Here is a 51,447-nt window from a genome sequence, read left to right as displayed (position 1 = left end):
GATTAGGATACACAAATTTAGACTGGTACTGGAGTTACTACATGGCAATGAATTTCTGAAAAGGTCTACAGACGGAAGTCTATGGGAGAAACACACATAAGTAGGAATATTGAAGCTTGTACGCGGTGCTCGAAGGCGAATATTTTATGTTGTGCTGCTAATATTATATTGGATGTTTGGAGATCAATTCTGTATCTGTCAAGTGGTTCAATGCCGAATAAAAAAATCAAATGCGCCGAAGCACCATCGACTGTGCCAGCATCGCACGCTCCAGTTGCTAAATAAATGACACGTTCAACAAATGAACGACATGCTCTAAGCTTTAGTCCCTGACAAAAGCCCTCACTCAAGTTCGAAGCAAACATTTGCACCAGAAGTACTCCGTACAAGCGCTTGAAACGATGTGAATGCCCCGAGTAAATGTCTTCTAACTTATCGTTTGCTAAGCTCTGATGACTTCGCCATCATGAATGACTGCACATTGACTCCCGGAAACCGTGTCGAAGTTTACGCCCAACAAAGTCGCCAACCCTCGACTCTCAACCACAAAATATTCATTTGAAAATATTGGCATTCTATGACTTTTGATATTTGCGCCCAGAATATTAACGGTTATTCTCGGAAAACACGATTGAAGTTTCATTGTCAACGAAAGCTGCTAAGGAAAGAAATTGCAGATTTCCCCGTTTCTACCCAAGAGTATCATGCATTAGCCGGCGTCTGGTGATGAGTGCCGGTGTTTCCATTCGACCCCAGAAAGACCGCCTCGATCCGCGATTCATCCCACTACAATAGAGATCAGTGTTACAGAGAAACGGTTCGACCACGGCCATGGTGCGGGTGTGGAAGGCGCAATGCGAGTTTGCAAAACTGCGAGCCCAGAACAATGGCAACGGCGGTGCAAGCCTTCCTCCTCCCAACTCCACTCGAGACAAGACAATGATCCCACTCAAGCGCGCCTTCTAAAGTGTTAGGCAATGTGTTATTGAATTCTTGTTTCTCACTAGATTGTTTCCTCTGAAGAAAACGACAAGTGATAAAAAACATGAATTGAACAAACAACTTGCTTCCGGATGCTTGCTTCGTCGTCTACAGGAGGTTTCTCAACATTGTAGCGGTTAGAGAGGAACTCCGACGATTCGTAAAACAAATAAACTCTTCAAACTTTTTCACTTGAATGTTAGATCAGCTGAATCCAGCAGAGACGAAAACTTGTTCGTTTTTTAGTGATGTAAATGTCCGTTTGATGTTATAATGTTCACAGAAATTTGGTGCAGAAATGAAACCGATTTTTTATTCTCCCCCAGTTTACTAATTTTTATCACAATCGTGATTCTGTGCGGCCGGGGGGGGGGGGGGGGGGGGGAAGTGCTATGCTTCTTGCGAGTGATGATTTCAAAAATGTTCCTGAATATAATCTCCTACGAATGACTGTAAGTTAGCGTGTTAAAAAAGAACTCTTATATTTTTGCTGTTTTATATCGGCCGCCCAGCGGAAATGTGGCACGATTTTTCACGTTTCGAGATAAACTCATGTGTCTCGCAAACGAAAAGAAATATGTTCTTTTTGTCGCTGGTGACTTAAATATTAATTCGTTCGAAGCAGTGTGTCGAACCGAAAAAAATACGTGTTCGGTTACGGTTCAGGTTCAGGTAAAGTTATTTTGTTCCGGTTCAGTTCCGGTTCGACTAATTCGATCCGCGAACCGGTTTGCGAACCGGTTCGGAAATTATAAATGACAAATTGCAACACCAAAATAAATTACAAATAAAACATCAGAAATCAGCACATACGAAGCGGGATACATTGTAGTGTAAGGCTCTGGGATTTCTGCCAGGAATGGTTTCTTTATGTGCGCTCAAAGGTTACCTCACCGACTTTTACGCATTCGGACTTCATCTAATTGGGTCCGACGAAGTAGCTGTAAAACCCGCGACCTCCTACAAACCCACTTACAAGTAGAACTCGCTAACTATCCCGCCACCTCGGCGTGTTAGCAATTGAAGGAACAGTGGGGAGAAAATACAGCTTTCTTTATTCGAACTAGCCTTCGGTAACTCAGATTAGTCCCTTAAATACGTTTTCATTAAACAAGCTACGGAATATGAAAAACACTTCACCGAACGCAACGCCAGAAGGACGTAATAGGATAAATATTAAAATAGAAGAGTTCGCTGTCTCGCAAATATGTTAGCTTTTAAGTGCCTATACGAAACCGGATGCATTATTATCAAACTCCACAGCCTTTTCTTTTCTCATTCCGATGGAAGCAAGCTTGAAGAACTCGCGCGTTTTAGAAACGTGTTATGAATTGAGCACACAGCAGCATTTAGGATTTACGAGATTGTAGAAAAATAAAGTCAGGTGTCGCGATTTTTTTTTTTTTTTTGCACAGCTTTCCAATTCTTTTTTTTCCGTGCAAGCCGCGACCAGCGCAATACTGGTTCCTATGTCAAGATTCATGGATGCAGCGTTTGTCAAGATTCATGGATGCAGCGTTTATATTCCTAAGACTGAGTGGAGAAGAAAAATATGTAAGCGAGGTGTGTGTCAGTTGACGGAACTTAAAAGACAAATGGCATTGATAGCACATTCATTGTCAACACCGCGTGGCCGAACCGTTTTGACATGAGCCGGTGACCGTTATTTTTTTCCGCTTCAGTTCCGGGTCGGGTTCATCGCGATAACAATATAACGGTTCGGGTTCGGGTTCAGTTCCGGAAAAAATACCGGTTCGGTTCGGTTCCGGTTCGACACCCTGGTTCGAAGATACCCTCATCACTGCCGTCTTGTTATTATTGTTAATAGCGAACAACTTCATTATTATAATTACTCATCCCACGCGCACATCACTGTCTACATAAATATTAAATGATTTTTTTATTCCAAACTTTGAGAAGGAAAAGGTCAAGGCTGGCGTAATAAGTTCAGATATTAACGACCATCTTCCCATATTTATGCTGTAGCTGACACAACACGAGAGGAACATAAGCGTGACACAAATTCTCTGACTATCCAGACGTTCAGTGACTATACCTAATAAAATTAAGCGTATAATCTCACATTTTAGACAAAACCCCAAGACTCAGGGAAAAAAAAAAGAACAACACAACACAATGTCTTAAACAGAGCTGAAATGTATTGGTGAGAATATCGTGGTTTTATAGGGTACAGCTGCCCCGAAAACCAAAAGGATTAAAAAGGAAGAGAAGGAACTTCTTTTTTCCGAACGCACAAGAGAGGGACTGCATTGACATCTATAACGCCGGTACTGTTCCAACTCAAACAAAAGGGGGCGGGGGGGGGGGGGGGGGAAGATATCTTAACCCACCTCGGTGAGGATACACATCGCAGAAGAAGGGGCTGCGGGATGCTGACCTATTAGGGGAAACATCGAACATGGAAAAAGGCGAACAACCCCCGACATTCGTCACACCCGAAACAAAGGGGTAGGGATGGAACTTAAACTCGAACGAATAACATCCTACACAGATATAAAGCTGACCTCCACACAATCAAATTTGTAGAAATATTTTTAACTCCTAATCTACATTAAAAGACGGCCTATTTACTGCACTTCCGTGACTAATAACAGTGAGGGACTCTTTTACCAAGCCTTTATGATCCTCTCTCGGTCAACACAACCGATATGGAATTAAATAAAGTTACACAATTATTACATTCTAACACGTGTCTTGACATTCAAACAACGCTTCGTTTGTCCGGTGTATCATGACCCACAGGCAGAAAGAATCTTGCAAACAACGCCTGAGACATAATTCACACCTTTTTCTTTATGTTCATCGGTACACCCAGTTCTGGCCGAGTTGAACGGGGTCAACTGACCTAGATTTAAATCATTTTTGAACACAGTGCAAATGCCGTAGTGGTTGCCGGCCCATTTTAGATTGTGAGAAATACGGTGGGAGAAAGGGACAACAACACGCCTGGCAGAATAAGGAACCTTTAAACATTTCCCTTCCATATTAACCTTTTACAAAAATGTCTGAACATATAATCCTGCGGAAAACCTGCCACGCTGAAACGGTTAAAAAGGCGTTGGAGCGCAGAACCAATGGAGTGTGAACAAGATTTTCTAAGTGCACTACCTACTAAACTCCTGACTATGCCAACCTTGATATGTTTCGAGTGGCAACTTTTGAAAGGCAGGAGCGGTTTCACTTCCGTTTTGTCATACTGCCAACACAAAGTGGAAAGAGTTTTTAGCTGTATATCTAAAAACTGGAGGCAGTCATTTACAAGGATTTCTACTCAGAATTTCAGCTCTAGCGCATTCTCATACACGAAGTTTTCCACCAACGTTGACAGTGAAGAATCGGTAGTACAAACCAGGTTTTCGTCTACATAACGCCGTAAGACGATGACACCTGGAGGACGGCTTTGAATGAGATCAATTAGTCGCATATTTAAAAAGCTAAGTTAAATCTCCGAGAGGACCGGGGCCACGGCCGTACCGATACATATTCCTTTTTTTTTTTTGCATAAAATCTTGATCATCGTACTTTACCACAGTTGCCTGGAGGTACAATTCTAAAATTCTAAGGCAGTCCGGTACCGAAATTCCAGACTGAATGAAACCTTTTCCGAAAAATTACTAACTCGGATGAGAAGAGTTTTGGGATATAGCGAATAATAAATGTCCTTTATATCCATCGAAAACACCTAACAAGGTCTCCCATGAAAGGGCTGCATTTCCGTAACCAAATCATCTGAAGAACATAGTGACAATGGACTTTTATCTTCCCTGGCCGACAAAGCTTTCTGAAGGAAAGAAAAGACCTATTTTCGCGAGGTGCCATTTTAGTTGACGAAAACCCGGAGGGGAACGTCTACCTTGTGGTCTTTTAGGAAAAACTTAGTCCCAAACTTGTTACTTCCAGTGACAGGTTTGGGATTCAGTTTTTTTCCTAAAAGACCAGAAGGTTAGGTTAGACAAGTTAGACACCCCAAATAGGACATGCCCAAGCTTCGCCACCGTGGAGAGCACACCGCTGCTAACTTGGCTCCTGCAGAGCCGAGGTGGGACCCACGAGGTTTCTAAATGGGCAGCCCAAGTCGCGCATAGCCACACTTTGCCACTGTGCAGCCCACACCATTGATCACATCACCCACGCGCAGCCGAGGTGGCGACCCAAGGAGGTTTTAGTTAGACACCTCAAGTACGTCATGCCCAAGCCTCGACACCGTGGAGACCACACCATTGCTAAGTTGGCTCCTTCAGAGCCGAGGTGGGACCCACGAGGTTTCTAAATGGGCAGCCCAAGTCGGGCATAGCCACGCTTTGCCACTGTGCAGCCCACACCATTGATCACATCACCCACGCGCAGCCGAGGTGGCGACCCAAGGAGGTTTTAGTTAGACACCTCAAGTACGTCATGCCCAAGCCTCGCCACCGCGGAGACCACACCATTGCTATGTTGGCTCCTGCAGAGCCGAGGTGGGACCCACGAGGTTTCTAAATGGGCAGCCCAAGTCGGGCATAGCACCGCTTTGCCACTGTGCAGCCCACACCATTGATCGCAACAACCCTCGCGCAGCCGAGGTGGCGACCCGAGGAGGTTTTAGTTAGACACCTCAAGTACGTCATGCCCAAGCCTCGCCACCGTGGAGAGCACACCATTGCTAACTTGGCTCCTGCAGAGCCGAGGTGGGACCCTTGAGGTTTCTAAATGGGCAGCCCAAGTCGGGCATAGCCACGCTTTGCCACTGTGCAGCCCACACCATTGATCACATCACCCACGTGCAGCCGAGGTGGCGACCCAAGGAGGTTTTAGTTAGACACCTCAAGTACGTCATGCCCAAGCCTCGCGACCGTGGAGACCACACCATTGCTAAGTTGGCTCCTGCAGAGCCGTGGTGGGACCCACGAGGTTTCTAAATGGGCAGCCCAAGTCGCGCATAGCCACGCTTTGCCACTGTGCAGCCCACACCATTGATCACATCACCCACGCGCAGCCGAGGTGGCGACCCAAGGAGGTTTTAGTTAGACACCTCAAGTACGACATGCCCAAGCCTCGCCACCGCGGAGAGCACACCATTGCTAACTTGGCTCCTGCAGAGCCGAGGTGGGACCCACGAGGTTTCTAAATGGGCAGCCCAAGTCGGGCATAGCCACGCTTTGCCACTGTGCAGCCCACACCATTGATCACATCACCCACGCGCAGCCGAGGTGGCGACCCAAGGAGGTTTTAGTTAGACACCTCAAGTACGTCATGCCCAAGCCTCGCCACCGTGGAGAGCACACCATTGCTAACTTGGCTCCTGCAGAGCCGAGGTGGGCCCCACGAGGTTTCTAAATGGGCAGCCCAAGTCGGCCATAGCCACGCTTTGCCACTGTGCAGCCCACACAATTGATCACATCACCCACGCGCAGCCGAGGTGGCGAGCCAAGGAGGTTTTAGTTAGACACCTCAAGTACGTCATGCCCAAGCCTCGCCACCCTGGACACCACACCATTGCTAAGTTGGCTCCTGCAGAGCCGAGGTGGGACCCACGAGGTTTCTAAATGGGCAGCCCAAGTCGGGCATAGCCACGCTTTGCCACTGTGCAGCCCACACCATTGATCACATCACCCACGCGCAGCCGAGGTGGCGATTGAAAGAGATTTTAGTTAGACACCTCAAGTACGTCATGCCCAAGCCTCGCTACCGTGGAGACCACACCATTGCTAACTTGGCTCCTGCGGAGCGGAGGTGGGACCCACGAGGTTTCTAAATGGGCAGCCCAAGTCGGGCATAGCCACGCTTTGCCACTGTGCAGCCCACACCATTGATCGCAACAACCCACGCGCAGCCGAGGTGGCGACCCAAGGAGGTTTTAGTTAGACACCTCAATTACGTCATGCCCAAGCCTCGCCACCGTGGAGAGCACACCATTGCTAACTTGGCTCCTGCAGAGCCGAGGTGGGCCCCACGAGGTTTCTAAATGGACAGCCCAAGTCGGGCATAGCCACGCTTTGCCACTGTGCAGCCCACACCATTGATCACATCCCCCACGCGCAGCCGAGGTGGCGACCCAAGGGGGTTTTAGTTAGACACCTCAAGTACGTCATGCCCAAGCCTCGCCACCGTGGAGAGCACACCATTGCTAACTTGGCTCCTGCAGAGCCGAGGTGGGACCCACGAGGTTTCTAAATGGGCAGCCCAAGTCTGGCATAGCCACGCTTTGCCACTGTGCAGCCCACACCATTGATCACATCACCCATGCGCAGCCGAGGTGGCGACCCAAGGAGGTTTTAGTTAGACACCTCAAGTACGTCATGCCCAAGCCTCGCCACCGTGGAGACCACACCATTGCTAAGTTGGCTCCTGCAGAGCCGAGGTGGGACCCACGAGGTTTCTAAATGGGCAGCCCAAGTCGGGCATAGCCACGCTTTGCCACTGTGCAGCCCACACCATTGATCGCCTCACCCACGCGCAGCCGAGGTGGCGACCCAAGGAGGTTTTAGTTAGACACCTCACGTACGTCATGCCCAAGCCTCGCCACCGTGGAGACCACACCATTGCTAAGTTGGCTCCTGCAGAGCCGAGGTGGGACCCATGAGGTTTCTAACTGGGCAGCCCAAGTCGGGCATAGCCACGCTTTGCCACTGTGCAGCCCACACCATTGATCACATCAACCCACGCGCAGCCGAGGTGGCGACCCAAGGAGGTTTTAGTTAGACACCTCAAGTACGTCATGTCCAAGCCTCGCCACCGCGGAGAGCACACCATTGCTAACTTGGCTCCTGCAGAGCCGAGGTGGGACCCACGAGGTTTCTAAATGGGCAGACCAAGTCGGGCATAGCCACGCTTTGCCACTGTGCAGCCCACACCATTGATCACATCACCCACGCGCAGCCGAGGTGGCGACCCAAAGATGTTTTAGTTAGACACCTCAAGTACGTCATGCCCAAGCCTCGCCACAGTGAAGACCACACCATTGCTAACTTGGCTCCTGCAGAGCCGAGGTGGGACCCACGAGGTTTCTAAATGAGCAGCCCAAGTCGGGCATAGCCACGCTTTGCCACTGTGCAGCCCACACCATTCATAATATCACCCACGTTCAGCCGCCATTTCCATAGAGAGACGTTTAGGAGTATAGCCCATCATATTTGTGAAGTTTTAGAAGTGAAGAATTCTCGTGCGCAGCTTCGATTGGCGCTGAAGTTGCTCGAGCAACCACGTGCTTTAAAGAAAAACAGCTTTTCGGATGCCCCATTTTGCAACCCGGACGACCCCTATCAGCCACAAAGTTCTGTACCCCTTCTAAGCTGTGGAAACCTGGTGAGCGCGACTCTCAACCTGTAATGTGCATTGGGAGTTTGCCGGACATTTTTGAAAGTTTTCATCTATTTGTCTGTTAAGTGTCCTTACCCGTTTTGTATTATCTTCCGCTGTGAGAACCAGTAAATACGAGGTCTCTTAGCCCGCTCGGATTTGGCGGCAAACCAATAAAGAAAGCGTGCGTCAAGCAGCTCGCTACGCGGGTCGTTCTGTGTTCTTGGACAATTATTTCCGTAGAGGCAAGTTCGAAACGTAGTTCTGGCTATGTTCCCGGTCTTCTCGAAATATAGCTGTTGGGTCCAGCGTGAAGGACGGAATGAACATTTCCGTTTTTTTTTTATTACGCCGGATTCCGTCCGATCGTCCTGAAGCGAATGTTGTCGACAGTGTATATTGTATATTGTCACAAAGGAAGAGGCGATGAAACAAAAATATGGTGGCGCAATCCATTGCCCGTTAGATAGGGTACAGCTCTTACAGCCACTATCATCCATCTATGGCAGACAGCGTTGTGGCAGTTCTGGTGGCAGGCTGCCATAAAAATAGCCGTGTGTGATATTTCGTGCTTGACTAAAATTGCTCAACGAAACATATTGTTGAAACCCGGCGTGAACGGTGGCCTGATCTTTGAGGACCTGGCGAAAGCTTCTCGAATTCACTGCACCGGGGAAAAACAGCACAGATGGCAACGAAAGCGGCTTTGAGCGATGGTGGGGCGCACACACGCTTTTGCGTATCTCCGGCCCCTCTTATGTCTTATGACAATAGTGGTCCTTCGGCATAGGGGCCCCACTTCATCAGTAGGCCGTGAACAATTCACTTCGTTTAAATTAATTTTGTTTAGAACGTCACAGGTGAATATATGGTATAAAAATATATAAATCACTCGCGGGCACATCGGCACACAAGTTTGTGGAGAGACCCCGGGGAATATATACACTCGCGAGAAATTCCCGAATAATCGCGAGCACATCCACGGCGTCTCTTGGTCCGTATCCAAGGGTTCAGGAGCATAAGACTTCACCACCAACGAAATCACACCACCACTTGTCAACAATGTCGAACCGCGGAGGGTCCCATTCCCGGTAAGGCGACTGCTTTCGATGCTAGCTCCGCCGCTTTCCCCCGGTGCTGCGCTTTCGTAAAACTTTCGCCGGGTCCTCAAGGATAAGGCTACCGTTGACGCCGGGCTTCAATAATCTGCTTCGTCGAAAAACTTCAATCAATCACGAAATATCAAGTGTACTAGACCCCCGGCTATTTCTGTGGCACCCTGCTGCCACAACGCTGTCCGCCAAATTACTATAATGTCTAGACAGAATATAACTCGACCAAAAAGATGAACGACCGTGGTCGCGCTCCCGTACCTAGGCAGAGCTGGTTAAACGCCATCTAGCAAAGAGACATAGAGATCGCTGGGTCGCGGCAGAGCCGTGTATAGAGAGAGTTTGGTCAATAGGAGGCGTGGGCAGAGCCAGGGCATGCTCCAGACTCGGAAGAGGGCTTGGCATGCTCTGTTGACCAACCCAAAGCCGAAAAGAATTCTCCAGCGGTGGTAGCCAGTAACAGTTCTGATCCAAAGGTATATGTTCGTAAATTGTATTATAAACCGCGTAAGAGTGAAGTTCAGTAATGTTCGTGGTTGAAAATAGGGTGCACGTGATGTGCCGCTCCATTCTGTTCTGCTCGGACAGAGTGTGACCGCTCCGACGGCAGATTCCCGGCCCTCGCCGCTTGGCGTAAGGATTATGTCGATCGTTCCGCTAGTCGCACTGTTCCACCATCATTTTGGATTCGTGTGATTGAAACATCACGTGTTCCACATTTTCAGTCACCGAGAATTACTCCGATGCACTTATCAGGTTTGTTTCTTTCGACCACCGCCAGGGTATTATTTCCGGCTTCTTTTTGGTCACATTCGAATTTCTGAAGACGCCCTGGAACACGCCCATCCCGCTTTCGGCCAATGGCGCCTCCTCATTTGTCTCCTATACTTCACGACGCATGGCCGAACTCTCTCCATATACGGATCTGGGTCGCGGTGACTCAGGCACAGATGATTGGCTCCCTGCCATCTGCTCGGGATGGGCGAGTCCTGACGTCAGCGCTATTTCGGACGTAAGCTAGACCGTCGAGACCTTCTTATAAAAAAAACAGCGGCCGACTCGCGAGAGGCTTATTAGTATCTGCATAACTGTACGTAACTGTAGCCAAAGGTATCTCTCATTCATCGACAGCTTAGATATAATAATTAACCTGGTTTAAACGCTCGAAAACGAAAGTGGCGTGTCTTGTAGGTAGGAAATATGAGCTCACGCCAACTCGGTTTCATGCTTCTCGTCAGCACATTTTTCGGTAAGTAAACATTTCTTCTCACGATCAATGACCAAAACACTCTAATTCCTCAAAAATATAAACGGAATCTAGGATTGCGAAAAAAATAAAAAAAAGATTACCCGGGGGCCTTAGTTCGTAAAATTTGAGCAAAATGTACCTAGAATAATTTTCAGAGTGGTTAAACCTCCCCCAAGTCTGAAAGATTCAGAATGTTCCGCCAGTAATTGAAGGGTCCCTTTCGATGCGTGCGTAATTTATTTAGTCGGTGAAGATGGAAGCGCTGCGTTACGGAATGAGAAATCGGCTTCGAGCAGGGCAGATGTTCTGGAAGACAAGGTTTGCGGCAAATGCGCCGTATTGAAAAGAAAAGAAAACCAAACAAACAAACATTACGCGTAGTTTTAGCACAAAGCTAAGATTAAAGCGAAAAGGTCTAAGGGTTGATCCTTTCATATTTGTGCATGACCTTCGACATTTGAGTTCGCAACAAACATCCGCGTTGTTCAGTAAAATGTGTACGCTCAAACCAGAAGTTGGCTACCTAGCAAATGCTTAGCTGCGTAATAACAGGATACACAATGGGACCGTTGTGTATCCTGTTATGAAATGAAAAAAAAATCCTTTCCACATTCCTATACAAACGCAGAAAAACATAATTATAAACGTATCGTTGTTATGAGTTTCCCCTTCTTCGCTTTAATTGGTATATTCAGCACGCACCTCATTAAGTGAATCTGCACTTTAAGTAATAGTTGCCAAGCGTAAAAAGTTGAGTGTTTAAAATCTGACATCATGTTCTCGGATAACCGTTAGCGTTCCTTGTCGTATACAGATACTGCGTCGAACAAAACGACTAAATCGCTACACGCATGGAAAAATAGTGAGCAATGTCTGATATAAAAAATATATATTTGTAATGTTTCCCTCATCAATACAGTTAGGCGCTGAAATCCTGGAATGGTATGCAGTGTTATTATTTGAATCATTGAGTATTCTTAAATTCAGAGACTTCGGGCAAACCTGTTTTATGTTTCAAGTGGAACCAGGTATTGATTAAAATTCTAACCCAATTAATCGTTATAATTTTATCGCTAATTATATGATTACGCTGTTGCATTGACGTCCATGCATACACCTAAAAAGTATAAAACTAATTTCTACGAAATTACTGTGAGAGGGCAGGCGAGCTTGTGTATGTTCACCACTGCCCTACACTTCCTAAAAAACATTCGTCACTCGGGAGGGTCATACTCCACTCTTGAGTTGTAGCCAGGCTGCCAGGAAAGTATTCCTATTGAAAAAAGATTCCTTTACCGGAATTTCAGTGCCGGTAACAAATTATTTTCTGAATTATGAGACTCTTTTCACTGCCGGTGAAGCCGGAATTTACCGGCCGTCACCGGAATTTCGCCGGCATCTCCAGTGAAGGAAAAAATCGATTTTACTGAATTATGGGTCTCTTTTTACTCCCGATAAAGCCGGAACTTTCCGGAAGTCACAAAATCTCCCCGAATTCACCAGAATTTATCTTAAATCACCGGATTTTCCGGAATTCACCAGAACGGACTGTGTTCTTTTTTTTTTCGGACTTCAACAGAAGGGATTTAAAAAGCAGCCTGTGAACCGTGGGTGGTGTATGCTTACAAGAAGCTGGACGATTCGGTAATAATTAAAATGGTTAGTTCATATAGACCTGAAGGTTCCATGTCTTTATTTCAGAGGGTCGATACCCCCGAAAAAATGTGCACAGCTGTAGACAAAAAGAAGCAGAACAAATAGGAACAACCGAGTTAATTGTCGGAAAAAATATCTTTCACTGTACTCACAATGCGGCTGGGTAAATTCCTAGATGTACTGTAGTTCAACTAACAAAACCGAGCAGGCGAACCACACCGACACACACGCAGACACACGCTGTCAGTAGCACGTTTAGCGAAAACCACTAACGCGCAACCAACATCCGCTACCGTTGAGAAATCATTGGCACAGTCACGGTGTCGTCCTTGATGCTGAAACATTGGCATCTCGGGCATCTTTTTTCCTCGCTGGATGCTTCTGAAGTCGGAGGGTCGAGGAGGTGCAAATAAGGGTCACTGAAAGATTTGGTCTATCCGCACGCCCAGCTGCTCTGGACGATACAGGTCGCGCGCATGGTACGGGAAGCCGACACTGAGCGTCCGTTCGTTGCCGTTGCTCGTTGACAGACAAACAAACCGGTTTTCTTCAAAAGAGACTGCAAAAAGACCCCCTCACATTTTTTTCCACGCACCCAATGGAAGGGAGAGAGGGTGCATGGGGATACGAATGACAGCCGGTGAAACTTCCAGCAAAGCCGGGTCGTCTGGTAAACGAAAATGCCTGCCGGTAAATTTCCAGCAAAATGTGGTAATCGATTGCAGCTGCCGGCAATTCTTCCATTAAATACTGGTAAAGGGAGCTGGATTCAGATGAAAACGGGTGAAACTTGACCAGTTTTCACCGGATGTCACTGGAAGTTCTTGCAGAATTTTTCAATAGGGATGGGACGCGGCCCGGCGTACTCCTACTCCTCTCTAACTCTAGGGATGTCGATACTGCCCCAGTAGCTTTGTGTTTCAACAAAGCCTGTCACGAAGGTGAATGGGTGCAATAAGCGAGCGTTGAATTTATTTTCCTGCAGTGCTGAGAAGACGCGGCGATCGAAATCACGTCATTCCTTTCCATGGCTAGGGTGTGGTACACCCTACCATGTCAGAAGATGCCCCATAATGCCACACACGCAGTGTTGCATGCAGGAAATTTGGGAAGTAGCCTATTCCTTTACAAAATACCGCTACTGTTTTTCTTTTCTTCTTAAACCGAAACTAAATAGGAACTCATTGGGTGCACAAATAAATTCTCTTAATATCATAAAAAACCTAGTTAAATGGAAATGCGCCTTGTCCACAACTGGAAGATGTGAAAGGAAACAATATGCCGGATACGAATAGCATGATGATGATAGTTGGCAAGAATTTTGCATGTGGTCTATAGATGCAAGGCTAGGTGACTTTGTATCTACTACGGTAGTTTGTACTAACTGTTTCAACGCGAGCACCGGCTTTCGGCGGTATTTCGTCCACATTCGAACAGTTCACTAAAATTTCAAATAAACGAAAAATAGGAGACGTGTCCACAAGCCCATAGAAACGACAGCTAGAATAAACTAACATGAAATAACAAAAAAAATGAGAAACTGAAATGTCCATCACAAACACCGAAGAACTGCGAGTAAACACATTCTGCTTCTCTTACTTTATCCGTACTATCAAGATAAATCAAGCATTTTTTTCTGGCAATAACACGCATCTCAACTGATCACGTAGACAAATAAAGGGAGGGGCGATCCTGAGAATAATTTGTGCGTTTCTCGGGTTATGGAAGCCAAACCTCTGTGCTCTCATATCCGAACGGTTTATGAAGCGGGCCTGCCGACAGACAATAGAAGAGCAGGTGCCATGCCTAAATTAAGTTGAATCCCATCTACGCCATAATTATTCTAGGACTTCTTCGCCTACATTCTCCAATTCTGTTTTATAATCGAGATCCGTGTGAAGTAAATTAAACTTATGGCAACTAGCTTTCCCAGGGGAAGTCGTTTGTGTAGGTGGTGAAGGGCCCTAGAGGGATCACCGCAGTATTAGATTTTTACTGACAAAGATCTAAGCGAGGGGACTATAGTTTCCTTAATATTTAAAAAACTATATATATAACTTCATCACGTGCTTCTGAGCTTGTCAAATATTTGCAAAAATAGTTAGTTTACTTCTCGAAATTTGTTTGTGTTCTATTCAAGCACCATGTATATTGAAAGTACTTTGAGTGCTGCTCAAAATGCGTTGCGAGTTTGTATCCTGTCCAACTGGGATTTGTGACGCTCGAGTTTCACTAAAGCAACAATCAGAAACAAACAGCGATAGGCCTCAATCCAGTCTTTCGCGATTTGATAGGCTTTGTAGAATAAAGGTGGCTAGGCTCAAACACGAGCACCATGCACGTGAGGGTGTCTTTGGCAGGCTTGCAATCCCTCGTGCTTCCTTCGCGAGCACCGAACGACTAAACGCCTGCTAAAAGTAACATCGTGAGCATGCTACCTGTGTTTGAGGTTTGTCGCTCTCCTTTGTTTCCGTTGTGTGCTCTAGGGGGACTCGGGCATAAGTGACTCATACAATGCTCTCACGTTCATTTGAATACAATTACAGCTCTGAAAGTGTGCTCATTTGTACCACATTTATTTATTGTGGCCTTTGTTATGGGGCTCCTTAAAAGCAAAAGTCTGAACTGAAAAAAAAAATGATGAGACTGCTTAGATAGGCACGTATTACAAAGTAATTTTTCCAGGAAGAAAATAGCGTACTTAGGAATAGACAATGCATTTGATAACACAGTGTGACCAACCTCCCTTTGTTCACATCTACACTTCCTAAAAGGGCCTTTGAAAAGAAAAAAAAACGTTTAATAGTCTGGTTGGGGCACGTGAGTCGACAAAAAAAATTTATGCAAAAAAGATATCTTAGAGTCATATTGACGGCGAGAGATTTATTTGAAATTCTGTGCGCGAGGTCCATGACGTCACGGGTAATTGCGGAATGACCATCTCGGTCCTGAAGGCGAAGCCGATCCACCTCTCCTCTACGCGTACGAAATGCCGAGAGAAGAAAACAAGTGGAAAGGGGGTGACTGCCGACACAACCGCACCTTGCGCGGTCAAAATTGCTCTTAAAAGTTTTTTCTTTTGTTTTTTCGCGTAAAATATATATTTTTTTAACACACGTGTCCCATCCAAACTGTTGATTTTTTTTTTGTTTTCTTTTGAGGGGCTTTTTAAAATAATCTGCTAAATATGCTATGAGATGTTCATTAATAGTGACACCGCTACAGAAATTTTCTCTACTGTGATGTGATTTTATTTATTTATTTATGTTCAAGATACTGCCAATCCCCATTGAGGGATTATAGCAAGTATGGTACAAATAAAAACAAAACACAAAGTGTTTTTCAGGCGCGCGAAAAACGGTACTTTTTAGAAATCGTCACTTCCTTTCATATTGAAACAACAAAACAGAACATAACTGAAAGAACTAACACATGAACTTGATAAGAGGGTCTTATTCAATATCTTGATGAACGCATCCATATTTTTTTGATAAAAAGCAGCGGATCAAGGCTGTCCCAATCTCTTGTAGCTGAAGGAAAGAAAGGGTACTTAAAAGTATTATTATTGAAAGAGTATTCGGTTAATTTATTGCAGTGTTTATGTCTTCTTGTTCTTGCCTGGGAAAAATTCACATACTTGTTCTTGTCTATCTTAAAGGTGTCGTGTAAACGGAGATACACAAATTTGAGTCTTCCTAATTTTGCGCGATCAGCAATGATCAATAGGCTGGATGTTTTCAGCAATTCTTTAGGGGAATCAAAGCGACCATACTTGTGGTGAACAAATCTAATCGCTTTCCTCTGAACATTTTCGAGGATGTTGACATTGGTTTGTGTCTGCGGGAACCAGGTAACGAGTGCGTAATATAATATTGGGCGAAAGAGTGTGGTGTATGAGAACAACTTGGTTTCACGAATAGAGAATTTTAGCGGTCTTTTTTAGAAAAAATATTTTGACGAGCGCTTTACTAGATACGTATTTGACATGCGCATTCCAGTTTATATTAGACGTTAACACGACACCTAGATGTTTGTATTCAGCGACTCTGCGCAACATTTTACCGTCTAAGCTGTAACGAAATTCAAGAACATTTTTTTCTTATTGGTCAAGAACATACAAACCGTCTTTTCAGTGTTTAAAACCATCTGCCATTCACTGCACCAGTCTGCTACCTTCTTTAGAGATCGCTTTAATATTGTTTGGTCACTTTGGCATGAGATATCGCGATATATAATGCAGTCATCTGCAAATAACCTTATGTTTGCGTCAGTGCCATCAACCATGAAATTAATGTCCGGAAGAAATAAGAGTGGGCTAGGACAGAAGCCTGTGGAACTCCCAACTCCACTACAACTGGTTTTGAAACCTGTCCTTCGTAATAAACAAACTGAAAACGATTTCTTAAATACTCCTCTATCCATTTTATTATCGGTCTCTCCCCATAATGTGTTTAAGTTTCTTCACAAGTTTGAGGCGCGAAACACGGTCAAAGGCCTTTGATAAGTCTAAGTAAAGTACGTCAATTTGTCTTCAATTGTTTATACCCATTGAAAAGTCATGGAGTGTCTCGATTAGCTGTGAAGTCGTTGACAAACCTCTCCTAAAGCCGTGCTGGTGTGCATTTAATAAATTATGTTTCTCAGTGAATTCTGTCATAATTTTCAATATTATATGTTCCATTATCTTGCAGCAAGCACACGTTAGTGATATAGGTGTCTAGTTGGAAATTAGGGAGCTATCGCCAGACTTAGGAATAGGAGTAACCTTTGCGACTTTCCACTCTGCGGGAGCCAAAGAAGGACGCAAGGACTTGTTAAACATCAGCACTAAATACTTGCTCATCCATTCAGCGTATTTTTTTAAAAAAGATGTTAGGAAGTTCGTCAGGACCCGCACCCTTCTTTGCGTCCACGTCGAGTAAAAGTTTTAAAACGCCTGCTTCTGTGACTTGTAAGCCACCAAGGTATTTATCTGCGTAGGTTTTAGAAGGTAGAATTAAGCCTTTTTTGCCATTATCGGCTGTGAAAACGGACTTAGAAAAACCGCTGAATTCTTCTGCCATTTTTAATGCCTCCGGGGCACTTATGGTGGAAGTTTTAGACTTTCTGGGAATTATATGGTTCCAGAATTTTCGGGTTGATGCTCTCATAAAATTGTGGAGGGTAATATTGTAGTATTTGTGCTTTGCTTCTTTAATCTTCAGTTTGAGCAGTCTGGATAGTTCCGATATGCTTGGATTGTGGTTGGTGAGTATTAGTATTTTTAGTTTACGCTTCAGGTGAATGATTTCACGTGAAATCCAAGGGTTGAGCTTCTTATAATTTTACGTTTACTAGGAATAACCTTAGAGATGCAGCGATTAATAATTGACTTGAGCTTTTGCCATAGTTCGTCAATACTGATATCTGTTTAATCATAAAGCTCTTGAAAATCGTTAAATTCATAAGCAAGATAAGTTTGAATGCTGGCATCGTCGGCTTTGTAGAAAGCGAGCACGTATTGGGCGCAGCCATGGGCGATGGCTGAACTACGAACAGGTACCGTGCATACAACAATTTTATGGTCAGATATCCCCTCCCCCACTTCTACGCAAGTTTGAGCCTGAGTAAAGTGGTCACTGAGGAACACTACGTCAAGCAAGCTTCGTGACGATCCCTGCACCCTGCTTGGTTCCCTGACGTTTTGGGTCATATTGAACGGAAATAGCGTGTCAATAGTAACATCAGCAGTATCCAGGCCTGGGTGCAGTGAGTCCCAGTTTATTTCAGTCATATTAATATCACCCGTCATGCTGATTTTATCGCTTTTAATATTTGCTAGCATGTGGTCATAGCGGTTATGAAGACACCGTAGGTCAGAGTCTGGGGGACGATAAACAACGCCGACAACAATAGAATAATTTTCAAAGGAGACCTTACACCATAAAGATTCCACGTGTTTTTACCTCAGACATAAGCACATAAGAAATACCGCGTTATAAGATAATTGCTACACCACCACCCCTTGTTAATCTATCCTTTCTTAGAATAATATAGCATGGTGGCACATTCGTTGTCAGATATTAACGGGTGTAGCCACGTTTCAGTTACTGTAACGATTTCTGGATTGCATTCCAAAAGTATATACTCTAGCGCATCTACCTTATTTAGGATACTTCTTGCGTTTAAATTAAGGACTGTAACATTAGACGGTAAAACACGGTTATCAACTAGGCGTGGTCGGTGATATTGTTTTTCCTATTGGAACTTTGTCATTTTTATCCTCGTCCACTGCGTACAACTGCCCGTTTACCATGACCTTATCGAAGGTCAAGAACACTTTATCGTTTTTGTCTGGATTGATTTTAGTGCTTTCCCACAGTTTCTTTCGTATCTGTTACACGGGGCGTGAAAAATCCTCGCTGATAGAAAACGTTGTCCCTTTCAATTTGAAGCAATTTTTCAGCATTCTTGTTTTATCTCTGCAGTAAAGTAGTGTTAAGATGACAGGTCTAATTCTTTGGTCCGTCTTCTTTTCCAGACGGTGAATTCTTTCGATGCCTGATATCGGCGTGTTAAAAAGCTTTTCGACAATTTCGTCTGAAACCACTCTTTCAAGTATTTTCCTGTTTTCAGTGTCTTTTTCTTCGATTCCATAAATTATCAAGTTTGCTCTCCTGCTTCAGCTTTCCGAATCGTCTTGCTTTTTAGAAATGGTTTGGATGTTAGCTTCAAGTTCAATTATTTTTTCTTGACACGCACCGATGGTAGTTTGGAGCGTACTGAGGCTTTCTAGCTTTTTTTTCGATGGCTGAAAGTCTGTCATTTGTTGTGACATTTTCGTTCTTTATTTCCTGTATATCTTTAGCAATGGCTTCAAGTTGTTCCATTAAAATCTTCATGTCCGGACCAGGGTTAACCTCAACATCGCCGCTAAGCACAAGTAGCATTTTTAAATACACGATCACATTGCACAACAATAAATAACACGACCGTGCGAACGGCAGCAAGATCAGGCATACGTTATTACTACGAAACGATAGGTAGTCGCGCCTCCTTACCTGTACGATAAAGACGAAAGTATTCGTTTATTTAAGAAAACTATAACTTGCTTAAGATTTTGCAGAAGAAAATAATCTCATTCATGGTTTATTGCTTTTATCTTAGTTTATTTGTTATATCATTGCAAACCGCACCAAGATACGTAAATTTTATATTATAAATATATGTAACAGGAAGGATTTAATCAAAATGTGACAATAGTTCTCAAGAAAGCGATGTCAACCTTCTCGGTGAGCCTCGTGGTATTGTTCGGAATTATTTCCTTTAGTCGGACGTGGAATCATTTGATTATTCCTGCACAGCTGAATTTCTATGAAAGCAGTGTAAGTTAACTGATTCACCTCAGCCCAACAAACTTTCCCAAACTATTTTTAGGTTGTTGTTAATAATTAAAACCTCCTAGATCTCCTCATATAAACATGGTTATCTGCTACTTGCTATTTACAGCAGGGGTATGCTCAAGACACACAAACGAAGAGAAAGATGATTTAAAGACGACATGTGGACGACGAGGAGTGCAGGACACCGTTTCTGAGCGAATTATTAATGGTACCGAGGCGACTCCTGGCCACTGGCCGTGGATGGTGGGGCTGTATAATGCAGAAGACCAATTCAAATGTGGTGGCGTTTTAATAAGCCGCCAGTTTGTTTTAACTGCTGCTCATTGCTATAGGTATGTATACATTTGCTCCATCTTATTTTTCTCCAAAACAAGGATTAAGTTTGGAGAGCCCCCGTTGAGTTCCGGGATTTGACATTAGTTTACATGTATTTATAAAAGTTCAACTGTTCACGAAGCGTACTATCTCAATAACGGTTACCGGGAACATAAGTGCGCGTGTTCTTGGGTACTACCAGGACACACGACAAGCCCAGCGTACAACTCGAGACCATCCGAATCACTATACTGCAGCCTTCCCATGCCGAATGCTTTGATAGCGTCTGATGCCAAGTGTTCCCCTGTTCCCGGTAACTGCGATTACGACCGTACACAGACGAGACAGACAAGTTTTGGGGCTGGGATTACGTAATCCTTTACGGAACACTTCTCAATTTTAATGTCTGTAAAAACTAAAAAAATTACCCGTTTTCGTAACTGCACTCTTCAGCAAATATCTAATTGGATAAGTGGTCGCTCTCTTTTCTTAAAATTGAAGTGGTAAAATTTATGCATATTATTAATGTCTTGTTTTCGTTTTTGCGATGTTTGACGTAATAAATGCTTCCGGGTATAAGTCTCAACTTTATAGAAGTAGCACCCCCTTCAAACGGTCGTTTTCAGAGAAAAGATGAAATATAAATCCCACTCCCCCATAAACTGATTGCTTTTCTAAACAAGTTGGTACATATCTAAGTTGCGCTTTAATTTGTGTACCTAACACACGGCCCTGGCGGCACGCCGCAGTTATTGGCAGGGCGCATTCGCAAAGGTCTACTTCACGCGAATCTAGTTTCTGCGGTGGCGTGGTGCCAACACGTCGTGCGGTAACTGCGCCTGTGTCCACACTTGGTCGGGGCTTGTTTGCAAGGGGCTCGTTGGCCTGTAGAGTAACTCCACGCCAGGCGATCCAGGCCTAAATTTGAACCTCACGAATCGGTTTAAAATAAGAAAATAGAGTTGTATGTGCTATTGGTAGGATTCTGTATTTTCTGAGTTTGTTTTTCCTGAACTTCGGAGGGTGTTTTTCGCCGTTTATTTTGAGCCGAAAATTCGGAGTTTAACGAAGCTTATTTCTGTTTTATTTCCATTCCCCTAAAACTCGGAATTTAATTTCGCTCTGATTCCCACTAAAAATAAAGAAATACCCAAGTAATATTTGGGTGTGAACGTATGCAAGATTGAAAAAAAAAATGAAGAATAAATAAAACACTATAGTATGAAATAATATTTAAGAGCTAAAACAGCGCGAAAAGACGAAGACGAAGAAGTAACACGGACGCAGCGTTGACTTACAAATGAGTTTATTAATCGCAAAATCGCTATATATATTTGCGTTTTCACGAACAAAAAAGAGGAAACTAAAGGAAAAATTCTGCCCACCGGATACATCACCAACAAAAAATAAAGAAATAAAAATGCGCTCTTTCACAGCCGTACAGAGCACGTGTTAAAAAAAAGAAGAAGCAAGTCAGAGATCTAGAAAATTCATCTCCCTGCCAGATAGGGCCGCAGATGAACTGCTTACACATGCCGCGTCCAACCTCGCTATCTCAACGGCCTCCAGATTTTCACGTGTAAGCTGGTCCCTGTGCCGCTTCCTCACACCGTTCAAAGTCGGGTAGGCAACCACAGTCGCGGCAATGAATGCCCACATTACCAGACACGGAGACACTGTGAGCGTGCTTTCTTAACCTGTCATTGAAACAGCGTCCGGCCAACGTAACGCTTGCCACACGTTAGAGGAAGCGAATAAACCACCCCCTCAGAGCACGCGACGAAGCGATTTCGATGCCTCATGTTGCAAGCCGTGGCCTCTTTCCAAGAGGGGTTAACAGTTCCGCACAACCTGGACAACTTGTCCGGAGCAGAGAATAAAACGTCGGCGTCACACCTGCCCGCAGTGCGGTTTCGGTAGTGGGCCAAGCCGTGAATATGGGGAATGAGAACGAACTTTCTTCTTTCCCTTTCATTTGTTGACCTCTTCTTCAGTTGTCACAGGCCTGCCATTGGTATCTTTGAGCAGAGACTCGGCAACCGCTGTTAACACGTGGAGGGGAATCCAGCATCTGCGAGGCGTTCACTTTTCTTGTCACAGCTATGTTGGATTTTGTAATAACAAGACCTCCTCAGCGCATGTGTATAGCAAGTCCTCGCAATTGCCCGCTTAACAATGTTTGAGGGAGCGGACTCGAAGGGCACCAGCGGCTTTCAAGCAGGCGGTTCATAGCCCCCACATGGCCTAGACAAATAGTTACAATCAAATCCAAGAATCGGATATATCCTCTCTCAGGCACCTCATGAGTCAAAACAAGGGGCGAAAGGCAATCACTAAAAATGCCTCAAACTTGAGTTATTTCCAAAAGAAAGGACAAGGCATCGGCATCTGACAAAAACCAGAAAATCATCTACATACCGGAAGACATTTGTAACCTAATATATTCTCAGCTGAATTTTGCGCTAGTGCCATCGCTCTTACTACTTCGTCCAACGACAAGAGTTCCCCATAAGTGTTGCTTTGATAAGCGACGATACCTTAAAGGCAATAAACTCCTGGAAGTCGTTGCTAAGAAGCTCCTATTCATCCCACCTTATTGCATCAACGTACCCCGTGGTCGACCGAGGTGAAGTGGTAAAGTATGTAAAGGAGAAGTTCCAACTGCCCTTTTTGCCCATTTTGGGCAATCCCTATGGTGCACAGCTTTCAATGTTAGAAAAACACACATCTCTCCTTGATCTAAAACAAAGATATGATGCCCCAAACTAAAAACCAAAACAGTGGCCTTTGACGCGACCGAAAAGTACAACGACATGTTATTCTGATTGAAGCTTGACGATGTAATCCGAAGGACTGCTCTTTACAATAGTCCGAGATTAGAAAGTTGACTGTGGTGGCCTTTTCCCAGGACCATTGACCATGTGTCCTGATCAAGCCTAATTGTAAAATACGTTTTTATTTTTTATTTTTTTTAGGGGGGGGGGGCACTGGCAGATAGAGGTTTGGTGTTTACCGGAAAAAATCCGAATTGACCTAAAATTTACAGGCGGGAGTTTTTCGTAATTTTTCGGATTTATACTAAACCTCAGAACTTTAGTTAATATTCGAGATGTAAACATACCTTTTCCAAGGTATTTTGCCACAGTTCATTTTATTACACCTTGAGTTTTATGAAAAACAAGCACAAACGGAGTAAAAGCCTTATTTGTATACAGACACCTTTGAAACGAAGGTGCAAAATAATTACCGCTTCAGTAGGTCTATGTATTCTACTAAATTATCCAGCGTGCTTTGTCACGCATTTCCAAGTGTTTTTAAGGAAGCAAATTTGTTAAAAATGACCCAAAATATTTATATTCACCTGTTATATTAAACAACACGCCAATATATCAAAACAAAACTGATGTGTGTTAGTAGTAAGGCAAGCAAAGCATAATTTAAAAAGTATTTTCATACATTACTTCTTACTGTTGTTTCTAAATAAATGCAAAATAGTTAGCATATAGCAAAAAACTCATTTATAAAAAAATAGAAATCATAAGGTGGGTCTAAAGATTTATCCTCAAGGGTAGCAGACGCTTTATACACGCGCCAGATTAAAGCCGCCTTTGCTGACCTTTCCTTGTCTTACCGAGATACCGAGTCACTGAAACCGTCGTTGCCAAGCCTCCATAAGGGAAAATGCTGGGGAGAAGGACACAGTAGAATATAAAATGACAATTACCTCACCTGCTATGGCAATGATGAAGTGAAGTAAACGGAGTAAGGGGAAAGAAAAAGTGGAAGACGTTTACGAATTTCCGTAAACGTCCTCCGCTAGATATAACTGGAAAGATATGACTTGAGGAGGAGAAGGGGAGGGTACGCCCCTCTTTTTTGTCGACGCCCTCTCCTTCTACACCCCTCCTCCTTCATAACTCCCCCTTCCGTACTTCTCTGCTGCTCCTACTCCCCCTTCATTTCTCCTCCTCCTTTCCTCCTTTTCTTATCCTCCCGTACCCTTATTCTCCTCCTCTCCACTTCCCTCCTCCACCTCCGTACCCTCCTTCCTCTGCGTACCCTCCCTTTTCCTCCTCCGAACCTTCCCCTCCTCCCACAGTTCCCCGCTAAATTCATTTGGAAAATATACGCCACGTGACATCAACACCAATTCAACTTCTACCCTAATTCTGGGTCGAGGCGGGATGACGTCACATAACTTCGTGTCACGTCACCGATGAACAAATTCAGTTTCTCCGCTAGATATGGCCGGAAAGATGGCACCACGTGACCTCAACACCAGTTTGATTTCCCGCTAAATTTAGTGGGACATTTAGGCCGACGGGCGCCTTTGAGCTGCGTTCTTGAATTGAAGGTAGGTTATGGCGGCAACCATGAACAGCTGCAGGAAAGCCTCTATAAATAGCCAAGAATTCACGCAACAAACGAACAAATATTAAAAAAAATATAAGCGCGATTTTTTTAATATGGTTTATTGCCAGAATTAAAAATATTGAAAATCGTCAGTTTTCAAAAGAAAAAAAAAATGGTTCGTCTAAAAGTTCATTTGAGCTTAATGTAGCTTGAAACTCGGAGAACAAACGAGCAAAGTTTGAATGAAATATTTTCTAAAAGCTATAATATATCTATATATATATATATATATATATATATATATATATATATATATATATATATATAATTTTTTTTTAACATTGGCCCATAGCAACTCCATTGCGCCTATTCTCTCAAAGGCATTTAGTCATAAGGAGCACGACCAAGTTGGTCTTCTGAAACAAAAACAAAAAAAATGTTTAATAAAATCTTTCTGAAAACGAAATACAACACTAATGCGCGAGAGCTTTCCTTTTGTCCGCTTTCAAACGAATCAAATATTAAATAATAATAAAAATTTAATTTTGATAAAAGTATAGGAGGATAAGGTAAAAGGTGTCTAGAGAAGCCCCATCCCCTCCAGGGTTGACTCTGTGATTTTGCTTATTAAACGTACAAAGATATAACCAAAATGGCCTAAAACATAACTTGAGACTCCTGGGCAAGACAGTACCCGTTTCCAAGGATGAAGGAAAGTTACCTCAAAACCCCATTAACACAAAATAACGGAGAGGGTTTGAAATGGTACATAAGAAACGCAGACGGCAGCATTGCTACCTGATATCGTCGCCTCCTTTCTACATAAGATCAGTGACATGCTAAGAACGGCAGAGAGGAGCTTCAGTTGCCGCACCTCCAGCTTCCTAGCCTCGATGCGCTTAGGCGTCACGTCTACCTCAACCACGCGTGCCTAGCCAAAGCACGGCGGAGGTCGGGTGTTAGAGAGGAAACGCCCTACTGTTTTCATTACGTCAGTTACGATAGGGCTGTCGGCCTCTACAGGGTGTCACAAAGAAAAAAAAGTGCTCATTCTTTTTAACCGCAAAAATAAACTAGGCATCACCGAATGCTCATTCCCCGCCCAAAGTTACCGCGCGAGGTCGCAACCAGATGCCAAACTTTCAGCGCGATCCGATATCTTAATGAAAAGTTATAAGTGATTTTCTTAACATTTTAATGGGAAAATAGCGACCGACGGAGTTTTCGAATACATGTGACTCTATGGGCACCAGAAACCGAAAAGGGGAGAAAATAGGCTCCATTTACCCACTGAAATGTTCAGAAAATCACTTATAACTTTTGAATAGGGTATCGGATCGAACTGAAACTTGGACATCTGGTTGCGAGCTCTAGCACTACCTTTGGGCGGAGAATGAGCGTTCGGCGATGCCTGGTTTATTTTTGCAATAAAAAAAGAATGTGTTTTATTTATTTATTTTTTTTTGTGACACCCTGTAGTTTCGCCACGTATACGCAGAGCGACTCCTCCCCCTGGCGAGGCGAGCCGAAACAAGTTAATTAAGGTCACGCGGAGCAGATGATGCGGCAGTCTAGTGCTCTTCACGTGCTGGCCTCGCGCTTCGTTATGTATACCGAGGGCAAAAGGGCAGCGGTTTACAGGGTATTGTTGCGTGCAGCCTTATGCCACAGCATCGTATTAAAGAGAAATATGTGTCTACCGAAAACTGTTATTCGCTTCCTTGGAAGCGATTCAAGAAAGACAGCCAGAGGCATGGATCGCGAGCTGTGTGGACGGCAGGGTTGATTACTGTTTCCCCACCTTGTCTCCTGCTTCAGTAGTGCTTCTACGATTGTTCACCGTGGCTGTGGACAAAAGTAATGCGAATGTGCAATTACTATTTTTAAACAAATTTACCGTTGAGAACCAAGCTCTCTTTGCTTACTTGCGAATTTAAATTTGTTGCCCGATGTTTATATGAGAAATCGAGTAAGCGACAAAAGACGCAAGAGGTACAATGAGTCAGATAATCGTAGTCCGAATTGTGCACTAATATGATTGAATATTTAGGAAAGAAATTGATATTGACGGTTAGCCGTACTCTATTTTTTATATTATTAGACTGACGTAGTTGACCTAAAACTGAGATAACTACTTTCCTAAGAACTCTAAAAATTAGACACTATACTTGTTTCCACCCAAAAAAAGATGTAATGTTTGTGCATTGATCATATGCCGCGCGAATTAGTTCTTACAATAAGTTGTTCGTTGAGAAAAAAGCGATGCTTTCGGCGTTTGAAACAAGATAACAAGATGCACCTGCATATATGTTACTTCTCCACATTAATGTGGGCATTAGTAACGCTCTGCGAAGAGTTCGACTTTTTTCTACGGTTCTTGAGGTAGAAACGAGTACAGTTGGGCAATTAGAGCGTGTTGGAAATGTTAGATATATGAAAGAAAGGCAACAAGAAGAAGACCAGGACCGGATACGTCAGAAATTAAAATACTCCAAAATAATGGCTTAAATTTAAAGTAATTACATTTTTCCAATATACAAAGAAGTAAAATTGACGTGCTTTTCCTGAGGCAGGGGTGCTATAGTATGTTAACTAACGTTTTTGGCACACTTTAGACGGCCCTGAGAAATTGCTTCCTCAACATATTGCGCTCCAATTGATTACAGAGGGGCAAAAAGAAATAAAAGTTTACAGTTGGAAACAAAACAAAAAAAAAAAGAAGCTTATCAGGTTGAAAAGAAGAAAACAAAACAGATACCTTTTTTGTGCAATCTACGCCGCTACTTCGGAGACGATGCACGCGTACGAATAGGTGCTGCCGACAGATGGCGCAAGCTGCTTCAGGGACGGCCGGATGATTGGTGTGATGACAGTAGACCAGCCCGCAAAAGAACCGCAATCGGCCGGCGCTAAATTTAGCGGAAAAATACCCCTGCTAAATTTAGCGGAAAAAATTCCCCGTTAAATGTAGCAGAAAGATTTCTTAGCAAAAAAAAAATCCCTGCTAAATTTAGTTGAACGAATTTCCCGCTAAATGTGGCTGAAAAATGCCCCTGCTTAATTTAGCGGAAAAAATTTCCCGCCAAATTTAGCTGAAAAAATATCCCCGCTAAATTTAGCGAAAAAAATCCCTGCTAAATTTAACGATAAAAATTCCCCGCTAAATTTGGCGGGAAAAAGTTATCTGCTAAATTTAGCGGAAAGTTTTTCCCGCTATATTTAGCGGAAAACATTCCCGCTATATTTAGCGGAAAACATTCCCGCTAAATAACCGAAAAACTTTTCCGCTAAATTTAGCGCACAAAAATTGCCCGCTAAATTTAGCGGTCAAATTTTTCCCCGGTAGATTAGCGGGTCATTCAGCGCGAAAATTTCCCGCTAATTGGGAGGGGAGGAGGCGAGGAGGAGGGGAGGGTACGGATGAGGAGGAGGGGCATAACCCGCTCTCCGTACCTTCTCTGCCTCGAGAGCTGCGCTCTTATTCGGCGTTACAGGGGATTGTAAACCTCCATCATCTTCTTTTTTTTTTTTTTTACTCTTAACATCCTCCACCCGCTTGTACCTCTTTATTAACTTGCAGCTTCAGATGTTGAGAAGCCTATTTTGGCGGGCAGTGTAAAGGGCCTTTAAATAGTTTACACGCGGTAGATATACCAAGTAACTGCGCATACTTAGAAACAAAACACCCACGCAAAAAAAAAAAAATCTTATTTGTAGACACACGCAACAATGCTCTAATCTATCATTCTAGGCCAAGGTCACATTAAAAAAAAAATCTACAGTATTGGCGCAGATGTAAGTCGATCGGCGATCACTACTTTTAATCGTGCCGCACGTGAGTAAATTACGATGCTACCGCTTTGACAGCGCAGATACATGTGCTCAAACCGTGTCGCGGCGTGTAGTAAAAGTTATTGATTTCGTTATTCTACCTGGTGAAAATACCTGCTAACCGATGAGCGGTGGCCCATTTAGCGACCCGTTTTGGCTTTAGAGCGATAGGTTTAAAAAGCTCGTGTCGCAGAAAATCCGGTCTCGGTGGGCCGGAAAATCGGCAACGGTCAATTAGCAATTCAATCGTCTCAAAGAAAAAAAGATTTAAGAATTTCAGGCGGAGCGGGATCAAACCACGACCCGTCGGTCGTGAGTCAGACACAAGATACACTATGCGCATAGTTGTAAACCCGAGACTGGGGATACGGACAAGGGACAAAACACAGAACGACACGGACGAAGTCCGTGTCGTTCTGTGGTTTGTCCCTTGTCCGTATCCCCAGTCTCGGGTTTACAGCTATACTCAATTTACACCAGCTAGCCTACACCCTCACCATTGCTTCAATACACTATGCGTTTTTCCCTTTTTTATATTTTTGTGAAAGAAGTTTGTTTTTGGTACATACCAGTCACACGGCCAAGTCATTGGTTCCAGGTATGGGCAAACTACATGCAAATATGTATCGAAATACAAATACAAAATACTTTGTCAAAAATGTATTTAATTACAGATCTACTTACATTTCCAAAAAAGCATTTAAATACAAGATACAAATACAACCAAATGTATTTGGTCTCCTCCAAATACTTTTCCAAATACATTCCTCAAAATTTGCGTCAGCTACTTCAGGGCACCTGCAAGGGTTTCTGGGTATCTCATTTTGGTTTTGGATCGCACACTCGGGAGTTAGTGTGCGAGGCTCTAGTAACGTAATAGGAATATAATCACAAAAAAATGTAATCAGCTTGGACGAAATAGGTGAAAAAAGTACAGAGCTTCAAGCAGCTTTTTTGTCGATTACATTCTGGTATAGACCAACAAAGAACCGAGACGACCAAGACATCCAGCACTAGCTAGGGAATTTTTTATTGTTGCAACTCCCACCAGTTACGAAAATCTGGACGACCCGCGCATTTAGAATGTTCCAGGCAAAAATATGGATTGAAGTCAGGCTGGAAAGCATCGCAAGTTGTCACAGGCGCTTATTTAGCCAGTGTGCCTGTGAACGTCGATTTCGTCACTATTCTTTTCCTGGACTAGCACCGTAATCACAAAGTCACTAAACGCTTGTGCTTGATTGAGAGACACTTCATTCGGTGCAGAACGTAGTTTTCTTCCTGCTTCGGACAGTGCCTTTAAAAGAAAGCCGGAGGAGAAAAAGAAAAAGCCCCATGGCCGAATAAAGGATGGAGACTATATCTTTCAACCACATGCATAAAAACAAGAATTATCGGGACAATAAATTTGAGGGATGTATTTTCGCCAACAAAATTGTATTTAAATACAATTGTATTTGAAATACCCACGTTTTAGTATTTAAATACACACGCCAAATACATTACCCAATTTGTAATTAAATACAAATGCAAAATACACAAAGTATTTGAAATACGTATTTCAAATACTTGTATTTGAAATACTGCCCATCCTTGGGTTGCACACACTACTTAGGCATGCGCACAAATAAAAGAAACCACGAAATCTTTCGAGCATACAAAGAGAAAAACATCAAAACACTTTGATCCACCCGTATTCTAAGATATCTTGTGCCAGGAAGCTTTTCGATGCGGGCCACGACGATTTTTTAATTGCTGCATTATATTGATCCAGACGTTGTTCACATCATATGGCGCTGTGCTAACTGCGCTCAGTGTTCATTCTGTTCTCTCCCGAAACAGCTGCCACGCGATTTTCCGCACACGCGCTGCCTTTATATGGATTGTCTGGTCACGGCGCATAGAGAGCCATCGCAACCAGCGACTCAAACTCCGCTCTCAGTTCCTCAGCAAAGTACTAAAACTTGAGAGATTCCCAGCTTGGCTCAACGTTACATTAGAAAATATATCGAAAATCAGCCCAGAAAGAGCAGGCACCGTTACAGTCATGAAATACACGAAGAAGGGTCTCTTGCTCACCACAGAGACTGCAGTTGGTTCCGATCGGAAGGTACACGCCCTTGGTTTCAAACCAAGTGTTTACTGGCAGGGTTTCTGTGTGAAACCTGATAAAGAAGATATTGGTTTTTGAGGAGTAATGGAGGCTGCAGAATCGCATAAGGACATCTTTTCCTCCGGATGATTCAAAACCGTTTCTGTAAAAAAAGAGCTGGACATATGCTGCTGACTGTGTCCCTAGATTTTTTCCTGTTTCACTTGCTGGAGATACTCCGACGAGTACCTTGACTCGAAGCATTCGATCGCTTGGGCAATTTCCTTATCTAATTGTAGGCACTTAGCTGCTGTCGGTTGCTCCGATATGCCAACCACCCACTGTCTATGGTGCGCGCCCCCAATGCTCTGGAATGGCCACCGCGTAATTTCAGTATTCCCTTAATTCTCTGAACAAAAAAAAAGGACTTATTTTTGCTTTGAGGGGCAACATCCCACAATCAAATCTCACAGCCTTAATGTTAAGAAAGGAAATTGTGTTCCTCGTTTTTTTTCCTTGGTGACTGCCAAACAAATGTTGCGAAGAGCCGATGTGCTTTCAACACTGATGGCGTCGATTGGGATACCTTAGGCCGCGTACATCAAACCAGGAAAGGGAACAGCGACACACACAAAGCTTCGCTGGATAAGAAGAATTCGTCTTGTGCGCCATGGAAGGAGCGACGCTTTCATCTTCTGAAGTTTGACCGACCACGTTTTACGTCTCGGGTGCGTCAACGGGAGCGGTATGCCAAGGTGCTTTCACAGCGAGGGCGACCACTTCATTCCTAACGCTCTTTAAGGCGTGCAGGCCCACTTACCCATCCACGTACTTGTAAATTTGTCTAGATTAAGAGGAGCTCCGATACGGCACAAAACACTTGAATTATGTCCATTGCCCTCAAAAGCTCCTTGTATTCAGCAAATATAACGGAAACATTATCCGCGACCACTTGGAGTTTCAGGTCTTTAGTTAGCAGTTGAAGCCCTCTGACTCCTTTATCTATTTGGATAGCCTTGCACAGTGGCTGTAAGTAGAGTGCAAATAGCAGTGGGTACAACGGGCACCCCTTTCTGACTGACAAATGGGCACACATTTTTTTCGTTTTTTTTTTACTAATATTTGGGTAGATATGTTATTGTAGCTCAAGCATACCCAATCGAAAAGAACGTTGCCTACGATTATGCGTTTTAGGATCTCGAACAAGAATTCATAGTCCACTCGATCGAAAGCACGGCGCAAGTCAATTTGAAGGACCGCCAGAGGCTGGTTGAGCGCTTTGCTAATCTGCCTCCAATGCTTTTTGCGAATTTTTTTTTATACATAAAACACATTTTAATAATGCGCCTCGAATTTTGTTTTGGATATAATTAAACGCTTAAGCTCTCAAAGCACGGACCTAGAGGAAGCCACATTTGAATAATAGCGACCTGAACATATGCGTGAAAATCAATACCGCTGTGGAGAACGTCAACAAATTACACAATTTTGCGGATTTCATGTAGAATGCATTTTTGCCGACGGTGATAAGGTAAAAAATATAAGACGCAAAAAAGAGCGTCAAAGCCAGACGCCTATTTCAGATGCAAATGCTAGACGCAAAAGCGTTTTGGGGGAGGGTTGGGGAGGAAGAAATCTTTACATATTAGTTAAAAAAAAAACAAAAAAAACTCAAGTTTAGAGTAACTTGTTCGATGTAGGTGCGTTAAGCGACCAGGGGAACATAATGTTCGGGGCTTAGCCACACGAAAAGTTGAGTAATTAATTAAAATATGTCAAATAAAGTTGTAATTAGTGAAAAGAAACATAGTTCCAACGAGAAGCTTGCTAAGCGTCATCAAAAACATCAAGTCATTAAATGTGAGCAAGATTTAGAGCAACTGAGAAACGCGGTTGTGCGTTAAGGTTACAGCTCGTGTAACAGGCGCAACGCTATCCGCAACTCAAAGCACGTGTTTTCAGGCCCTCACGCAACAGCTTCCTGCTTTCACTGCCACGCGACCAACAATCCCGTTGCATAAACTTTAATTAGCGCGAGACCGTCACTGGGCAGGCTCGAATGTGGAGCGCTAGGCGCCGTTTGATTAGTTGGAGTCGCGAATAGTAGCGCGAAAACAAGGGTGTATATAACGAAAACGTCGCGCACCTAGTTCGCCACAGCGCTTTCCACAGATTCAAAATCTTTCTAAATATTGATGAAGAAATGGTTTTCCATGACGCTCAGCAAGTTAATAATTGAAACCATATGTTTTTTTTCACTAATTATTAAGTTCATTCACAAATTGTATTTAAATTAATATTTTTTTACATTCGTGACGATTAGTCTGATATATCTGTCTCCCTGGTCGTGCGACTCACGTGCGAAAACCCCGTCAGTGTGGTTTTCACTGCTTGCTTTAAGCAAAACTCTGAATACTAAAAACAATAGCAGTCTTAATATGTGATGTGACCGCGACTTTTATTAGCGACAATGATTGCCGTTTTGTTGGAATTTGCGGTATTAATCTCTATTTATTAATAATTCCTCCGAGAGTAACTGACCCTAAAAAATTAATTTTCTACGTGTAAGGAGTTTAGTTGTTATCAACGTACTGCCGCAGTTTTTTTCTCTGTCTTAGAAGGAACGCTCGGTATATTACTATAGTACATGTTTCTTCTATTCTGTCGTTATCAGGACTGAAATATATGTCGTCGTGAACTCACTAACCGTTTTTTTATACACCATTTGAAATGGTGGAGCCATTTTGTGTTTTGACATTGACTTCAGCATTGCAACATCCAATACATATTTTTGCAATTCTTCCATTCCCCTAATGCTTCAAGGAACAAGAACACTACAGGTTATCTTTCAGCTCGCCTGGGAAGTACGAAAAAAACCAATTCTACCGTACATTGTCAGCGAAACTCAGGCAAAAATGTCCATCTAGAAAGAAGTGACAGAACGGTCATCCATGAGGATCTGGAAGACCAGGTTATTTGCATGGAAGTCGATCACGTCTGTGTACCCCTTCAGGACAACTGTACCCTTTTTATGGTTTGTATCCTTCTTAAAAAAACAAAAATGAATTTGTATTTGCTAAAACTTACCTATTTATTTTACAGAAAGACATTGCACTATTGAAATTAAAAGAACCGGTCAATTTTACACCGTATATTCAGCCAATCTGCCTTCCTGAACACTGCGAAGAACCGCCTGCAAATGCCAGCATCTACGTTGTGGGCTGGGGCACAGTTTACGGTAAATGGTATTCTCGCCTCATTTTGTTCGGCATGGCAATTATCGTAAACAAATCAGAAAGAAAGACACACATTTAAGAAAATATATAAAAGCCAAGCCTCTCAATCAGACAGAGTTTCCTGCAGTACGCGACAGATTCCTGTCATTGAGAGGCCGCGAATGCTTGAATGCTAAAAAAAATCCCACCAAATGCGGGCCCTTCCATATGTTTCCTTAAACGATTTCTTTAGAACGGTGTGTAGGCACACGCTAGTTTTTAAAATATCTAATACAAAGCCGATGTTCTTTACATGTTAGCGTTTATTGATATGGATAGATCCACTTTGAAAAACAGGAACTTGGCGTTTATTGGTCGGAGATGTGGATATATCCACTTTGAAAAACAGGAACTAGCAATAAAACAAAGAATGTCCTTATTAGCGCAGTCACTATATTAGTTCTTACATGAATGTATGTAATATGGAGTGAATATTTTATATTATGTATATTCCGAACCAATAATACGAAGTGCTTCTATACACTCAATATATCAAGAGACACGGCAGCACACTGGTACATATTATAATAACGGCTATGAATGTCATCGACTAACCTAACTCTTAACACAGACATCGCCGACAAAGTTTTTAAAATGATAATTGACCAAAATGTAACCTTTTTGTATGGAATGATCATATAGTCGCTGAAAAAATGAGAATCAAGAAAGTTAACATTGACGCGAGAGTACAGGGCGTTTATCACAGCACAACTCGAAGTTTCAAAAGTTTTCGCCGCATGTTTGATACGTAACTAAATTATGTTTTTTTGCAGCTAGAGCAATCAAATGAATGAAAATTGTGAAAACAATTTAATATCACGTGTTTGTGTTATTTATTATAATCTTGAGAAAGAATTAGTGATGCCTTTTTTTGCATTAACGAGAGCCGCCCTGCGGAGTAGTCTTCAAACTCCAAATGAAGGGCAGCCCAACTTGCCTCGGCCCATCAAATTATATTGACATCGTGCCGTTGTATTGATTTTTGTTGCATTTGTGCCCCATACTGGCGTATATTTAAACGAAATTTTAAAAACAAAACAAAATAGGTGCAAAAATCGCTGCTGGATGTGTTGGTCGAACGGAACTTTTCCCTGCAAAAATTAAGACAGCAGGAAGCAAGGCCAGGGAAGGAGATGTACGCATGCGCAGATTACTTTTAAAAAGGTCCACTGGCATCAGTGTTGTGTTTAAAACCTCGTTCCGTAGCTGAACTTTTCAATGATTGTATTGTATCCGAAGTAGGTGGCAGCCGGACATCCGGAAAACATAAACGGTTTCAAAGCGGCAGCCTTATAGGCCCAGTACATCTTGACGCCTTGTAACGTGTGACGCTGAAGTGCTCGTGGCTCAGGCGATGCTGGCTGAAGCTTCAACTCTGGTCGGCTAAACTCCGGTCATGCTAACTTCGGTCGCGTGTTCTCGTAAGCGCCGGTCGCCTAAGTTGACGTGACCTGATGTCCTCGACTTTATCCTAGAGGTTGTCTTTGAGGTCGCCCTTGAGGCAGTCATAGACTTTGTCTTAGACGTCGTTCTTAAGGTCGTCCACTAGGACGTCGTCCTAAACGTCCTCTCTTGACGTCGTGGTCAATGCATGTACGGGATATTAAAACCACGATTTCGTTACCGTATAACTTATTTTCTTAATTGTTTTCACTAATAATGTTCCTGGAAAGCTGCCACATTTCATCGCGTTTGGTAGCATGAATAAAAAGCTGCATCAATTTTGTAACACAGAATGTTTTTATGGGCTGGATTTCATGAAATTGTGTAACTCTTTCAACCTTTCAAACGAAGATTCATTATGGAGCTAACCTCAAGCCATGCGACCTTTAAGCTGACGTCTTTGTTTCGGCGCCGCAAGTAGGAGATGAAGAAAAGCATAAGCAAGTGAAGTGTATGACTTGCCGCTAAACCTTGTCAGCGGTAGCGCGAGATTGTCCGCGGCGAGGGGTGCTTAGTTAAGAATAAGAATACTTGGTTATGCATGCTTTGCCTTCAGGTGATACGCGAGGCGAATTTTACTTAGTCAAACAATCACGGTCCGCATTCAACCGCCGGCACAGTCACACTTTGCCCAGTATACTTATGCCGCAGTATGCAGTCGCTGCAGAATTATACTTCATCTAGCATACTTGGTTGCCATGCCGCCGCCGGCGAGTCACATTAATTTCAAAATACTTCGTTCACAGACGACCTTCGGCTGCAGTTCATGCTAAACACAGCATTCTTAGCCCGCAAACGACCGTTGTACTTAGTCCGCGGGCGATAGCCGGAGGTGGGTTATACCTAGTCCAAAGTACTTCGTTCACCGGCGACCGTCGGCAGCGAACAGTACTAAGTCCATAATACTAATTCCACAGGTGATTGTCGGCGAAAAGTCATACTTTGTCCAGCATTCCTAGTCTCCAGGCAACCTTTTGTTGCTACTCAAACTTAGTTTAGCGAACTTAGTATATAAGCAGCCGTCGGAGGCGAGCTAACTTGGTCCAGCATGATAGCCGCCGACGACCGTTGGTGGCGATTTATATCTTGTCCATCATACTTAGTCCGTAACCTAAAGTCGCCGGTATGTTATACATCGTCCAGCATACTGAGTATACGGACGATCGTCGGCGGTGACGAATGCTTATTAAAGCAAAATTAGTGTGCAGGCAACCATCGGAGGCGAGTCATGCTTAGTCCAGCATACTGAGATCGTGACGGTTTGTGACGCCATGCTTAGTTCATTATGCTTACCGTACTCCGCAGATGGTCTTCGGCAGCCAGTCAGACTTATTCCAACCTAATTATACTTAAATTAGATAGTAGCCAACACTACAATCCAGTGAAGCCAGTCAAGCAGTGTAAACAGTGCGATATCACGGCGATCGTTTTCTTTGTAAGTTTGCTATCATAAGCTAAGCTAACCCCGCGGCCAACATTCTGGCACATTCCGTGGAATAAAACGTTTTAAAGGAAATATCACAAATCGTATTTCGCCTTTCAACTTACGACTTCCTTGTTTCTGTCCAAGAGAGAGGGGGAGAGAGAGAAAAACAGATTGTTGTCGCTAGACAGACTTCCTCATCCCCACCAGCAAGTAGATTAACTCTTTTACGAATTAAGTAATTTTACCGACTCGTGATCCGTACAGCAAAGTTTACATAGAAGCAAAACAACATTAATCCAGAAAAGAACTGAGATGCATTACAAGCATTTCTTGAAGCTCAAAGGTCCAATTATAATAGGCACAGATAAAGGTAGGTTTAGGAACTTCAGACCACTACGGCATCGGGAATTGAACTCTTTAATTACGCGCTCACCAGAGCATGAGCACGCGAGGCGGTGCTCGCGCTGAAAACGAAATCTAAACCTAAATTTAAAATAAATTTTTGAGTCACGCTAGCGCGAGCCACTACATTAGAGAATGAAAAACTGAATATCCCGTCTGCTCAACACCATGAAATCTGTGCCAAATCTGTGCGTACATATTCATGACAATAGGCAACGAAAACTGCAGCATCTGGAGGCCGTAGTCGCCTCTTGAGCGAGGCGTTGACCGTGTGTCAACGCAACGGCTTGCATTTGCACGCACCCTCCGCTTGATATTGGTGATTGATAAAAAAAAAGTTTATTTTGCGTTACAGACGTTTGTTATGTTAGAAGTTTATAATTGTAATGCTTAGCCGTTGGAACTATTCTAAGCTTTATGAAATCTTGTAATGTGAGAGCGTTGAACTCCGCATTGCACATAATTCGCATGATTCTCTTCTAGAGCACATGCAGTGATGCATGTATGTAGTTCCATACATGCATCATAAATCTCCAAACACAGCTAGGGGACTGGTGAGCCACCGGTTTGTCCTTTGTCCCTCTTTTTCCCCTTCTCCAGGGATTATTTTCGTCATTCTTGTCCAGCTCGCTTGCACCTTTGCATTTAATTGCATTATAACTATAACCTTCAATTTGAAAGCTTCACCCTTGTTGGTGTTAGACTGGTGGCAGCTGATGAAACCCGTTTGCTCTACTGACGTCTAACCCCGGGTTAGCTCAGTGGGTAGAGCGCTCCACCTGTAATGGAGAGGTCCCGGGTTCGATACCCGGACCAGGCGGATTTTTTCGGTCGCTCGCCAGTCACCTAGCTGTGTTTGTAGCTTTATGTTTGTCCTTTGTCCCTCTTGCTCCCCTTCCGCAGGGATTATTTTCGTCATTCTTGTCCAGCTCGCTTGCACCTTTGCATTCAATTGCATTATAGTTATTCCAATAACTTATCTTCTACAGAAAGCTATTTGCCGCACATAAAACCTGGTGGACATATTCACCCGAAAAAAATAAACTGGTGTCGTCTGTGTGAGTTATAAAACCTAGACTGTCGTCAATGTTTACTGAGTTATTTATGTACAAGATAAACAGGAGTCCAAGGAAACTCACCCACGGCACCACTGACGCGAGTTTCCTTAAGCTAGATTGCTGACTATGTATCACGAAACACTGATGACGACGCTTTAAGAAAAATACTCTCGATTATCGTTGAGGCTACTCCTTGCATCCCGCATGCATTTAATTTTAGAAGCAGATTTGAATGGTTTAGGCATTCGAAAGACTTTGAAAATCAAGGAATACCCCAAGGTAATCAATTTCTTTTGGAAATTGTTTCAAATTAGATATTTTTGTTTTATTAGCGCGATTTCCCCGAATTCTCTTTCCTAAAACCAATTAGCAGGATGTATCATCTGGCGTGTATATTTTTCTATAGCAATTTTGAAAACACTTTCAGCACAGGAAGAGGTCTGTAATTTATTTTATGTTTTTATGGTCAGACTTGAAAATAACCTTGACCCTAATGCCATTCACCTTTTGTTTTCTTTCTACGATACACGGCAGTTACCGCAACTGAGAAGATTAAAATATTTTGTCAACAAAAGCAGAAATCAATAATTTTGTGGATCTGACCTTCAGAATTCGGTGCAAAGAGTCTGTAGAGCCGCGGAATAAATATTGTACGCGTCCAAAATAATAATTGCTGCCTTTTGATATTTTATGACTGCCATCTGAAATATTCCCAGGAAACATTGCGATGTCTGTAGCTGTTCAGTTATTTTCGGACATTCGCAATTCGTTGATGCCTAATGAATTTGGCGATGCGCAAGGTAAAAAATGAAAGCCGTTTACAACTCCCTGTAACGCCGAATTAAAGCTCAGCTCTTGAGGATGAGGAGGGAAGGGTACTCAGGGTCACGTGTTCTCGGGGGGGGGGGAGGGGTCACGTGACCTGGGGAGGTGTCACGTGACCTCGGGGGGTCACGTCACCTCGGGGGAGTGGTCACGTGACCTCGGGGGGTCTCGTGACCCCCCGCCCCCCCCCCCCCCCCCCCCCCCCCCGAGGTCACCGAAGATACCCGAGGTCCTCCCGAGGTCCTCCCGAAGGAACCCGAGGTCCTCCCGAGGAAACCCAAGGTCCTCCCGAAGGAACCAGAGGTCCTCCCAAAGAAACCCGAGGTCCTCCCGAAGGAACCCGAGGTCCTCCCGAGCTCCTCCCGAAGGAACCCGAGGTCCTCCGAGGTCCTCCCGAAGGAACCCGAGGTCCTCCCGAAGAAACCCGAGGTTCTTCCGAGGTCCTCCCGAAGGAACTCGAGGTCCTTCGGGAGGACCTCGGGTTCCTTCGGGAAAATTTACCCATAATGCACCGCGCGGTTACGCCGACGGCGACGGCGACGGCGACGTCGACGTCGCTCAAGCCGGAAACGGGCGCCTAAGGGCTGTGCTCTAACAGCGCAGGCTCAGGGAGCCTTATTTGTATGTGATTGGTTTAGCCTGTGATTCCATAGCTGTAAAGGGGATCAGCGCTCTGGCAATGCAATTTTGGTACTGCTTGATTGGCTCTGTCGATGGCTGTGGTGGGACTTAAAGTGAAACGGAGTCCACAGTCCACCGTTGGCGGCGAGTGATACTTAGTCCGCCACACTGAGTCCCGGGGTGACAGTCGGCGCCCGTAGCTGGTTCCTCCATAAAGCCTATGCCTCCTTATGTGAAATTTCGGCACCACGGATGAAAGACGAAAGGTGAGGGCGCAAGGTAGCTGCTGCAAGTTCATAATTGTAGAATTATTTGAGACCGCGGTGATGATACAAAACAACAGGAAGATGGAAAGAAGTCTCGAACACAGCTCACATTTTATTGCCACAGAATTCATTTGAAAAGGCTGTGCGACAATTTTTAGACTTTGGCCAATTAACTGCGGTAATTATTCTGCGTCACCTGTAGAACAAACATCAGAAAACCGTATTTTCTTGCGAGCACTAGTTCTAATAAAAAAAATTAAACAAATCGAAGGTCGAAGTGCCTCTCTACTCTCCACGTCGACCTTTGAGTGACATACTCTGGGGGTCCACGTAGTTCCCCTTGAGTACTCTCTTCAGAGATCAGCCGCTTCCTCCGCGATTATCGAGTTTTAAAGGATTAGCATCGTCGAAGGTCGCGGCGAGCGATCGACACAAAGGACGGATCGCCACGGAGCTGACGGCGAGTGTAACAGCGGAGGGGGACAGGTTTTGTTGACTTCCGCGTATCCCCCAAAGACGGTAGTCATTTTAGTTCCCGTAACCCCGACAGGCGGCTGCAGATCGGAAATAATTCGTCTTTTGCTGGAGGATAGCATTTTTTCAGGGAAAGGTGACGCGTTTTCGGTCACTTGGGCTTGCATAAACAATATAAAAAAATGCAAACTGCCAATTATTACAACATTGAAATCGTTGCACTGCCGCTTTAAGTATGGTTTGAAATAGAATGGACAAAGGGGAAACCGGGGAAAAGGGGAAAAAATTGCAAATTATATACTCTCAGGGATAAAACACACAGTACGAACACCAAGTATATCTGACAGTTGGAGGACAAAAAGGTGCTGAACGTAGATGCTCGAAACGTTAGTTCACAGTCCGAACAAGCGCATACAGAAGAGGTTACTTCAAAGCCGTGTATTCTAAATTCTAAAATACGAATTTACACAAAAACGTAAAATTTGGAACGCAAAAAAAAAAAAAACACAAAAAACAACACAATTTTTATCACACAAATTCTCCTCCCCCCCCCACAGACGTTTGAGGTCAAGAGATATTTTCTACACGGCCTCCAAACATAGATACGACTTATCTAATGCGTTTCCATGGTTTCCTTTCGCTATTGACACCTTTAAAACATGTTCTTGGTCAATTCCGTCTGTTAAAATCACAGAAGACGTCAAGTTTCACAGCGGTACAGAATTGTTATTCTCTTGGGCGTGCTTCGAAACCTCCAAATACGGATCCTTTTTGTGGACACACCGTCTATGTTCGGTCACACGGTCAATGACGCTGCGCTTCGTCTAATATAGAACAAACTACATTCGGATGCGATTTTGTAGACAATCCCTGGAAACACGCACGAAACTTTTTTCTTTGTGTTTTTTTTAAGGCAGCCATATTGGGGAGAAGTGAACAGAGTCAATCTTTTTAAGGCTAAATGCCGTAGGGGGCCAAAATTCAGCGAGATTTGAGGTTATGGGGTACTCAAAGAAAAAATGGGAAGAAAGCATGCTTTTCCTGCCCGGAACTTTTATTAGCCTTTTTTATTTGACAAAAAACAAAACAAAACAAAAAATTGTAGCAAAACCGCTTGGACAGAAGGTTTTTAGGGTATTTTACTTCGTTGAGACGGCTGAACAGATTTTGACTAGACTCCGCTATAGAGTGAGCACAGGATTTTTGGACTGCGTTACTTATCAGATTGTGTACCAGACCCGACTTGGCGTTGTTTGAATGGCAGCAGGTGTGAAGGAAAGGATTGGTTTTGCCTTCACCTGCACAGTTGTGAGGATACGTCTTTTGTATGTGTTTGTTCGGACCGGTGAACTATGGGTTGGACAATCCAGCTTCACCATCTTTCCAAGCGCCATCTGCCTGACACAGATCGTGTTCGTACCCTGTGTTTTGTCCTTGAGAGTGTGCCATTGGCGGGTTTTTTCCCTTTTCTGTGGCTTCCCTTTCCTTTTTTTTTTGTTCAGGGAGGCCATATATAAATAGATTCTATGCCAATAAAATTTCAGCTTTGTTTGAGGCATCTTTTCTTCTTCCTGCCGTGTTTTCTGTCTTCACCGTAGCCTCGGTTAATTATACAATTATGAAACGTAACGTATCAAGAGATAGCAGAGCTTGCCATCGAGTCAAAATTTCGGGGAAATAGGAATTGATAGAGTAAATGGCGCTATAAACCTTCTCCCTCGTGATTAACTTGAGTTGCCACAAGCGGATTCTTAAAATTTAAGAGTATTAAAGATTCAAGGCCCTACACCGGCCCATTAAAAAAAACAGAAGCAAAGAAAAACTTATCATATAACCGTGCATGTAAAGAGCTCTACTCTTAAAGAAGTTTAAACTTGTCTTAATATTTCTGATCAATCCAAAGATCACATGTGTATGTTGAGAGTGCAGTGCATCCGAAACCAGCCAAAGCTCCCCACAACCAACAGAAAAATTCATGACGCACGCATGACTCTCGTTAGACAAATTCTCTGTTCACCGGGTTTTCTCAGAATGATCAAAGCAAGTTTAATTCTGTTTTTGAGCAAACGTATTATTAGGAAAACTAAAAGCCTAAACGTATTCTTTTTACTATTTTTTAAAGCCCGTTTATATATTAAACTTTATTTACGAACTTGTAACTCTTTCGTAAACAATGTATTTTTTTTGTGTGGCTAAACCTATACACCAATCCCAGTTGTTTTTGCATATGTATAGTTTTATATTTTTACTTTGGGTACACATGTTCAGTTATATTAACCTCCGCGTTACAAATATTAAACGATTACAAATCGTATATAGGCCACCCAAAGAACGGTGAAAAATTATTTTACGGTGCACATTCCTAATAAGAATCTTAAGTTTTACAATTTTTTTCAGAGTATGATTTTTTTTCCGTTGAGACGGATGAATCATTAAACGAACCAGATGAAGACCGCAAAGGTTCCGTGGATTCCGAGAGCTCAGCAGAAGAAACGAACGATACGTCATCATCGGAACAGGTTGGCTTTTTGGGATTTTTTCACCCAGAAACCTTGATGGAAAGAAATATATCCTTAATTACTAACCAACACTGCGAACAACGACTTCGACAACTTGCCACAACTGTTCCAAATTACATCCTATGCTCCAATGGGGGAACATGTTTTGTAAGTATGAATTATTGTTTCATTTCCTGAGAATAAAAGTTAGTTGGTCGGCAACTGCTGGAAAAAATAAATGACTCCTAGAACCATGAGACACTGGCATGCATTTGAAACTAAATTGAACTATGGCTTTTTCGCCTGAATAAATCTAAAAAAAAATCTTACCTGCATTTTTGGTTGTACAAAATTTAAGAACCCGACTCAACTCGGAAATCCGACATATTGGTTCACTTTCCCGTTGAAAGAAAATTTGTTAATGGGAACTTGGGAGTAAAAAAGAGGCATCGCAACTTCAACTAAAACTCTTTAAAACAGTATTGGACTGATCCCTTTTAAAACAAGCTGAAAACGCTATGGTTTTCGCACTTTTATCCAGTAGATGTTCTCCAAATTGGCAAGTTAACATTGTGAAATTCTTGGCACCAGACTTCGAGTATGTTTCAAGTGTAAAGAAATCTAAGGAATTGCACAGAGCTCATCTTGCGTTACAGCTGACCAAAACGGTTGCAGTCCCTATTGAAGACTAGTATTAATCCATAGAATAAAAACGTCCCATAAAAAGAACAAAAAAACAAAAAAAAACACGGGCTATCGGCCCAGACAAATGGACTCTGCACCGTAGAAAGCTGGAACTCAGTGAGAACATGACGCTAGTTCTGAAATAATGCATAATGTTAAAAGCAGGACGTTACTTGCATAAAATACTTGCAAGAAACGAACAACAAATAGGGGCTGACGTCCACCTAAGCTTGATATTTATAAAAGCAAATATTGACATCTCAATTGCCTGTAGAATTAGTTTTAGTACTAAATGGATAAACTTGTTAGCAAAAAGTAACAAACAAAAACAGCAAACATTGCTTTATTTGATAGGGAAAACAGCTAAAAAAACACAGACTACGAAGAGGAACATAAACGAAAGGACATTGCTGTATGTTGTGTATGTTCCTCTTCGTAGTCTGTGTTTTCTGAGCTGTTTTCCCCATCATGTATAACGTCAACCAACTGGCCCAATTCCCCACCTTATTATTGTTTTACTTGTTGACAATTCTTAAATAAATTCAACAAACGCCCACAGTGCCATTTCCTTGAATTTACAAATATTTGGCTTAGGTGGGCGTCGGCTCACAAACAAATATAATTTTTGTCTCGTTTCATTTGATGAAGGTAATGCGATCACAAATTTTCGCGTTTTCTCATTAGCACTAGCGTTGCATTGCCATGAAGTTTCAACTTTCGGCGATGCGTAGTTTATTTGCACAACCCTTAAAACCAGGTGCCGCTTTTCTCAATTGAACCCGGTAGAATAGTGAAGAGCCCTATAGAGCGAGGGTGAGCGCCCTTAGCTGTCGATTGTTTCCTATACATTTTGGCAAGAAGAAACCAAGCAGAAACTTACAACATAATTGATGCGAACGGAAATGATAAATGTAAGCAAGGCTGTGCCTCTGAATTCAGCTTTCGACAAAGTTTCAGTGAAGTATTCACGATCCGTTGTTGCAACCACTAGAGCTGGCCAAAGCGTACATTTGTGAAAGTCGAAACAAAGAAACGAATATATTTGTTTTAAAACTCTTCAAGTATAAAGCGTTAACAGTGGAGACCCTTCCGAGTGCCTTTATGAAGGCGAACGAAAATTTACTGTACATCAGCAGATGGGGTAGAAGCAGATAGAGCATTATACATGTTGGTTGATTTGGATACAAATATACTTGTCTTAGAAATAGAACGAGAGTGGAACGAGTGCTGTCTTCCCCATTTAATAACAAGGCTTGGCGGGCATCAGATAAGGCAGAACCCGCCACGGCAAGTTGGCTAATTCACTAAAATCTAATATTTCACTTTGAATTATTTCTTTTCTGGATGTTGCAATCGTAGTATCGGCGGCAAGTAATATAGGAGACCACACAAATTTAAAAGAAATGGCGAAAAGATATGGTCTTTTTAGGCGTCGATCAATCTTCCTTATCGCTTCCTGATTTTTTTTTTTTTTTGGGGGGGGGGGGAGGGAACGGGAAATGGAAGGGCAGTTTTTATTGTGCGTGAAGAAATGACGCCGCAAACGTCCGCAATGACGCTTAGAAGAATGCACGTGTTCACTTCAGTCACGTGATTACTAGTTCAGCAGCACATCCACGAGGAATGCGCCGTCGATACTGTGGCGTAAGAGTGACATGACTGAAAAGACAGCGTCATTCTTCTAGGCCACATAGCGAGCAGGGCTTCGATGCTCTATAAAAGCTCAATTTTAAAATCTGGCAAAAAAAATAAACTGAGAAACGATCAATAGATTTCTTAAAAACCCTTTCTTTTTAAATGCATTAAATTGGCAACGACTCTAAGAGGTATTCCAGTAAAGATTGCAATCGTTATATGCTTTGTAACACCGCTTCTTAAAATGTCGACCTATACTGGTTAATTACCCGCCTTATTGTGACGTTTATTTCACCCTATGTCCACTCAGCTTGACAAGTTAAAGCTGAAGACAACAGCCGTGTAACTCTCGCCTTAAAAAAAATATGTTCAAGTAAAACTTAAACACCCTGTGAAAGAAAAAAGGAATTCACCAGAGTTCAGTCAAAGAAGCCACTGCAGGCATTCTCACGTGCTTCCCCCCGCTTGGAGAGGTTGTCGGATAGCACTCGGGAAAAAGAATTCTGTTCTCTCATTAAACCATTGGTAAAAACAGCAATGACGTGCGCTTTGGAGTAGAATTGTGGTCCGCTTAACCTCACCTGAAGGGTTCGGGAAACTGAAAGTCACAATGTGACATGCCCGGAATGTAATCTGGATAGAGGAAACCTCCCACCCTATCTGGGCTAATGCATCCAGTACAATGGTCGCAACATAATCACCAGCGTTATCGTGTGACAAAACCATACCAGAAGAGAGCGTGGAGCGTTTCTTATTCCCAAAGACTCAATGCAGCGTGCCCAACGGGCCCCTAAATGTAGCGCTTAGCACATGATTTTCAAGTCAGGTACTTTAAATTTTCCCCAAAAAAAATTCCTTCATCATCAGGCTCACCTTAAACGGACACCAAATTGCACCTACCATGTTGTCAACGGCGTGCACTATAAACCAGAATTGCAGAGAAGTTGAACGATTATTCCCTTGTACGTTTGCCTGTACTCCTCGCGACAAGTCCAACCTCATCGGTCTCCTCGTTCGCCTGTGTACGTGACGCGACATAAACAGGTTTCGTTTATTCACGTCTTAGAAATAATTTATTATACTTCGTTTTGAATTCTATAAAACGGTAGAGAGTGCGTTTGGACTGTTTTATAGTGGTATTTCCGTATACCCCAGAAAGCACGCTGTCTCGGTATTACCATTCTTCTAAAAAAAGATGCAATTGATGTACAATCTTTTTCGCATGCAGATTACAAATTGGTGTCCCCGAGCAAAAATGTTGACCTAGGGCGGCAACCGTTTTTACTTCAGCAACTGTTTTTCTTTTTCACCAAAACGTAGGGGCCAAAAACGTATACATATATTCAAAAAAAAAAAAAAATGTTACGAAAAAGTGAGGGCAGTTAGTATGGCGTGAGACACCAATTGGCTGCTCTGAATCAGCTAGAGGAATTTGTTCCGATTATATCTCCGCTTTATTTATAAAAGTTTTCCGAAAATAGTTCAATAATAAATCTTTTTTTTTTTCAGGGAGACAGCGGAGGACCTTTGATGTACGAAAAAAAAGGACAATGGTTTCTTGCTGCTATTCATTCTGTATCAGATGATTGCTACTACCCTTCTCTGCCATCACTACATGTTAGGGTGTCACACCTTGTTGACAGGTTTATTTTACCCGTCATGCAGTATTCGGAATCAACGAAAGATAACTTATGTATCAAGGACGAGGCTCGAAAGAAGTGTGTAACTACATTTTATAACTCTTACAACGAGTCAATCGAGAATTCAGTGGTAGACGACGAAACTACTTAATTAAAATGTTAACAGGTTATCATATACTCTTATCATGTATCTTCAATTAACTTCTAATAAAGAACCTTTCAAGCAAGCGTTTGGGAACAAATTGACACCAATGACAATAACAAAATAAACGTCAAAGTTTGCTTAAGGGTTTGTGTTGATATTGTTGGAACGTTCTTTATTGCCCTGTTATATATAATATATGTATATGTATACGATACACACATATAATGCACCATTGTAGTCTGCATCGGTGCAAGCCTAAGGATCCGCCTTTGCCGTCAGGGCGCTCTGGGTGGGTGTTGGTCCCAGCGCCTTTGGCCGCTGCAAAGTCGTCCGCCGGGACCGTCGTCTTCGTAGACGGACTCCGCCAGCTTTGTCGACAACAGGGAGACGATCGCCTTGTCACGCCTGGTGGGCAGAATCCAATCGACATACGCCGCCGGACGGATCTCTTCTGGGAGTTCCTCCAGTTTCGTTTTCCGAGGGCGAGCGTGGCGCTTGCACCCCCAGACAACAAGGGCAGCCGTCACAGTCCTGCGGTTCGGGCGGCCCACGGAGGAGTCGAGTACGCGTCTGCCGGGCTGGCGTCCAGACTGGGAGGCACGCAGAGCTCTTCCAATATGGAAAGCCCAGCTGTCGAGCTGCTGAGGCGGTCTCTCTAAGCGAGGAGCGCCTGTTCGGCGAGTTCCAACAGGAGGTTCATGCCGCAGTGTGCGTGCAGCTCCCAGAGGGGCGTGTGCTTAGGCAGTCCGGTGACGATGCGGATGGCCTCGCGATTAAGTTTCTCGAGTTCTCCGCCTGCCTGGGCGTGAGGACGTGATAGGTATAGCCGTAGAGGATGCGGGATTCAAGCAGCGCCGTGACGAGCTGGCGCATTTCTCTCTCCCGTGTGCCCCACTTGAGGTGTGTGAGATTGTACGGATGAGGCGGAGGAAGGATCTGCACGGCAAGGCGACCTTTTGCACCCACGTGGTGCCTTTCTCATCTTGATCTATGTAGGTTCCCAGGATCCGAATGGAGGGTTTTCGTCGTATCCACTAGCCGGCCATGCTGAGGGCGGTTTGGTTGCGAACCGCTTCGGTCTTTCTTTGGAGCCCCTTGAGAACCACGACGTATTCAGTCTTCTCGGCCGACGCGGTCATGCCCAAATTCCGAAGAAAGCTCTGTATGACTTCGAGGCCAAGCTGAATCGTGTGCTCTTGTTCGCCCGCCGATCCCGTCGTTACCCAGATGGTGACATCATTGGCGTATACGGCGAAGCGCAGCGACGGAACCGCTTCAAGGATTGGGAGAAGTCTTGTCATGACCAGGTTGAAGAGGGTGGGCGAGTGTACCGCGCCCTGCGGTACCCCGGTCTTGTTCGGTTGAGCGGGTCCGGTGAAGTCACCGGCTTTGATCTTATACGTTCGGTCATTCAGGAAACTCTTAACGAAATTGAGAAGGTGACCGCACACTCCGGCAAGCTCTGAGCCCTGGATGACGGCCTCGTGAGGGACGGTGTTGAAGGCCTTGCGAACGTCCACCGCCACCACCGTTCTCATCAGCAGTTTCGAGTAGGCGTCAAGGACTTGGTGGCGGAACCCGAGTTGATGTGGGTGGAGCGGGAGTTCCTCTCAAGGTGCCACAAGAGTCGCTCGAGCACCATACGTTCAGTGAGTTTACACAGGTTACTGGTAAGGGAAATCGGCCGGAGGTTATTTGGCTCATTCGGTGGCTTGCCCGGTTTTGGGATCGGTATCACCAGAGATTCGCGCCAGGAGCTCAGGAAGTTGCCCATTGTTCAAATTTCGTTGATCACATCAAGGGGAAGCTGGAGGTGGAGTTCATGGAGGTTGCGCAGTTTTGAATTGGTTATCAGGTCTGTGCCAGGTGCGCTGGGGCGTTCGCCCTTGCTAAAGCTGCGTGAAGTTCGGCCATTTGAAATGGTTGGTCCATGTCGACCTGCTCCGGTGGTTGGAGATCCAATGCCTGAAAATCTCCGATCAATTGGGTCGGTGTCGCGGAGTCTCGGAAGTACATGAAGGATTCGGTGAAACCGCAGGCAATGGGAAGAACACTGCTCTTCCAGCCTGGGCGCCAGCTGCTCCTCCGAGTTTCGCATGTATAGAGCCGCGAGCTGTGCTGCGGTGCTTCTCTTGGCTTTGCCCTGCCAATTGCGAAATTTGTGCCATATCAGCGGTCCGCTCATGTTACATTTGAAGCTGGAGCAAAGGTACCACCATCTGTCTGTAGAAAGCGTATTTACGTAATCGCACGCCTCAGCCGTTATAAGGTTCAGACGACATCGAAGTCGAGGCGTTCGTCCTCTCTCTCTCTCTCTCTACACACGTAGCGCGTCGACGCGCTATTGCCATATGTCAAAGTCAAATTTGGGGGTTTTACGTGCCAAACCTACGACGGGCATCTGGCACGCCCCAGCGGAGGACTGAGGATTAATTTCGACCACCTGGGGATCTTTTGACGTGCAACCGAAAGCTCGGTTACACGGCGCCTTCTCCGCAATAAGCCTCCGCCATATTGCGGGCACCTCGGTCGGGATTCGAACCCGCCACCTGGGGATCCGTAGGCCGGCGCTCTCGCCTCGGAGCCACCGAGGCGGCTATTGCCATATGTAAGCCAGGTGGAAGTCTGGCGACTGCTTGTACTCCCCTCCATGAAACTGCTGGGTACATGACGGTTTGACTTCGTGTTCGTGCGTTTCCGGGCCCTCGCCCGATCTGTGGACGGGTGTTTGCTCCAGATCTGCGCCGAAGGCGTCCCAGCAGACGACACTCTTAGTTCGTTTCGGCTCCTGTCTTTGTTTCAGACAGCACTAGACCTTCGCCGAGGGAGTATTGTAACGTAAAGGTGACTACAAAATAGCTTGAGATACGCTGTTCGTCGTGGCATGGAAGAGCAACAGACAAAAGACAGCACTGGTGCTTGGTACATACATTAGTGGAGCCCTTTATGCACTCGCGTAGTTGTTACACTAGCTCTATCCATACAAGCGCAAACACGCCAACAGGTGTCACTCGGCATTTCCTACGTTTTCGAGCATCATCATTCCAGAACGGAGTCCATAGTGCGCTTATGTCTCAGCATGGGCTTACGCTAGTCTGCTAAATTTGCAAGTTGCAGTTTTAAGACGCTGGAGTGCAGTGCCGACCAGCTAACTCTGGCGTGTTAACTCTTAAATTGAAGACGATTATAGATATGTAAAAGCTGACAAAATGTATGGATCACTGTGCTCTTTCACATCATACTTAACTTACACCGGCGTGGGCACATTGATATTTTAGACCCGGGTTGTAAAAAAAACTATCTCCAAACTCCGGTCTAAAAACATGGTTTTCGTGCAAGGCTCGTCAAATTATGAGGCGCTGAAGAAATGCAGCCTTCTGCGTTAAGTCCTTATTTCGAACTTTTTATGTTCGCCTTCGGCCCATTGAAAACCATGCGGGGAGGGCCTTAGAACACACCTGGACTGGTATCGCTTCGCCGCAGCGTTCTTCCGCAACTTAAAGTTCGTCTGCTTTCCTCGCCGTCACCATGGCAACGAACGCCGAAGGAATAGAAGCACGCACGGTACCGCCGCGTGAAGCCAGCAACAGCTGACGCCATTTTACGAACGCCGTCTGCTAGCCAAAGCCGAACGCGCTTTGTCAGATCAACCGCCTCCGCCGGTGCGCCGCTAGCAAAGACGACGAAGCTGAGGCGCGCCGACGGCGATCGAGCAAGCAACAACACCGAGGGACGACTGCAACGGCGGCATTTATTCGGATCAAAAGCCACCTTCGCCGGTACGCCGCTAGCAAAGACGACGAAGCTGAGGCACGGCGACGGCCAATGGGCAAGCAACAGCATCGCGGGACGACTGCAACGGAGGCATTTATTGGGATCAAAGGCGCGAAATAAGCAAGAACAAGTTTTATTTGAATCATAACACGCGATATCCAAGTTGGGGACCACATACCTTTGCTGGGTCTTTCCTGTGAACTTTTTACAGAGACACGGGGTGCCGCATTTAAAACACAGCTCCGTTTGCAAAATATGGGGGCCCCGTAAGGGCCGTTTAGACCGCTACCAGAACCTATAACTGACGTAACGAGCACTTTACGAGCGGTTGGCGCATAAGTCGTCTTTATGCACGCAGGCGGGCGACGGGCTCAGCGCAGCGGATCACTCGAAGTCACCGGGGCGTCATAATCTTCGTCCTCCGCACTATAGGGAAGGTCCCTGCATGTCTGCGTCGGGGCTGTAGATTTTGGCGGCCGCGGCGACGAACGACTGGAATCTATCAGTGTTTCCGCGCGCCTTCTCTCTCCTCCAAAACATGAACTTTGCAAGGTGACCAGTGAAATTGTGGCTCTCGCGCCGTCCCGATGGAAGAGAGTTTTTGACGTGGGCGCAGGTGCTCTCCACCGTATTGGTGTGCGCACCAGTGTTCGGGTCGACAAAGTGCAGCTTGTGGTTAACAGTAAGGTGCGTGAAGCGAGCGTCATCTGCAAGCTTGCGATAGCCAGCCCAACAATCAGTGATTATTCTTGTTCCAGGCCGGACCCACTTGGCTATTAGCCCTAGCAGGGTTTTACCGTCACGGGTCTCCACGGGGACAAGAAAGCAGCACCCGCTGCCACGCTCCACACCGCCGAAAACCCACTGACGAGGCCTTAAATACCCGCGATGGTACTTTCGCCGCCCGAACACACTCTCGTTTAGTTCTACAGTCACGCATTCACCGCCAATCATCTCTCAATGCGTAAAGACGGCATTTACCACAACCTCCCGACAAAGGCTCGTCCAATC

The 51,447-nt window shown here is 44.2% G+C and overlaps 1 protein-coding gene across 1 annotated transcript; it reads left to right on the top strand.

Moving 5' to 3' along the window:
- Nucleotides 1-10,592: 10,592 nt before the first annotated feature.
- LOC121834024 (enteropeptidase-like) lies at nucleotides 10,593-46,836 on the top strand. The gene is made up of 6 exons (XM_042287755.1): nucleotides 10,593-10,641; nucleotides 19,786-20,011; nucleotides 33,094-33,304; nucleotides 33,373-33,508; nucleotides 42,458-42,726; nucleotides 46,387-46,836. The coding sequence occupies exons 1-6, from the start codon at nucleotides 10,593-10,595 to the stop codon at nucleotides 46,666-46,668; spliced, it is 1,173 nt and encodes a 390-aa protein (XP_042143689.1). The 3' UTR covers nucleotides 46,669-46,836.
- The last annotated feature ends 4,611 nt before the right edge of the window (nucleotides 46,837-51,447 follow it).

The sequence above is a fragment of the Ixodes scapularis genome, unplaced genomic scaffold, assembly GCF_016920785.2.
Source record: "Ixodes scapularis isolate PalLabHiFi unplaced genomic scaffold, ASM1692078v2 ptg000296l_1___fragment_2___debris__unscaffolded, whole genome shotgun sequence".
Classification (NCBI taxonomy): Eukaryota; Metazoa; Arthropoda; class Arachnida; order Ixodida; family Ixodidae; genus Ixodes; species Ixodes scapularis.
Note: the sequence above shows the minus strand (reverse complement) of the source record. Positions and strands in the feature narration are given on the sequence as shown.

Bases quoted from the DNA above. Each gene is read 5' to 3' on its own strand.
- LOC121834024 (XM_042287755.1), top strand. From the start codon at position 10,593: ATGAGCTCACGCCAACTCGGTTTCATGCTTCTCGTCAGCACATTTTTC. The intron at 10,642-19,785 runs GTAAGTAAACAT...TGCTATTTACAG, and splicing joins TCTCGTCAGCACATTTTTCG to CAGGGGTATGCTCAAGACAC. The intron at 33,305-33,372 runs GTTTGTATCCTT...TTTATTTTACAG, and splicing joins ACAACTGTACCCTTTTTATG to AAAGACATTGCACTATTGAA.